Raw genomic sequence first — 70,578 nt, forward strand, 5'->3', positions numbered from 1 at the left:
CAACCCCGTCTGTGGGTTTTCTGACCTTGGAGGTTCTCCGGGGCCCTTTGCTTCTGCGGTTGTCCCCTCTGTTAGAGTTCCTTCTGAAGATGAGCCAGGAGCTATGAGGAGACACTCTGCCCGGCTCAGAGGAGGTCAGCTCCTGGAGGACACAAACCACACACACTGTGATTCATCAGCTCAGGCGTGATCTACACTACTTTGGCCTGCCTCAGCGAACCCTCGGCGTTCACGTGGAGCTTCGTGTGCTTTGTTCACGTTATCAAACGCCAAACGTCAGTTAGCTGATGAATCATCAGGCTGATCTCAGGTCAGTTAAACTCACCTGCAGCTCTCCACTGACGGCCTCCTCGTCCTCCAGGATCTCCTGACTCTCCTCGCTGTCCACCTCATCAACGCTGGCAGCCTTCACCATCATCACCATCATCATCATTGTGAGGAGCAGAGGGAGCAGCAGCAGCCCTCTGGCTCCTCCTGGAGCGCTCTTCCTTTGGGATAACCCGGCCAGCATGCTGTGTGTGTGGACGGTGCTCAGGTGGGTATAGGTCTAAGAAGTTCCCATGATGCACCTCTGTTAGCCAGCTCCTCTGGGATCAGCGTGGAGGGATCTCCTGCTGAGTTTTGCTGGTTTTCCCGTTGTCTGTGAGCTGGAGTAAGTCAGCGTCTGTCTGGGAGAAACCTCCTCCTGGTGGGTGGTTCGGGTGCTCCTCCTCCTCTCCTCTCTTCTCTGACGCTGCAGATGAGTGATGGCGTCTCTCCTGTAGGCCAGCGTTTGCGTTCTGCTCCCTCTGCTGCTGCCTCTGCTCTTTATCTGCCTCCCTGACTCCTCCTCCTCCTCCTCCCGCCCCTCCTCCTTCCCCCCTATCTCTCAGTGGATCTGAAGCTGTCAGTGTCTGTCTGCACTCGTTTCCTGAGCGTCTCCCCAGCGTCTCTCTGTCTCTCTCTTTTATCTCCTCTCCCATCATTTGTCTTTCTTTGCTGCGTTTTTCTCCTTCTCTCCCCCACTCCTCCTCCTCCTCCTCCTCCTCCACATCAGTCCTGCTCCTGGGTCCTAATGTTTCCAGCCACAGCATGCCTCTCATATACAATGGTACGCATGCATATGTGCCACAGATGAAGCTCTGCTGACGGCATTAAACCAGGTGTGCAGACACACCTGTGCCCACGCAGTGAGGGAGGGAGCGAGTTCTTTTTATGGAGGAAACCATGAAAATGTCCCGCAGTGATCTATCATCACGCTCATATTCATGAGTGGCCCTGCTGCTGATGACAAAACATTAGTAACGTTTGCCACACACTTCATTAGGATGGCTGATACTTCCTGCCACGCTGCAGACGGTTTCAGGGACATGAGACAGATGTCACGGAGTCGCCTCAGCCTCCAGATCTCAGTCCAATCAAACACGCGATCGCTACGGTGACAGGCGTCATCGATCTGCTGCCGACATCTCAGCGAGTGAAGCCACAGCAGAGCATGAACATCTCAGTCAGTCAGCAGCAGAACCACACAAACACACAAACACACAAACACACGTCGCTGCATCATTTAGATCACGGGTGTCAAACATAAGGCCTGGGGCCCAGATTGAGCCCAGCAAAGACTTCAGTCTAGCCCATTTGGAAAATGTAAAGCTGGACTTCTAATACTTGTTCTGTATTTTAATTCAAATACAGAACAACTTCCTGTTTTTCACCACTGACTATAGAAAAGTCTGTTTTTAAAGTGGCTACTCAGAAAAAGGATGTTTTGTGAAACTTTGTGGCCCATGAGTCCAGCACGCTGGGGGCACCGAGCTGCCAGAACTTTCTTGGTGACATTACACGTTTGCTTCTCATATTTTAGGTCCACACAGTCGAGCTGACAGCAGCAGCTTCTTCCAAAAGCTGCTGAGACTGCACGTTTTTACACATGTGCTGCAGGTGTGCACTCACATATGATGACACTGCTGTGGCTCTCGTAGCTGTTTTAACATTTGTTAGAAATCCTGGACCTGCTCCCGAGGTCAGGATTCAGACAGAGGACGGAAACGCCGGCGTGGGTTTGACGTCATAGGTGCTCTCTCAGGGAAACCCTCCCTGTAGGAAGAGCATTAAACTGTTTCCCGTCCTCCTCCTCCTTCTCATCATCATCATCATCATCATCTCTTCACATGTGAAACATCTGAAGCTCTTTTCATAATCTTTTCAATACAGCTGAGGTTACACGGAGGAGAAGGAGGGGCCCTGATTGTTGTTTAGAGACACTTCGTGATCGCCAGGCTGCGTGCCGCAGGCCGACCATCAGGATCAGTGTGTGATGGCCGGGCTGGGCGGTGAGCTCGAGCCCCGCCCTCCTGACCCTCAGATAAGGTGGGTGTGGTCTTCACTCTAACTGGATGATGAAAGTTTGTTTGGACGTTGGCGTCTGAGTGATGAAACATTTCCTCTGAATCTGACTGAGGCTGATAGACACACACACACCCACAGACAGACACACACACACACACACACACACACACACACACACACACACACACACAGTCTCTCACAAACACACAAACACACACACACAGACAAACACACAGACACACACACACACAGACACACGCAGACAAACACACAGACACACACACACACGCAGACACACACACCTAGATTGTGTAGAGATATTCATGGCAGCTTGTTTTTGTTGTCTTTCTCTTTGTTTTCTGTTTACTGTGCATTGATTTATTGATTTATGGATGTTTACATGTTCAGAATTAAGCAACCAATCGATGCTTCAGTCACTCAGACTTATTAAAATGTAAGAATGATTTAAAAGGTGGTTCTGAAGCACTGCAGGTCTTCTTACGTCCAGCAGGGGCAGCAGTGAGTCAGTCCCCATAGACTCCCATGTTAAAACATAAAACAAACATGTTCACAGCCAGATACACAAACTGTTCGGTCTCTGTGGATCATTTCTTCCTTGATATCACCTGTATGAGGGATAACGTATCCAAAACTCACCTGTTTAAAGTTTGCATCATTAGGGGCGTGGCCTCTGGACTGTGTTTGTGCTGTTATTAGAGTGGCTGCTGTGTGGTTCTCTGCAGTAACGGGGCTTATGTTTTAAATTAGCACGTATCTCTGTGATGCTGCCAAACAGTCTGTGCTAACCAGGCAAGCAAGGATCAGCTGTCATAACTCCACCCTCTCGTCCAAATATGGTCACTTAAGGAAGCAAAGCCCAGCACGGAGCTGAGGGTCACTGAGCCTTCAGGACCCTCAGTTTGGCTTCAGATAAATTATTTTAAAGGTGATTTTAGAAAACTCTAAAAATATGAACTACAAAATGACGTTAGCAGGAACAAAGTGATGAAATAAGACACCTGAGAGAGCGAGCAGGTGGCTGCAGGTATGACAGGTGAAGCAGCTCTAATCCTGCTAAGAGGATCAGTCTGCACACACACACACACACACACACACACACAGAGTGTAAGCTGGCTTTGCGTGCTGAGGATCAGTGTCGTGGGTCTGATGAGTGGAAGTGAGGCATAATGGGAGCAGGCGCCGACTTGACAGGGACGAACCCCCCAAAACGCGACTGACCTCTGAACCTGAGACAGACAGCGAGCACGGTAAGTGTGTGTGTGTGTGTGTGTGCGTTACTATTATCACAGAGAAATCTTTTTGGCAGACCTCAGTGAGACACCTCGACCTCTATGACAGTTTGACAGAATCTGAAGGAACTGATCACGTGTCGGTCTGTGTGTGTGTGTGTGTGTGTGTGTGTGTGTGTGTGTGTGTGTGCGTGTGCGTGTGTGTAGGTGTCATGGATGCCATAAATCCATCTCCTCTGCGACGTTTCGTCATTGCAAAACATTCGATCACCTCCATCTTTGACCAGCTGCTGGACTTTGTGAAGGATGGCTCCGCCTTTGTGGATGGTGAGAAACACACACACACACACACACACACACACACACACACACACACACACACACACACACACACACACACACTCAGAGCTGTAGGTGATGTGATGGGTGTGTGTTCGTACAAACCGGTCTGCATGCTTCCTGGAGCCGTACTCAGCATCAGGTCTGAGGAGCGTGTGCTGCTGGTCGGGTAGTTTTACCAAACCTGACCAACAAAACCAAAGTCCCACAGATGCAGAGCCTGCAGCCTCTTTGCTGACCAGCACGCACCTCCTGCTTTGTCTTTAAATAAAGTCTGGCTTCTCTGTGTGTCTGATGCTGCCGTGGCCACAGAGCGGACGCCAAAGGTCACGCCGTGCAGGACACCAGCAGCTTTTGATGCCCTGACATCAGGAACATCTGAAGCTCCTCTCAGGAAAACTGGCTGTCATTTTCATTATCAGTTTACTCGCTGTGTTTCTTTGCCGTGATGTCAGAGGCATGGCGCAGCGAGGACCTGGGTCCGGTGGCCGTGGAGGAGCAGAGTCTGGAGATGCAGAGCTGTGCCATCAAGCTGACGACCATCAGAGACGTCCTTCTTAGGAGACACATGAAGGTGGCGTTTTTCGGCAGGTGAGCAGTTTACAGAAACTGCAGAATATAGGCGGGTGAGCCTACACACAGTAGAAAACATGGATGTAGCTTCTAGGTTGGAGAAATGAAGCCAAGGTGCTTTAAACCTGCATTCTACCTGAAGGCCACCAGATGGAGACAGCTACTAGTTATTTGCAAAGTGTGACTCTGCCCACATTAGACCACTACACAAAAAGTTTCAGTAACAGCAGAGTATACCAGTGAACAAGAGCTAACAGGGGCTAACAGAAGCTAACAGGGGCTAACAGAAGCTAACTGGAGCTAACAGGGGCTAAGAGGCGCTAAGAGGGGCTAACGGGTGCTAACAGGCACTAACAGGTACTGAAAGGCGCTAACAGGGGGTAACAGGAGCTAACAGGAGCTAACAGCAGCACTTAATGACGGACAATTACATTTATCCTCAACTGATCACATCAGTATCACTGTGATTAATCAGCTACACTGACTCAAGCAGTGATAGTGGTCTACTTGATCCAGTGACTTGTTACACCCCAGCCCAGGGAAAACCGGCGTGCAACATAATTGGGGGCTCGTCCATTCCTTTTTTTCGTCTTGTTTGGGTTGGCTTGGAGCGTGGGCTCGTTCGTTCTTTGTTTGTTGCCGTCGTCGTCGCGGGTAAGTTACCAGTGTCCTTTGTTGGCTCTGTTTTTCTGGTTGACGTTTTTTTCTTGTGTGGGACGGATGTTTGTAGTGGGTGTGTTAGTATGGAGTTTAAATTAGAGGAGTTCACCATCAGTCCAACTAAGGGGAAGTTGGACAGGTGTAAAATGATGATTTGGTGCTCATTGCAAACTTTTGTGATGTGCCTGTGCCATTGAATGTGAAGAAGAAAGAGCTGAAAGAGCTCCTGTATGTTAAACTGCATGAAAGGGGGTTGTTTGGTGAGCCAGCTCCCGCAGAGGGAGTTGAGGCGGGAGCTGTGGCTTGTATTCCTGCCCCACTGAAAGATCTCCCTCCTCAAACTCCTCAAACTGGCCCTTCTGCGGAAGAGCTGCAGTTAACACTGCGCATAAAGGAGGTTGAGTTACAGAAGCAGCAGTTGGAGGTGGATGCCATGCACTTAAAGGTTAGGACTCTGGAGATAGAGAGGGGAGCCGGCCTCTCCCAGTCCTCCACCAATGGTCAGCCTCCACCTGGAACTCACATAGCAGCAATAACACAGGACACAAACTATGCCAGCCTCTGGTGTGGCAGACAAAAAACACAGTACAAAAATATCCATAACACTGAATCATAACAGACTACAGAGCTGAAGTTCGTTTTATTGACCCAAAATACTGACAAGCATTCAAACATTTTTATATCTCGTCCAGTATCAATTGAGGGTTGTTGATAACATAATGATATAAATCGTGTTGTGTGATGTTGGGGAGAATGCCAGGGTTACTCTCCACATCATCAGTAAACACACTCAGAGGGCCTAAGTTAATGTTCATCTTCAGCCCTGCCCTGCCCGCAGTTTCTCCACATAATGGGTAAGATGCTTGTACTTCTTCTGACAGAGAAAATAGACTTGTTTGCTTACTCATAGTTGCTGCAGTTTATCTCGTCTACATGATGCTCAGTTGGTTTTTTATCACGTCCAAAATGGCCAACAAGTTAATGTCACATGCCAAGCAGTCACATGTCTGCAAAACCTCTGTTGGTGCCCTAACCTGTGCACCTGGTTCTGCTCAGTTTTTTCCTGTTAAAAGGGAGTTTTTCCTTCCCACAGTTGCCAAAGTCCTTGCACGTAGGGGGTCATATGATTTTTGGTTTTGCTTCTGTATTATTGTAGAGTCTCTACAGCTATTCCCAAAGTAAAGAATCAGAAAACCCCACAGGGTCCACCCAACCTTATAATGGATTTCCTTTGAAACTTCCATCCAAAAAACAGCAATCCCCCTGCCTGTGGCACACAAACTTCAATACATTAGCAGTAAGTTTATGTCAGAGTAATGAGTGACATCACAAACTCTTACAAGTGCTAATTCACTTTTTATTTCTAAATAAATCGATTTATATGAATATTTAACTGAACATACATGTGAGTAATTTCAAACTGATTGCTGCAGGCACCTGCAGTACCTTTGCAGTCTAACAGGGGGCACCAGCCCACACTTTGGGAACCATTCCTTTTCAATATAGAGTGCATTGAGGCGACTGTTATTGTGATTTGATGCTATATTTAAAAAAAATGAACAGGATCAAATTATATTAATTTAATTGACCTTTGACCTCTGTGTTTTTGGGCTCAGTCATTCGTTCTGAGTCTTAATGAATAAAGAATAAAGGCTGTTTTGTAAATCTTGGTGATATCACGCTTTGACCCACTGTGGCATGGAACTACAGGCTCATTGGCTAATTTTCCAATCACAAGTCGTTAGCCAATGAGGGTGTGGTTCCTCAGTCAGACCCGCCCTTTCTCATCACATTGAATCATTGGCACAGTGACGGCTCCATGTGAGCGATTTAAAACCATCCTGCAGCTTTTAAGGTGGAAATTCTCCACAGAGCCCAAACAGTGAGTGTGTCCGGCTGTAAACATGTTTGTTCTGCTGGGAAGTTTTAACATGGGAGTCTGTGGGGACTGACTCACTGCTGCCCCCGCTGGACTATAGAGGAACTGTACTGTTTGTTGGCGCTCCATTTTTTAGCAGCACATGTTGATGTTTGTGACGTTTGAACGGGGACGCTGCGTTACAGTTATAGCCGTTTGTCCTCAGCTCTGATTCCAGCAGCAGTGTGTGTGTGTGTGTGTGTGTGTGTGTGTGTGCTTGTGTGTGTGTGTGTGGATAGAGCCTGATAAAAGCTGACACCAGCTAACTGACGTTTGTTCTGTGAAAGCAGAGCTGAACACACTGATAAAGTTTATCTGCGACCCCGGCTGAGGCGCGCTCCCTGTCGGACATGTGGATTTCTGCAGAAACTCATGATGTAATGACCGTCACATGATGCAATAAACTGGGTGATGTAATAACTCGTCAGCTCTCACCCTAGGATGGTGAGGCCCTCTGACCTGTAGTGCTGCTCTCATACTGTCACACTGCTTCTTTCCCGACTTTGAAGGCCGAACCTGTTTTGTTCAATTTGAGCCACGACGACGCAGCGGGCACTGAGATGAAGGTTTTGGTGTTAGTCGGCATCGTTGAAAGGTTTTCATAGTAATTATAATGATCATACATTTGCTGTGGATCAGGACGAGTAACGGGAAGAGTACAGTGATCAACGCCATGCTGAAAGACCGAGTGCTGCCCAGCGGCATCGGTCACACCACCAACTGTTTCCTGAGTGTCGAAGGGACCGACGAAGACGAGGCTTACCTCATCACCGAGGCGTCCACCGAGAGGAGGAGCGTGACTGTGAGTGAGGCAGCAGAAACCTCTGCTCGTGTCCCTGCGGTGATCACGGTGCTCGTGACATGCGCGCTGGCGTGTGGTGATGACTCGCTCCCCCCTTCCTCCTCAGACGGTGAACCAGCTGGCTCATGCTCTCCACATGGATCCCACTCTGGACTCGGGTACATTGGTCAAAGTCTTCTGGCCTAAAAGTCACTGCGCTCTGCTGAGAGACGACCTGGTGCTCATGGACAGGTAACATTCCCTCCTCCTGACCTTTGACCCCACTGATGACGATTTACTTAAAGCTCATAAATAATATTCTGTGTCAGAACCACAGGGTTCAGTTTCATCTGCATTTAGCCAAAGTGAGGTTCAGGGCTCACTGACTAGAAACCTGAGGAAAGACCAGTACTTACTAACACCGGTGACCTTTGACCTTTGACTCTTGACCCAGCCCTGGGACCGACGTCACCCTGGAGTTGGACAGCTGGATCGATAAGTTCTGTTTGGACGCAGACGTCTTTGTTCTGGTGGGAAACGCAGAGTCCACTCTGATGAACACGGTGAGGAAACGACTCATCACACGACTCAGTCTGATTGGCTGCGTGTGAGTGGCTGCGTGTGATTGGCTGTCTTTATTAAAAGTGGAATAACTAATTCAATTCTGCCTGCAGGAAAAACTTTTCTTTCACAAAGTGAGTGAAAAAATCTCCAAACCGAACATCTTCATTCTCCACAACAGATGGGACGCTTCAGTGACCGAACCGGACTACATCGAAGAGGTGTGTGTGTGTGTGAGAGAGTGTGTGTGTGTGTGAGTGTGTGTGTGTGTGTGAGAGAGTGTGTGTGTGAGAGAGAGAGAGAGTGTGTGTGAGAGAGAGAGTGTGTGTGTGTGTGAGAGAGTGTGTGTGAGAGAGTGTGTGTGTGTGTGTTTTCCGGTTCTTTCACACTCAGTATGTGGTTTTAGTGTTATGGTTATGGTTAGCTGGGTTATGGTTATGGTTAGCTGGGTTATGGTTATGGTTGGCTGGGTTATGGTTATGGTTATGGTTAGCTGGGTTATGGTTATGGTTGGCTGGGTTATGGTTATGGTTGGCTGGGTTATGGTTATGGTTGGCTGGGTTATGGTTATGGTTATGGTTAGCTGGGTTATGGTTATGGTTAGCTGGGTTATGGTTATGGTTATGGTTAGCTGGGTTATGGTTATGGTTGGCTGGGTTATGGTTATGGTTAGCTGGGTTATGGTTATGGTTGGCTGGGTTATGGTTATGGTTAGCTGGGTTATGGTTATGGTTGGCTGGGTTATGGTTATGGTTAGCTGGGTTATGGTTATGGTTGGCTGGGTTGTGGTTATGGTTTAGGCTCAGAGTTATTCATTCATTTTTGATGGTTACGGTAAGCAACTAGGGAAAGCATTATGTCAATGGGAGGTCCCCATGAGGATAGCAACACCATACATGTGTGGGTGTGACTGTGTGTCTGACAGCGCTGTGCAGCTCTGCAGGTGACCCGCTCCTGTGCTTCACCTCTGAGCTTCAGGACACAGACGTCATCCTTCTAATGAACGCTGCAGTTTTTATTGTTACCTGCTCGGGTGTAAATCAGGCTGGAAGGAGAGTTATTCTCTGAGATCGAAGTAAAGCCGCTGGCAGCGGGAGAACATCTCACTCGCCTGCACTGTAGATATGAATGCTGTGGTAGAAACGCACCGCTCCCCCTGCTGTCCAGGTGAGGAAGCAGCACCTCGACCGCTGCGTGGGGTTCCTCGCCGACGAGCTGAAGGTGGTCGGCCTGGACGATGCCGCGGGGCGGATCTTCTTCGTCTCAGCTAAAGAGGTTCTGAGCGCTAGGACGCAGCGAGCGCAGGGCATGCCTGAGACAGGTGAGGGAGAGTGGGTTGAGCCTCCGCTCATTTCAAATGCATGACACATTTTTTCAGCCAAACCGTCTATTTGTGATTGGCAGCCTCCCTCAAAGGGGGAGGAGCTAAAACATCTGGTTCCAGAGAGTGAGGTGAGGATTATTTTTTGAGTCATGCAGAGCTGCTCTGAAGCAGTCCAAGAGTGAAAATGTGGAGCTGCACATGAGCAGAAGAAACACACACACACAAAATAATAAAAGTTATTAAAGTCAAACAACCATCGTCCTTCCTCGTGCTGCAGGGGGCGCTCTGGCTGAGGGTTTCCACGAGAGGCTGAGAGAGTTCCAGAGGTTTGAGAGGACGTTTGAGGTTCGATGTCTGAACTCATGCAAAAATTCACTCATTTGCCAAAAAACGATGTGACAGGATGTGACAGTGTGACCTTTGACCCCTGCAGGAGTTCATCTCTCAGTCTGCGGTGAAGACCAAGTTTGAGCAGCACACGGTGAGAGCGTGGCAGATCACAGAGGCCATCAAAGGTGTGATGGACGCCATCAACATCGCCTCTGCCGACAGGAAGTGAGCCAAACACACTCACCTTCACTTTGCTTATCCAAAGGCGGGCTCAGTGTGACCTTTGACCTCTGACAGGATCTGCTGCCTGGAGGAGCGGGAGGACCTGAGAGACCGGCTGGACTTTGTTCGAGGGCAGATTAACCGTCTGAGCGCCAGCGTCAAAGAGAGGATCAGGACTCTGAGCGATGATGTCACAGCTAAGGTAAACGCTCCAGCAGAGGGCGTGGCTTCAGGTGTGGTTTCAGGTGTGACACACACTTTTTCACAAAAGAAGAATGTAACTTCAGGAACATGTCGTGAAAAATCCACAGATGAAAGAAACGATCTGGATGGGGTGTTCTCTTCTTCGGTTATTGGGTCATATTAGCTTCCTGTTCGCGCTGTTATCTTGGTTGCCAGGTTGGTGGGTCCAGTCAGAGGACTTCCATGTTTCAGACCGCCATTTCCTTCCTTCAAAGTGCAGACTGTTGCTAAGTGTAGCCCTAATTCGAGCACAGGGATGAGGCAGGCGGGATTCATTCATGCTTGTAATAAGTCGATCCCTCCGTGAGTTCACTTCCTGTTCTTCTTTTGTCCTTTGACCAGAACTGAATCCAACCTGATGCAAAAGCTTGATTTCTTGTTAGCTGCGTGAAGGCGTCTGAGATCAGCACATCAGTTTATCAGAGATGCCAAACCTCCTCCCTCTGACCCTGGCACATCTCCATGGTAACCTGCTGTTTCTCCCTCAGGTGTCCTCGGCGCTGACGGATCAGATCCGCTCACTTCCTGTTCTGGTGGACGACTTCAGAGCCGACTTCAGCCCCACGCAGGAAACTCTGCTGCTCTACAAAACTGTGACTACACACTCACACACGCGGGCGCGCACACACACACACACACACACACACACACACACACACACACACACACACACACACACACACACACACACACACACACACACACACACACACACTCGCACACACACTGAGGGGGCAGGAGAGGGGGGAGGAGAATGGAGAAGATGAGAACGTGCGGCCCTCCTCCCCCCCCAAGTGTCGCTCTCAGCCCTCCGTCTGCCTGACGGCGCTTTTGTGTCATTTCCTGTTCAGAAGCTGCTGCAGCACGTGGAGGAGCGGCTCATCGGCGGTTTGGATCACCGCTGCTCTGTCGGCGTCCTCAGAGACATCAGAGACGCCCAAAGTCACATGATCGGTAACGCCTCACAGTTTCATCACATGTTCTTTGTATGTATGTGTTATTATTTAGTTCCAGAGTGCTGCCCTTTGTGTCGGCTGTGGTTGTCTTTAAGTGCTTTATGAATAAAGATGGATGGACAGACGGCTCTCCTCGCTGACAGGAAGGGGGGACACTGTTTCCTCTGCTTGTTTGTCCTCAGACGCTGTCCGTCCTCTGCTGTCTCCGGCTCTGCAGGAGCAGCTCTCCACTCCCTCCGCCTCCTTCGAGATAACCTACGACCTCGGCCTAGCCGCCCTCTGCGCAGACTTTGAGGAGAACATCGACTTTCAGTTTTCTCTGGGCTGGACCGCCCTCGTCACACGCTTCATCGGTGCCTCAAACGCCAAACGAGCGCTGAGTGGCGCTGACTGCGCGCATAAGGTAAGTTCAGCGCAGCATTACATCTGTGAAACCTTCAGAAAAAACTGAGTGCCCATGGAAACTGTCTCTCTGCTGCAGGAACGCTCCACCTTTAGGGATGAAATGGTGGTTTCCATAGCAACGGGTCTGGTCTCTGTCACATCCAGGGCGTCCATGACGGTGCTGGTGATCGGCGGAGTGGTACGTTTTATTTTACAGCATTGCTGAGGTTCAGTCACCAGGTGCTGGCCCTCGGCAGGCTTCCAGAAGGTGGCCAATCATAAAAAAGGGCCCAGTGCACGAGAAAATATGAAATTGCAAATGATGCAGAGCATCTGTGATGAATAAACACGCAGGCGTGCTTTCAGCCCAGCGTTCATGATGGTCTTTCTCCAGGAGATTAATCCAGGAATTATCCCAACTTCTTATCTTTTCCATGAACGCTCTGTTAAAATCGGCGACAGGTGTGTGTCTCTCAGGTGCGTGTCTCTCAGGTGCGTGCTGTTGTCGCTGCAGGTGTGGCGTTCAGTGGGCTGGCGTCTCATCGCCCTCTCTGTCTCTCTGTATGGTCTCCTCTACCTGTATGAGAAACTCACCTGGACTGACGCCAGCAGGGAGCGCGCTCTGAAGCAGCAGTTTGTCGAGCACGCCGCTCAGCGCCTGAGAGCTGTCGTCCCTGTTGCCAGCAACGCCTGCAGCCATCAGGTGTGCAAGTAAGACCCGCCCACGCCTGACGCACATGTCCAGGGAGCGAACACCTGGAGGCTCCGCCTTTAATCTGCTCTGTTTGTGTTTGAGGGAGCTGTTGTCCACCTTCAGCCGTCTGACTCAGAGGGTGGAGCTGAGTGACGCCGAGCTGGAGGGAAACATCCGTCAGCTGAGCTTCAGGATCCAGAGACTGGAGACCATCCAGAGGCGTTCCAAGGCCTTCAGGTCAGAGCTCCGAGCCGCTGGTAGATTCGAGAGTTCACAGGAACTCCCACTCAGGTCAGAAACAAACTCAGAAACTGAGAGCAAATTTCAGTGCACGAGATGCAAAAGTTAAATTCAGGGATTGCACATCAGGTCTTTGGCGTTTTCTGGACGGTCAGCGTGCAGAGATCCCAAAAGTCTCAGTTTGGGAATCATGAATCTGGTTTTCCAACGTTTTGCAGCTTTGGGTCAAAATAAGGTTTAAAAAGCATTTTTTCTGTTCAGCGTTTACAATATTACAGCATCCATCAATGCTTCTGGCTCCGCCCACCAGGCAGCTAAACACACCCCATGCACTTTCAGGTCCTGTTAACATCTCAGCAGAAGCTCCAGGTCTTAAAATCTTGTTTTTCATTTGTTCAGGAACAGAGCCACTGAGCTGGAGACTCAGCTGGAGGTCTTTTCGGTTCAGTACCTGCAGGAAAACTAAAGAAGAAGAACTGCTGCTGCTGCGGTGGATGCTCCTGACCAATCAGGAGCTGGTGGAGAGTGCTGAGGTATCGCTCATCGCCCAGCGTTAACATCGACAGCCGCATAAATCCCAGACAGCTCCCCACCTTCGTCATTAACCAACACAAACCAACAGGAGGAGCAGCAGGAGACCCCGACCCTGAGTTGACGCTTTAGAATCAAAGGTCAAAGTTCAGCTGTAGGCTTGTACAGTCTGCCCTTCATGAGCAGCTGATGAGAACACGTTCCTGACTCTGATCTTTGGCTCCACCTTCAGACAGTTTGGGTCTCCTGAGTGAGTGGGTGCTCCGCCTTCGCTGCGACCACAAACAGCTGAGCAGAGTTAAGTGGTAAATGGACTGATTCTGAGCGCTTTTCTACTCTCGCGGAGCGCTCAAAGCGCTCTGTACAACCCATCCTCACAAGCACTTTCTCTATACATAGAGATTAGGGTTGCAAAGGGGCGGAAAATTTCCGGTAAATTTCAGAAAAGTTTCTGGTAAATTTCCATGGTAAGTTAAGCTTGGGAATTTTGGAAATATTCCATATTGGAAACTTTCCATGGAAATAATGGGAATTATGGAAATTAATGGGAATTTAGGAGAACTAACTGGGAATATATTATTTCCAAGCATAAATATAAACAGAAATCATAAGAAAACCTCCATGCAAAATGTTTTCAACAGATATTTCAACAGATTTATTTGTAAGTACAGTAGAATAGAACACGTTTCAATAACTTGTTTCATGGATGAATAAAAACAGAAATGTTGAGTTCAATATTACCATCCCCTAACCCCGCTCATTCAAAAATGCCCCCTGTCCAAAAATCTCCACAAAGTCCCATTCAAAAGGTTAAATGAAAAATGCCACTTATCCTCCAAAATGTCCCATTAAACATGCAAATCTTCCTTCAAGCAATCCTCTTTTCTCATTTTTGCTCAGTCAATAGACTCTTCCTGGACCTCATCATCATCCAACAACATGTCCACTTCCTCAGCATCCAACTCTGATTCTTCCTCTTCAGTGTCACTTTCCAGCCTTGTTGGGGATGGCTCTGTGTCAGGCTCAAAGAGCCATAGGTTTGCCGACCAGCTTTTCCACTCTCACATTTGTGAGCCCGTTGCGAACCTTTGTGTGGGTGTTCCCAAACAGTGACCAGTTGCGCTCGGAGGCGGCTGATGATGATGGTGGGATTTGGAGGAGGATGGAGGCTACAGGTGCAAGGGCCTCAGAATATCGCATTTAATCTGTTATTAGACTCAATTGGCTTCTCTCAAAATGTAAAAGAACCCACCCACCACTTTAATCACACTCTAGATCTTGTTTTAACATATGGCATAGAAACTGAACATTTAACAGTGTTTCCTGAAAACCCTCTGCTGTCTGATCATTTCCTGATCACATTTACATTTACAATAATTGATTACACAGCAGTGGAGAGTAGACTTTATCACAGTAGATGTCTTTCTGAAAGTGCTGTAACTAAGTTTAAGAATATAATCCACCCACTGTTATCATCTTCAATGCCCTGTACCAACATAGAGCAGAGCAGCTATCTGAACGCTACTCCAACAGAGGTCGATTATCTTGTTAATAATTTTACCTCCTCACTACGTGCGACTCTGGATACTGTAGCTCCTGTGAAAACTAAGGCCTCAAATCCAAGTACCTGACTCCGTGGTATAATTCTCAAACACGTAGCCTAAAGCAGATAACTCGTAAGCTGGAGAGGAAATGGCGTGTCACAAATTTAGAGGATCATCATTTAGCCTGGAGAAATAGTTTGCTGCTTTATAAGAAAGCCCTCCAGCCAGAACATCTTACTATTCATCACTGATTGAAGAAAATAAGAACAACCCCAGGTTTCTCTTCAGCACTGTAGCCAGGCTGACAAACAGTCAGAGCTCTACTGAGCCAACAATCCCTTTAACGTTAACTAGTAATGACTTCATGAACTTCTTCACAAATAAAATTTTTATCATTAGAGATAAAATTACCAATAATCATCCCACAGATGTAATATTATCTACAGCTACTTTTAGTACCATTGATGTTAAGTTAGACTCTTTTCTCTCAATTGATCTTTCTGAGTTAACTTCAATAATTACTTCCTCCAAACCATCAACGTGTCTTTTAGACCCCATTCCTACAAAACTGCTCAAAGAAGTCCTGCCATTAATTAATTCTTCAATCTTAAATATGATCAACCTATCTCTAATAATCGGCTATGTACCACAGGCCTTCAAGCTGGCTGTAGTTAAACCTTTACTCAAAAAGCATCTCTAGACCCAGCTGTCTTAGCTAATTACAGGCCAATCTCGCTGAAAAGTCTTCAGCTGATCCAAAATGCTGCAGCAAGAGTACTGACAGGGACTAGAAAGAGAGAGCAGATTTCTCCTGTTTTGGCTTCCCTTCATTGGCTTCCTGTTAAATCCAGAATTGAATTCAAAATCCTGCTCCTCACATACAAGGTCTTAAATAATCAGGCCCCATCTTATCTTAATGACCTTGTAGTACCATATCACCCTATTAGAGCACTTCGCTCTCGCTCTGCAGGCCTACTTGTTGTTCCTAGAGTATTTAAAAGTAGAATGGGAGGCAGAGCCTTCAGTTTTCAGGCCCCTCTTCTGTGGAACCAGCTTCCAGTTTGGATTCAGGAGACAGACACTATCTCTACTTTCAAGATTAGGCTTCAAACTTTCCTTTTGCTAAAGCATATAGTTAGGGCTGGACCAGGTGACCCTGAATCCTCCCTTAGTTATGCTGCAATAGAGCGTGAGCTGCCGGGGATTCCCATGATGCATTGAGTTTTTCCTTCCAGTCACCTTTCTCACTCACTATGTGTTAACAGACCTCTCTGCATCGAATCATATCTGTTATTAATCTCTGTCTCTCTTCCACAGCATGTCTTTATCCTGTCTTCCTTCTCTCACCCCAACCGGTCGCAGCAGATGGCCCCGCCCTCCCTGAGCCTGGTTCTGCCGGAGGTTTCTTCCTGTTAAAGGGAGTTTTCCTTCCCACTGTCGCCAAAGTGCTTGCTCATAGGGGGTCATATGATTGTTGGGTTTTTCTCTGTATGTATTATTGTGCGATCTACTGTACAATATAAAGCGCCTTGAGACGACTTTTGTTGTGATTTGGCGCTATATAAATAAAACTGAATTGAATTGAATTGAATAGATTCACATAGTCCCTTCCACCAGGTGGCTGCAGATATGTGCTGGCATGACTGCCATATTCCATCCCCTTTCCAAAGGCCTTGCTTTGTTCGATACTTTGCCAAACTGCCTAGAACTTTGCCTTTATTGAGACCCATGTGGTCAGACATGGCTGTAATGACCGCATAGGCACCGTTGATCTCTTCCCCAGAAAGTATGCCCTTGTCATATTTGGGGTCCAGCATGTATGCTGCTGCATGCACTGGCTTCATGCAGAACTCCCTCCGCTGTTCCAATGACTTGACCACAGCCGTTTCCTCTGCTTTCAGTAGTAGGGAAGTGGGCAGAATTGTCTGGATTTCTTCTTTGAGTTCTGCAAAAAGACACTGGACATCTGACAAGATGGCAGCATCCCCCTCTATCTTCGCTATTGCTGCTGCAATAGGTTTGAGGATTTTCTGACTGCTAGATACTCTTTCCCAGAACACATCATCCAAGATGACCTTCTTGATGTCACTGTCGATGCCTACAGACTGGGATATGGCCATCTCTTGCAGAGACTCCTTTCCTCCAGAAGGCTGTCAAACATGATAACAACACCACCCCATCGCGTTATGCTGGGAAGCTTCAGTGTAGTACTCTTGTTCTTTTCCTTTTGCTTTGACAGAAATGTAGCGGAAGTTACTTGTTTGCCTTTAACATATTTCAGAACTTGCTTAGCTCTCTTATTCAGAGTGTCCATTGTTTTTAGTGCCATTATGTCTTTTAGGAGAAGATTTAGTGTATGGGCAGCACAGCCAATAGTAGTTATATGAGGGTAGGTCTCCTCCACATCTGCCCAGGCAACCTTCATGTTGGCTGCGTTGTCAGTGACCAGTGCAAAAACCTTATCTGGTCCAAGGTCATTGATGATCACTTTGAGCTCATCTGCAATATATATTGGCCTGTTTGTCTGTTTTCCTTTGTGTCTACACTCTTGTAGAACACAGGCTGAGGAGTGGTGATTATGTAGTTAATAATTCCTTGTCCCTGATGTTGGACCATCCATCAGAGATGACTGAAATACAGTCAGCTTGGTCAATGGTCTGTTTCACCTTTGCTTGAACTCGACTGAACTCTTCATCCAGTAGATGAGTAGACAATGCATGTCTGGTTGGGGAATGTATGCTGGTCGGAGAACATTCAAAAATCTCTTCCAGTACACATTGGATGTCAGCATCAGGGGTGAGCCAGTTGCATAGATTGCACGAGCAAAGCACTCATCTGCGTTTTTCTGACTAGTGTCATCCATAAAATCAAAGAATCCTCTGATGCCAGAGGGACCAGGAGCTGATGAGTGGGTATCTGACTCTGATACAGCTGAAACAGATTCATTTTCCCCTTGAGTGGAACTCCTGGCTGCTGCATGTGTTGGGCCTTGAGGAATTTTTTTGCACTTTGCAATGTGCTGCTGCATTTTTGTGGCATTCTTCACGTACGTCTTATCACAATACTTACACATATATACAGATTTCCCTTGTACATTAGCTGGTGTAAAATGTCTCCACACATCAGATAGCGCACGTGGCATTTTTCTGTAAAATAAAACAAGAGCTTGTAAAAATGCTAATGCAATGCAAGAGATCGTAATAATACAATTGCAATATGATAATAAACAGATATAAATAGTAAGGCTAGCTAAACAACTGGAATGATCTTCAAAACAAAACAGCCAAATGAGGAAGCTAGCCTCTTCTTTATGTTATACTAGCTATGGCTTATTTAGCATCTAACAGATGCTAGCATTTTATTTAGCATCTTATCAGATTGCTATCTACCAGATTAATACATTTTATGTAATATTCACAATTTAAACATTTAATGAATATATTTTCCCATAATATCATCAAAACTTACCTCACTTGTTAAGTCCACAGGCTCAAATGTGTGCCTTCAATACTCTTTGTCCTTCAGGCTCAAATGTGTGGTCCATGTGTACATGTGATGGAGGCATGCACAGTGCCAGTAGCTGGTCTCAATAGCCATGCAGCAAGCATGTGCTCTGTACATGTGATTAAGGAATGGCATGGATATTCAAGTGTATTTGAATTGCATTTGTTTGTTTTTGTCAATATTATGCTAAAATATACTTTGCTCAACTATATTTAAGTTCCCTAAGAAGAGCCAACCTTCAATTTTGAAAATTCCCAGTTTATTCCCATAAATTCCCATGGAAAGTTTCCATCTTTGAAAATTCCGGGAATTTTGCAACCCTAATAGAGATATACATTTCTATACATTCACACACATTCATACTCTGATGGATGCATCAGAGAGCAACTTGGGGTTAGTATCTTAGCCAAGGATACTTGACCTGCAGACTGGAGGAGCCAGGGATCAAACCCCCAACCTTCCGATCAGTAGATGCCCTGCTCTACCTCCTGAGCTACAGCCAGCCCGTGAGTCTGAATGAACCTCAGCACCTTATCTCACACCAGCTTCTAATATCTCATCATGTGACTGTGATTAGATGTATTGATCAGTGATAGAATCCATAAATCTGTGGATTATTGCTCAGACATGTGATGTGTTACAGAGCTCCTCACCACCTGGCAGGAAGTCAACCTTCCAGTGAAAAATTAAGAAAATAAAAGCACTGAATGTTCTTTGGCTTCATTTTTTCTTCTCTTTAATGGTCCTGGTGTACTGTCTATGAACACTGTATCACTGCTGAACGCGATTAAATACTCAGCTCACCCGTCACTACAGTTCACTTGCTGGGCCCACATCCTCATTTTAGGTTTGACAGCATTTTAGTAGGTAAAGGTGAATGCTTTGACATGAATTGAGCTGCGGTTCGGGGAAGGTCTTGAAGGGGACTGGCGACGGCTCCCGGGCCTGGCAGATCCCCGTGTACTAAATAGGAGTGAAGGAGTTAAAGAATTAAGAACAAGGAAGGAGGGACGGTGGGGCACGTAAACGACAATGAACAGCTTGCAGAACTGGGGGAACCTATATACATGACAGCCGGAAGGAGCGTGTTTGGAGGCGTGGTCCTGCTCCTGAAATTCCGATAGCCTACATAATCTCCAACACATTCAGTCACCTCCGCCTGTCCCCATCAGGCAGCACTCCCAGGGGAGGTGGGAGTGCTGCAAAGAGCAGGTTAGGCCTCAGAGAGCAGGAAAAGGAGGGTGTACCCAGCCTTAAGCAGGTTAAAGGAAGTGTCCTGAGTAAGATTTACCAGTTTAAAGATCAGCCGAGACCGAGATCAGCTGATTCGATCTTGCTTGTGAATGTTTGACTGCTGACCTGGTTTTCTTCAGGTTTACTGACCTGAGACTGGAGTGGTTCACACAGTTTTATAGCGGGAGTTCAAACAGTGATGAGTCTCTGGTCAGGAATTCGTCCTGGATTTTTGGGTGTTGTTGGGATCAAATAAGCTCAGTCACCAAACCACTCAAAGGCTTTTGTCCTCATCTTTTTAACACGTTTACGAGTCTAATTATTATCATGGAAAACTGAGCCTCGCAGTTTTTTAAGTGAGAAATGCTTTTGCCTCTTTTTGTGACTTTCGGGTCGTCCGGTCGACAGGAAGCTTGTTGTCCCGAGAGTTTCCTCTCTGTGCTCACGCTGAAGCCAGCAAACACACTTTGATAAGGCCACTTTTGTGGTGTTTTCTCTGTTTTCTTTAATAAAAAAAGTTTAAAACTGCACCAACCCTGAAATGAGTAAAATTAGTAATAATCAGTTATTGATTAGTCCTAATGTTTATCAATGAATGTGTGATTATGGATGGACAGACCTGATGTTTCTCTGCAGTGCTTCCTGCTGCCACTGCGAGACAGAGGCAGGTGTGTGAGCACCTTCCTCCCGCTGTCAGACCTCCCCCTATAGGCTGTCAGGACCCCTGGATCAGCGCCACCTCCCACTTTAACATGTCGTTGAACACTCAGGTACAGGTGAGTGCTCAGACCCCACCTGTCTGCAGCTTTTTGTTCAGTCACATGATGAGTGTTTAAATACCCGGCTGGTTGGGTCCTGTTCTTCCTCTCTGACTCGCTGCTCCATCTTGTGGTATAAACTGGTATTTTACCCTGCGTTGCTCGTCTTAATGCAGTATGTGCCCCAAAAGTCAAAGGCTCCGGGTCTTCTGTTCATTGTTACACACATTCATTCACACACAACACATTCATTTACAACATGCAGCTTTAAGTTCACACTTTATCTTATTTGTCTGTGCTTCAGACAAGCTCGGCTCAGAGACGTTTCCACTGAGTGAAATCTGACAGGACAAATTTCCTTCAGTTGTTGTTCCTGTGGAAATCTGTGAGGGGGCAGGAAAAGCAGGACAAACCGGGGTGGGGGGGCTCTGTAACACTCCCCTTAATTAAAACAATCACACTAATGTTTCTGCACAACACACTGATTAGACTCCAGATGAGCTGTTTCTGTATCACCTGTTTAATTCTAAATATCATCAGTTTACATGTGATTACTGTCCGTACAGTCATTTACATCAGAAACGTACAGACGTGAAGAAGAGCAGGACTCAGGAGAAGCAGCAGGACGAAGATTCACACTCCTCCTCATAATCGTGTGGATGAAGTTTGTGAATCTTCCCGTTAATCTCTGAAGCAGGAACCTGTGGATGAAAACGCGCTGGCTTTTTGCTTTTCTGGAGCTCTTTGCTTTTGTTACTTGGGCGTCCTCGGCGTCCTTCGAACACATTAAAAGCCTCAGAATGAGAAGCGCTGTGGTTTCCTGTCAGCTGATCTGAAGAAACCGCAGACAGGAAATCGTCCCAAACTAACGACATCACAGGAAGCCTTCGCCGCTCCAGGACTCGGGGAACGCTGCTTTGATTTAGCTTTCGTTTAACCGGATCAGCTGCTGCACGTTTTCTCACACTCACCTGAGAACCAGCGACAGGAAGGAAGGGACAGAGCATGAACAGGACTTTTCAGAATAAAACACAGAAACGGTAACAATAAAACAAAGCTCCCACAGGCAGACACAGGAACAGCAGCAGGTATGACGGGACGATGAGCGCCACCTCCAGGCCAGGCGGGAAACCGCTGCAGTCTTTTTGTGAAAAACTTTGTAACGCACAGAATTGACGCTGCATCAGTCATAATCTCTGTCTCTCTTCCACAGCATGTCTTTATCCTGTTTTTCTTCTCTCACCCCAACCAATCACAGCAGATGGCCCCGCCCCTCCCTGAGCCTGGTTCTGCCGGAGGTTTCTTCCTGTTAAAAGGGAGTTTTTCCTTCCCACTGTCGCCAAAGTGCTTGCTCATAGGGGGTCATATGATTGTTGGGTTTTTCTCTGTATTTATTATTGTGCTATCTACTGTACAATAGAAAGCGCCTTGAGGCGACTTTTGTTGTGATTTGGCGCTATATAAATAAAATTGAATTGAATTGAATTGAATTGAATCAGTGACGCTGCATCAGTGAGACATGTTAGGGTTTAAAATGACTAAATAACGCTGTTTTATTGTTTTTTTTATAAACACAGTGCAAATGTGCTCATAAACATGTTGGCGCTCCGTGTTTGAGGGTTAAAAGCTTCGTCCAGCGCCATGACTGGATTTGAAATATTTAAGGGTAGACGTAGAGCACAGAGGGTTTTGCAGCATGATTACACTTCAGGGTTAGAGGGATATTCTCTGGGAGAGTCTGAACAGAATGTCCTGAACTAGATATTCGAATCAGCAGTAGGATTAAAATGATCAAGGCTAGGCAGAGGGATGTTTTCCTTTTCTGTCTCTTACAGAGGAAGGAGCAGATACGAGGCGAGGTCGGAGGTAAGCGGACGGGAGGATTCGTAGGGATCCAGCAGACTGCCACGTTGGTTCTGGAAGAAGCTGTGCGGCCCGCTGAGGGTCATCCTTTGTGTGAAGACAGACGGCGGTGTCACACAGAGGTCCAGCACTGTAACTAACTGTAATTTCAATTGCCAAAGCAAATTAAATCTTTTTAAACGACAGATATTTCTCCTGAATTCCTTTGGAAAATATTTGAACACGACACATGATCTCAGGTGTGAAGGTGTCCTCTTGGTTTGATTAAAATAAATGCTGCTGCAGTACCAGCTGTTCCCTGCAGGAGGCGACACACAGAGGCGAGTTTCTGCCTTTTCGCGGCAGAGGTGGAAACTTTTTTGCAGCCTGGTTCTTTGCTAACAGACCCCTGCTGCTGTTTTATGGCTTTAAAGGGTTAAAAGTAACAAGGTGAAGAAACATGGGAGGGAAAAGCCTTAAAGTGGGCGTGTTCTGCTTCTCCTCACTCCTGCAGCTCCGTGGTTTGGATTACTCGTTAGGAAAGGACCTGGTGCTAAGCTTCATGTCCACGGACACTGTGAGTTTTTAAAACCTGAGCTGAAAGACGTGCTGCAAGTGAACGGTGCCGATAGAAAAGCTACAGAGGTGAGAACGACCGCTGAAGAGATTCTGGGGTTTGGACATAACAGGGTGTCCAGCAGGGGGCGACTCCGGTGTCCAACTATATACAAGTCCATGAGAAAATGAGCGCAGGGAAGTCTTTCCTGATGATTCGCTGGTTTCATGTCTGATTCAATAAAAAACAAAGTTTATTTTCTAAATTCTGGTCCCATTAACACAAAGCAAGAGACCGAGCGCAGAGGGGCAGAGTGGGCGGAGCCAGGTGACAGAACGATGAGGAGAGAAAAATCAGCAGCAGGTGACAAAGAGGAAGAGGAGGAGCTGAATTCAATCTTTTTGTTAAAGGTGATAAGATGATCGACCTGATCGTGTTCAGACCTGCAGACGGCGCTGAGACTGCAGAGCTACAAACAGGAAGCTAAAGGCCTGCGCCGTTCCCTCGCTGTCTGGTTTCAACTTGGGCATCCAACTGAGCTCCCGTGACTCTGGGAGCAAGGCTCCGCCCTCCCAGGACTCGCCGTCAGACGTCGCTCATGTCGAAGGCCCTCATCAGCAGGTCTAGGTCGCCCATGTTGGCGGCCTGGAACAGCTCGGGGCGATCCATCATTGAGATGGCGATCCGCAAGGCGGCCCAGATGTTAGCCGACATCTGCTGCTGGCTGCAACGCTGACTCCGCCTTTGCTGGTTCAGCGCCATGAGGAAGTTACTGACTGCCTCCCTGCAGGACCAGGACCAGGACCGGGGTTATACAACTACATCGCTGCAGTAAGACTGCTCTGTGTGAGGTCAGAGGTCAGTGCCAGGGTTACCTGTGCGCTCCCAGGTTGATGCAGCTTATTCCCAGGTTGTACCTCGAGCGGATGAATCCGGGCTGCAGCTCCAGAGCTCTGGTGTACGCCTCCACCGCCTCCTCGCTGCGGTTTCCGTTGGCGAGTGTGGCTCCCAGACGGTTCCACAGCAGGTAGTCCTGCAGAGAGAAACCCAGAGTCTGACATCATCATGACATTATCACTGCGCGTATGAAAGGACCGCCACCATGTTGATGTGTGTGTGTTACCTGCGGCCTGACAGACAGTGCTGCACTGAAAGCTTCCACCGCCTTGTCGAAGTCTGAGCTCAGGTTGAAGAGGACTCCCAGCCCGGTCTGCAGGTCGGGATCCACACAGTCCAGATTCAGCAGAGCTGCCTCCTGGAAGAGGAGCAGCACATTCTGCAGCTCACACCTGCACACACACACACACATACACATACACACAGCTTGGTTCATCCAATCACAGAGGATTTGGAGCTTTAGAAGAACCTGCTGACTGAACTTCATACCTGGTATGTGTGGAGGTGTGGTGGCCCCTGCGCGGCATGGCCGGGGAGCCCCGTAGTGGACTCCTGCTGTCCTGGACCAGGTGTTTATATCGCGGGTTGTGACAGATCCAGCGGCGCAGCACGTCACCGGCCTCTCGCTGCATGCCGCTGTTGGTGAAGCTGACGGCGAGCGCCATGAGGGCCGGCAGGTTGTTGGGGCGGAGCTCCAGGCACCTGCAGCAGGTAAAGCAGGTTAGCTACAGCTAACAGTTAGCATGTCAGGGTTAAATATAAAGCAGAGCTCTCCAGCATGAAGGCGACTGACCTCTGCAGCGACACGATGGCAGCCTGCTCGTTCTCATTCTCAGCCTGAGTCATCCCCAGAAGCTGCCACGCCTGAAAACACGTGAAGAAAAAGAGAAACGTGAGAACTCACTGATTCTGATTTAGGGGCGATCATGGCTCAAGAGTTAGGAGTTCGCCTTGTAATCGGAAGGTTGCTGGTTTTATTATTATTATTGTATAATGCCTTGGTGCCACTGGATTTTAACATGTCTGACACCCATACTGTAAGACAAATGGTGGGGGTCTATTTAGGAAGTTGGGGGAAGCAGACAACTCAACAGGAAGGAATCTTTTGTCTCTTCGAGGACTCTGGGAGGTAGCAAGGGAGTGTGAACCTTAAGGTGTGAAACAGCTGTACTGCCTTTTGTTCCTGGAGAAGGTATTTAACTGAGAGCCATACTAGGCTCAGTGAGACTCTGCTGACCTGCCCCGCGGTCATGCAGGCTCTCCACAAGCTTGGTTTTCTGTTCTGTGTGTGTTTTGATTAAAGAATGTTAGCTACCGCTCACCGCTCATCTGCAGGCTTTATTTAATGGAAAACTTCCACAACAATAACTTTCATCTCAACTCCAACCGGTTCTGCTGGAGGTTTCTTCCTGTTAAAAGGGAGTTTTTCCTCCCCACTGTTGCCAAAGCGCTGGCTCATAGGGGGTGGTCTGATTCTTGGGGTTTCTCTGGATTAATTAATAAAGAGCCTTGAGCAGACTGTTGTTAGGATTTGGCTCTACCTAAACAAAAGTGAATTTAATTGGATGTGTGAAATTATCTGGATAAATCTGAGATCCTCTGTGACATCAGAAGATGGCACACTGAGGCCATAAAGGGATGGACGCGGTCAGCAACAACACTGTGGAGTTTCAACGATCCTCGGTTTGACCTTCATCGTGTCTACGCGACTGCTCTCTCAGGTCCGAATAAAACAAGCCATGATCAGCTGTTGACTCTGAGAGCACAGGATGAGACTCCCATCATCACATCTGCATGCAGACGTAACCAGCTAGTGCTAACAGAAGGTTTATTTCCTGATTCCAGGACACATAAGAACAAGCTTTCTTACCGGCTGGCTGATAATTCCAGGTTTTCCTGGACAAACAGACATGCCTGAAACATCATTCATGGATGGATTGCTGTTGCAGACCAGACGCACTGAAATGATTAACAGCTGGGCGCGTCGGGTCACCTCTGAGTCCTGCGGGTCCTGCAGGATGGCGGCCTCCAGCAGCAGCACGGCAGTGTTCAGGTCTCCCTCCCGAGCTTTCTCCTGAGCCTCGGCGAAGGCGTTGGGCCAGTCTCTGTACGGGTTGTTGGTGTTGAAATAGTAACCCTGCAGCGCGCGCACACACACAGACACACACACACACACACACACACACACACACACACACACACACACACACACACACACACACACACACACACACACACACACACACGCACACACACACACACACACACACACACAGTGTCACAGTGAACTCTGCGGTGACGTTTTAACAGTGATTTATGAATAATTACTAATAAACATTTCTGTAATACTTCAAGGGCTCCACCCTTTCCTGCCTCCGCCTCTCTGTGTGTTAACGTGTGCGCTGACATTTCACCTTCCTGCCCATCTTTTTATTGAAAACATTTTCCCAGCATGCACTGGGGCAGTCATTAATAATGTCAGATTACTGCTGCGCTGGATGTTTGACAGCTTTAATCTGCAGCTTTAATCTGCAGCTGGCTTCAGATCAGCTGTGGGCGCCTCGCTAATCCCGCTCTAATCCCTCCTCTTCTCAGGTGTTACATCATGGCGGCATGGAGGTGACGCTGACACGCTATCAAACATCTGCTCACACACGTGAACATGGCGCAGACGTCTGCTGCCTTTTCGCTCGTCTCCCCTCAGGTCACCGGCGGTGTCACAGACTCGATGTGCGGCGTTAGCATCGCGCCGCAGCGCTAACTGCTCAAAGTAAAACTGGAGGAATCTGAAATGTGCAGTCGTCACGCGCATGTCTGCATTATTCACTGAGCTGCTGTGGAGACGCTGACAGCTCAAGCTCATTCGTCTCGAACATTCCCATTGGTTTGTGTGAATCCAACTTTCACTCAGTGCTTTCTGGAATTCTGGGATTTTTCCCTGTTTTTCGATCGTCTGTGTGTGTATACCACGTTTACATATCTTTGTGGGGACCGTAATTTGGCATGTTACAATACCTGTGGGGACCAACAGCCCTTATGGGGACGAAATGTCTGTCCCCACGAGTTTGAAGACATTTTTGTGGGTCAAAATGTGGTTTTAGTGTCAGGGTTACAGTTAGGTTATGGTTAGGCTCTGGGTTAGGGTAAGCAGCTAGGGAAAGCATCATGTCAATGAGATGTCCTCACTAAGATATGAAAACACGACTCTGTGTGTGTGTGTGTGCTGTTTCTATCTGGAGGCTTGTTCTGAGCTCACCTTCTCTGCAGGTGAGACGGTGGGCGGGATCGGCCGCTGGTCCTCGGAGTCCTCCAGCCAGTTCCTCCGAGCGAGCTCCTCCCACTCCGCCTGCATCTTGTCCCAGAACTCTGTGTCCGACTGTCAGACAGGAAGCAGACAGACAGACGCTGAAAGGTAAACGACTCAGACCGCCACGGCGTACCCACGCCCGGCTCACACAGAGCACAGACTTTCTCCTCGCCCACCTCAGTTCTCTTTTAGGCTTTTGAAGCAGCTGACTCCTTTCAATATGGAGGAGCAGCAGGAGCTCTACTCCGACAGCCGGGCCACCTGCAGAGGACGCTCCTCTCTGCCGCTCGTATCTGTGACCTCACAGTTTGTGATGGCAGGAATGCAGATGGAGCAGTAAACCCACAGGTACTCGGTCAGTTTGCCTCACCTTGTATGTGAGGAGCAGGATTTTGGATTCTGGATTTAACAGGAAGCCAATGAAGGGAAGCCAAAACAGGAGAAATCTGCTCTCTCTTTCTAGTCCCTGTCAGGACTCTTGCTGCAGCATTTTGGATCAGCTGAAGGCTTTTCAGGGAGTTTTTAGTACTTCCTGATGATAATGAATTACAGTAGTCCAGCCTGGAAGTAATAAATGCATGAACTAGTTTTTCACTCAGACATGAGGACTCGCAGCCGAGCGGGTACCTGGTGTGTGCTGTAATCCTGTGTGTTGTTTCCTGCACTCTGCAGCATGGCAGGGAACAGTAATGTGTGCAGGGCAGCGGTGTGATTTATGCATAGGTCAAAGGTCAGAGTTTAAATGTGCGCTGTTTAATCCTGGAACTTCAGCTCACCTCGAGACTGAAAGAACGAACAGAGCTGCCTGATTTCAAAAACCACGAGTGTGATAGCGTAACGAGACAAAAACACAGAAACAAACGGAACTAAAAGCTGATTCTCCGCAGGCCTGGCGTTCCAGCAGCGCCGTATAAATACTGGATGAGGACGGCATCTATCATTAAACACTCGTCTGCCATGAATATGAAAGCGGCACGTCTGTTTATTGGACGGGAGCATCTCGAGCCGCTGTGAACATCAGTGCTGTCAGAGCCAATCAGCTTCAGAGTGGAGGCAGCGCAGCAGGCAGAGCATCCTGCAGGAGGACACCGGCAAAGGCTGCTCTCAGGACGGGCGAAGAAGAGTCACGCCTTCACCTTCACGTGCAGGTTTTCACCACGTTACCTGCACTCAGCTGCACGCTGACAGTCTGTCAGACTCTGCGTCAGCAACATCAATAATAATAAAACAATAAATCATCATCATCCTCATGCTTGACCTCGAATGAAACACAACTCTGAAACGCTGATGAAGCTGCAGGTGAGTCGCAGAGAGCTCACAGCAAAACTGATCTGAGAACACCTGCGGACGCTCAGGTGACAGGAAGTGCACGCCATCTATTTCTGAGCATCAGCTGACTCTGTGCTGCAAGACAAGACGAGGAGAGTTTCCTCCTGTCAGTATGTCACAGAGGAGCACGCAGGAGGAGACGCTGAGCCAGGAGACAGAAGGGCGAGGAGACGCTGAGCGAGGAAACGTCGAGCGGGGAGACGCTGAGTGAGAGACAGGAGAGCGAGGATGCGAGGCTCGGCTAGAGGAGCGTTCATTGATGACGTCAGTGTGACAAGGACGCCCGTGTGTCAGCGTGTTCTTACCTCCACAGCAGCTTTCGCCCGGACAAACTCGTCCTCTAGAGACTCGTTCCTGACCAGCAGAGAGCGAGTCCGTCTGCGCTGCCGGGACGCCCCGCAGTCCTGAAAGCACACACGTACACACACAAATGCACACACACACACACACACACACACACACACACACACACACACACACACACACACACACACACACACACACACACACAGAGGTCAGCCAGCAGCAGGTCAGTGTGAAGGAAAACAAACTAAGTGACTGGAACAAGGTCACAGCTGCATCTGAAACTCCTCAGCTAACCTCCAGCGGTCTGCACTCCTTTCTCCCAGGCTCCCTGAACTACACACTGTCACTACAGATGGCAGACACATCTGGGCCTGATCTCAGTCACTTCTGGCACTCACCCCTCAGTCAAAGCGCTCGCTAACGTCGTGTAGGCTGCCGTGGTTCAAAGGTCACGATGAGGTGAGCGTGAGGCTGAGCTGCAGCAGCCAAACTCACCGTGAGTACTGCAGTATTTGCAGTAGTATTTGCAGCGTGAGCAGTGGCTGACCTGTGTTGAAGAAATGAAGTCAAGGTCGTCGAAGCTGTGAATGTTGAAGCTGTTCTTGGTCAGCGGGTCGGTTTTAAACTCTGCAGACCTGAAGGAGAACAGCACAGCGTTAAAGGGAACCTGCTGTTCCTAATTTTTTGTCAGTGTCTTCAGCTGAGCCAAAAGCTCCACCTCCACCTTTCTACTCTTGGACCTGTATGATGTCAGAGAGTACAGATACCCTTTTATGGTGATCCCAAGTATAGAAACTCAGATGTTCTGTTTGTGCAGGAAGCTGGTTCAAAGTGGGCGGAGCTAAAACTGTGAGTTTCAGACAGAGGACGAGCCCAGTGTGAGGTCATTCTGAGCCGGAGGTCATGCAGAGCTAAAGAGACGAGCTGAGCCCGCTACGTTACCACAGCAGTTCACTGGACGAGTGATGGGAGGTGCATCTCTTCTCGTATCTCCTCCTGCGCCCGCTGTCCTCCACGTCCAGTTTCACCTCCTCCCATTTCTCTAGAGGAGACGACAGGCTGACTGCAAACACAACATACCTGATTATTATTACTGGTGTGTGTGTTTATTAGTGATATCATATCAAATTTCTTTGTATAGCACATTTAAAGACCAAAGTGCTTTCCAGTAAAACAATGATACAGATAAAATCACAATATAAAATATAAATTACAGATATAAAATAATTACATAAAATAAATGCAGAGCCAGATGAAAATCACACTAATTAGCCTTGAAAGTTAAACAAGTACGTTTTCAGACGTGATTTATAAGATTGAATAGAATCTGATGCGCGAATGTCAAGAGGAAGATTAATCCATAATTTGGACGATGGCAAAGGCACGGTCTCCTCCGGTCTTCAGCCGAGACCTAGGTTGCACTAAGAGCAGTTGGCCCGATGATCTTAGTGCTCTCTTAGGGCTACACAGACAGAGGAGATCCGCTAAGAAGGTGAGACGAGTACGCTTCAGCCAGCAAAAACACAAAATGGGAAGTGCAGCTGGGTGTTGAGGTAAACAGGAAGTGGGACACTCATCACAGTAAAAGCTGCGATTAAAGATGCTGTTCCTCACGACTCGGTGAGTTTAAAGCTTTTAATGAAATGAAGCAGTGAAAACCAAAGTGATGAAGGTCTGAATGTATTTATAGAGGGCTTTATAGCAGACGTGGGGCAGCACAGAGGCACACTTTTAGTTAATTTATTCGTTAATGACAAATTAAAACCGAAAAACTCTCAGAAACAGGTTCAGGCTCCAGAGATGAACCCGGGAGCTGTGGGTACCTGTGGACCCCTGAAGACAAAGAAAGGCTCGTGCTGTAAGCTAGCTTTGAGGTCTGACAGGTCCAGCGTGACGAGACGGTGTTCAGTCCTCAGGAGGCTGTGAGCAGCAGCTCACACATGCTGGAACGATCCGCATCATGTTCGGGCTTAATCACGCCGATGAATTTATGATGAGGCGTGTAAAAGTCAAACGTGACACTTTCTCATCTTTCACAGCTCCGCCTCCTCCTCCTGCTCTCAGGCTGACCTGCAGGTTTGAGCGTCTCTGAGCCAGATGTTGCTGCAGCTGTGTATGACAGCGTGCACTTTCAGTAATAAATCTGACTACATGTTGTAATCGGCTTTTCTCCCGTGGCGTCTCTAGAAGACACACAAACGTAGCAGAGTCATCCATAAAAATGGGACGTGACCTCTCTCTCCTCTACACAGGGATCAAACTGATTGAAACTGTCTTTGGTCATGTGACTGTGTTAAAGCACTTTAGCAAAGACGAGTCGGTCAAACTTCCTCCACGAAGGCTGAAGGAGGCGCGGTCGGTCTGCTGCCTCACCTGCTGACCAAGGTGAGCGGATCACCTGAGAACTAAACACAGACCCTGCTCGCTGCCCTCGTCTCGCCTTTTAAATCCACGAACACAGAGACTCAGCCGCTCATCTCCTCACTGTCATGTGATAAAACCTGATGATGATGATGATGACGGGTTCAGGGTGCTCTCTGAGACTCACCTGAGTCTAGGGAGATCCTCTCAGGTGTTCTGGGACTAGCGGGCAGGTGTTCCACCTGCACCTGGATCAGCTCCGTCTCCTCGGGTTTGACTCGGCGGCGTGGACTCTTCGAGCTGCCCTTCCTCCTCAGAGGGCTCCTCCTCCGCTCCTTGTTGCTCCCCCCGCTTCTCTCCCCCAGCTCGCTGAGGTCCACCAGATCCAGAGCTGTGGACAGAACTACAGACAGTGGGACAGGTGGACTCATTACCCCAACAGGTAACAGTTCAGTGTGTCTGTGAGAGCGGTCGGCTACTAGTCTGACTTCAGTCAGCCAGAACATCCCGACCTTCACTCTGGGATCGGTGTGAATAACAGATAATAACAATATTTAACTTAGTGAGTTAAAGTCAGAAGATAAGTGCTCTGTCTTGACTCTGAGTACTCTGAGTACTTAAAGTACTCTCTGAGTACTCTGAGTACTCAAAGTACTCTGAGTACTCACAGCATCAAAGAGTTTCGAGGTTATTTAATTTATTGCCTGGGCTCAGCTTCGGAGGCCGACGAGCTCGGTTAGCGCCACCGCTGCTCCTCCCACACCTGACAGGGCGCCTCCTACACGCACGACTAGCTGGGACTGAGACGCTCCGGCCGACCTGCAGCGTTCGTTCATCACGGCGTCCTCACAGGCAAGCTGGAGGAGGTGGCTGTGAGGAGGCGTCCGTGTCCACCCACCCTCATCAGTGAGTATAACCAGGCAGCCAATCGCCTTCAGCGGGGTTGGAGGTGTCAGAGGAGGGTTACAGCAGCGCTCAGACGTGTTCTTGTCACCGCGCTCATAGACTAATAAAGTTTGAATTGATCCATGATCAATAACAGAACGCGTGACTCTGTGACCTCTGAGCGTCTCCCTGCAGCCCGGAGCCCAGCCTCAGATCGGATAGAATTTCAGCCACGCCTCCTCCTCCCCCTCCTCCTCCTGACACGTCGACAGTTTTTATGTAAATGCAGAAAGAAGCAGCACAGCAGCCTGAGTTTAATGAGCGTGAGGAGGAGGACGGAGCAGACAGGAGGACAGAGGAGGTCAGAGGTGCTAATTAATGGCCGGTGTACCTGCTGAGTCGCAGGTGACAGATGGTTCACAGAGGAGGAAGGAGGACGGCCAAGGGCGGAAAGTTAGAGGAGGACATGAAAAGAGAGGAGAACAAAGAGATTTGGGAGAGCAGAAAGAACGAGGGGAGGTTAGAGGGGGAGGAGGAGGAGGTTTCTTCTCACAGCTCAGTCACGTTTAGGAAATGAAGTAAAACAGAAATGGAAATGGATCAATAATGTTTCCCCTCGTTTCTCCTGCACGAGGACTGAAAAAAAACACCTCACACTGAGCAGGAGGAGGAGGAGCCCCGCTGAGCTGTGGAAGACGAGGGGAGGGGAAGGATGGGAGGAGGTGATAATTAGCGGGAGTCTACCTGCTGTGTTGGAGGTGAGCGGTCGGGCGGAGGGGGTGTCGCTCCGGCTCTCCGACAGGAAGTCATCGATGGAGGGGCTCAGTAGGGGCCGGCTCTCCTGCTGCTCCCCGACCAGCTGGAGGGCAGAAACAGCGGGTTAGACCAGACCGCCGAGGAGACGCAATCACACAATAACCCCCCCACCCCAAGGCACTTCATACTGTTAGTCAAAGACTCCACAATAATGCAGACAAACCCAACAATCAGATGACCTCCTATGAGCAGGCACTTTGGCGACAGTGGGAAGGAAAAACTCCCTTTTAACAGGAAGAACCAGAACCAGGGAGGGGCGGGGCCATCTGCTGGTTAGGGTGAGAGGAGGAAGACAGGACAAAGACACGCTGTGGAAGAGAGACGGAGACTAATAACAACTAAAGACGCTGAGACGAGTTCGCTGCTACGTAGGAATGTCTCTGGGTGGCTTCGTATCCAGAGGTCAGAGGTCACGTTTGACACCATCAGCTCTGGTTACACTCTGTCAGGACCTGTGACAGTGAAATAAAGCTAAAACATGAAGCAGGTTTTTGGAAATCTACGCCGGCTGCTTTTAAAATGACGGCTCAGGTGACAGGATGGAGCGGAGGAGGCGGAGCAGCTTTTAGGGCCCTCCAGTGATGACAGGAAGCCGGAGCTGCGCGGCAGAGCGAGCCTGTCACATTATGAAAGGATAATGAGATAACTGGTCCAAAGGTAATGAATGTAATCTGCACACACTGGTGTCTGAGCCGAGCCTCCTCACAGCGGCGCGACTCAGACACACAAATGAATCACAGCTGCCGCTGATTTCACTGGTAAACGTCTCATTCATCCGAGCCGCTGCTGAGGAGGCAGGAGGAGAGGCTGAAAACAGCCCGCAGACACCTCCAAAACACCAACCATGTGATGGAGCGTGCACGTGCCTATGCCTGTGTCACAGGCGACCAGGATTCATTAAACCTTCAGCACCGCTCAAGCAGCAAATGAGGCGCCGCGTTCAGCACTGCAAGCGGAATCCGTGGGCCCGGTGCGCTCCTGGCTCTGACCCGGCTCTGTTACACCTGCAGAGGAGCCAGCTGGTCTGGAAACACCGGTGGACAGATGTGCCAAACAGGGCGCTCCGCTGGCTGCCAGCTCTGAGGCATTCTGGGAAGTGTTAATTCCCGGTTCGATGCCAGATCACAGAAGAGTGTATGTGCCTTCCTAATCCTAATCCACAGTGCCGTGTGCGCCACATGTTTAATCCCATGAAGAGGCGAGCAGCACCGCACAGATTCACTGTGAACAGATCACTTCAGAATAAAAAACATACAACAAAGGAAAAAAGGATATGAAACAGCACGGATCAGGAAACAGATCCGAGTTCATAAATCCAGAACGAGATGGGAGGATAATCCAGAGATAAAACAGCTTCAGAGTTTTATCAGCTGAACCAGGAAAAGTGGAGGAAAACGTTTGGATATGACACAGAACGCTGCTTTAAACCGTAACGTCGGAAGAATGGCCAAGCGTTCCTTTGTCGTCAGGGATGAATCGGTCTCACAGTTGTGTCACTTCCTGCACACATCAACGCCATCCGCCATATTTCTGTGTTTCTGACAGCACAGCGAGATGTGGCATAAAGTCTCTCAAACAGGGAAGATTGGTGACTGCTCAGTTGTGTGAGCAGTCACCAATCTTCCCAGCTTCCAGCACAGCATGTTAATCCTGCTGCTTTAGGTTTCCATAGCTGTGTCCAAATTCATGGGCTGCATCCTCCTGAGGCCGCATTTGTAGACCGATTACATCACAGCGACGCCACGAAGGCTGTCCAAATTCATAGATTCCTCCGAATGCAGCTGACAAATGCGTCCTGCTTTTCCCCGAATTTGAAGGATGGGTCGGGTGTGTCCTTCGTGGCCCACCATATCCCAGAATTCATAGCGCGGCCCAGCCAAACTCCAGTTTCCAACAATGGCGGCTGCTACTAAGTTTTAAAATTACTCTTATTAATCTTTCTGGGTCACAAAATAAACTTTTAACATATTTCCAGGCGAGAATGTAGCTGTGTAAACTTCAAATATCTGCTCGGTTTATCAAGGTATCGCATATTTGCAAAAGTGCTTCAACGTTTTCGGAGACGTCTGTTACCCACCAGCTCGATAGCTAGCCGAGAGCTCGAGGGTCACTGAAGCCGCCGAGAACGGCACAACTCCCGGCACATCATTTTCAGATCACCGCGGACTTTCGCTACTCAGGTTAAACGTAATATATAAGTCACTTAGACAACCTAAAAATGATATTGTTGGGCTTTTTTCAGTGTTTTATTTGTTCGTGAGTAAATCGGTTTGGCTGAGATTAAAATTATTAGATTAGATTAGATAAAATAAAACTTTATTAATCCCCCGGGTGGTTTTCACACAGCTGAATAAACGTCAAACAGAAAACTGATTAAACAGAAGTGTGAGACGGTCGAGAATTTACGCCAGTGTCCTGTTATATTTTAGATAGCAAGGAGCAGGCGGCCGAGTTTATTAAACTCCACCGAGACAGCGGTGACGCTAGTCTGAAGGCTAGACCGTCCAATTTCCCCAACCGCTCACTTCCGGCCTGCCCGACCTTCTGAGGACCCGGCCCACGTAGACTGCGAAGGCCGGGTCCTCAGGAGGATGCAGCCCATGAATCTGGACACAACTCATGGGTGAGAGCACAAAGTCTGGATTTCAGTGAATCCTCACTGTTGTGTCCGGCACAGAAAACACTCCCAAACTCCAGCAGGGATCCAATTCTGTGCCCAGGACGAAGGACAAAGTCTCCTTTTCCGACCTGGTGAGGTCTTTCAGTTCATCCTCAGAGTTAATCTGACACAACAAATATTCAGATCAGATGATATTCAGATCATTTTTCAGAGGGCTTAGGGTTACAGTGATCATCCGGTAAAAGTGTCGACAAGGAGGAAAGAGGAGAGCGGTCAGAGCTAAATGACTTTGGTGCTGCGTTTAAAAGCCGGGGACAGTGTGGGGGACGGCAGCGCCGCGGCTGCGTGAAGGTGCGGCAGCTGGCAGTGATAAATGCCAAGAAGTCAGAGTTTCTCTCTGAGCGGAGCAGAGTAACGGCAGCTGGAGCAGAGCGGAGGGTCAAAGGTCGGTGACATGATCACACTGAAAACTGCGTGCTCTGCAGACGGGAATCAGAGCGTCAGACGTTTGTTCACTCAGACTAAACCTGAGAAATCTGACAGCGGCGGCGGGACAGTGACGCACAAAGAAATGTTTCAGCAGGGCAGTAAACGCTCTGACCTTTGACCTGTTTGCTGTGAGCAGGAACTAAACGTGGAGCTGCGAGGGGTAACAAACAACTATGGTCGTCATGCCAATCTTGGTCATCACGGCGAGGAAGGGGTTCCCTTCAGAGGATGTCTTTTTACCAGGAAGCTCCTTCAGCAACGAGCTTTTCCCCTACGACAGGCAGACAGGCAGGGATGAGCTCAGTGATGGGCGGAGCCAGAGGCGGCGACTGGAGTCGTGATGTTGTATCAGTCTGTGCAGAAAGACTCGGCTTCACGCTCGCAGCTTTTGCGTCCGGCTCAGCGGCGACGAGGACGTTTCTGATCTGAAGCTGAAAAACGAGGAGACTGAAGCACCAAAAGCTGCTCTGATGGCCACTTTTATTTACAGTCTATGTGGGGACGGTGCACATTCAGGTTAATCTCAGAGGTTTAACCAGAACTCTCATCTGTGCACGCTGTCCACCTGTACCTGATCTTTCTGCTGCTCACAGCAGGTCTGTAAATCATTCAGATTAACCCTTGTATGGTGTTCGGGTTTGTGAGACCCATGCCATTTAGAGGCCGTTGCCCCTTTAGGCAGTATATACCATCAAAACCTGCAAAATATGGTATAAGGATATGTACACTTGATTAGAACTGATTTTATTTTTTTTATAACATTTTATTGACAAAAAACGAGAAGCACATTAATTCATAAATGTGATCGAACAAAGGTAAAAGGAAAAAATTAACCATGTTTGCTGTTCACATGGCTCGTAATTGGGATAAAGTAAACATCTGTTGAGTAATTTAACATAAAATTGTTTGATAGTGTTAATTGGAAAGTCAAAACTCTAACGGGTCCACCAGACCCATGAACACTGGCTGAGTAACAAAAATACGAACACCATACAAGGGTTAAAGTTTATCTGAAGAATTTCTAGAACATTCTGTTTTATTCTGCAGAGGGAAGTCATACGTAAACGAGATGGCTCCGTGATGGCTTTAGCCGCTGAAGTCAGCTAAGCACAGCTCTCTCTGACCATCACTCTACTGCACATGTGCAGTGAGCTGCATCCCAGCATCCCATCAGCTCCCTGAAACCTGGACTAACCTCAGCAGAGGCTAAAATACATCTGTGAATAAAGACATCAACATTCAGGCACGAGGACTACGATTAGGTCCGATCCACTAAAACTCTGACCCGGCCCTGCGGGACCTGCAGCTCAGGTACGACAGGTGAGCTGGTTCACCTGCCGCCGTTCAGAGGGAGGAATGGTGAGTTGTGACGAGCGCCAGCGGGCAGAGGAAGACGAGCCGAGAGTGAAACGTGCCTCTGTGAACTCGGCGGGAAGATGCTGTAATCAATAAAACATCATCTGCAGTTTTATTATTAGAGCTGTGATGGAGAGCAGCAGCGCCCCCCCCTCCCCCATCATCATCATTAATGAATGACTCGCTTAACACAGACATCAAGTTACAGCGGGTGACCTGCCGAGGGGCACGCCGCGTTCTGAGGTGGCTCCGACATGTGTGACATCACCCTGAGGTCATGTTTACATCATTCCTTGAACTGTGCTTCACTCGCTTGAGCTGCGCTATGAGAGTGTGATGCTCTGACCCCACACTCAGGTTTAGGGGGACCTCACACCGCGCTCTAAAGGTGATTGGACAGTTTTGGTGATGTCATCCTGCATCAGTGGGACAGTTCCTGCTCTCCAAGAGCTGACAGAGTAGCGGAGTAACTAAAGTAATGGGTAACTTTTTACTGAGCAGTAAATCCATAATGATTCAAAAGAGTAGTTCAGAGAGCATCAGTGATGCAGATTATTCAACCAGGAAGGATGTCAGCCGGACTTTATGATTCTACTGTTTCTACTGAGAACGTATCTGTTTCCATCTCTGCACCTTCTGTTTAATGTTCTCTCTCCCTCACTCTGTGTGTGTGTGTGTGTGTGTGTGTGTGTGTGTGTGTGTGTTGTGGAGATGCTGTCAGACTATAAATAACCTGCTGTTGTGCTGAGCAAACAGTCCTCCATCAGCAGAGCTGAGCTCAGTGCTGCTGCAGCACATCCACACCTCAGTGTGCAGCCAGACTACTGCAGTACTCTGCTGGTACTGCAGTACCAGTGCTAGTAGAGTAGCAGGGCTCAGTTTTTCCTGGGTGGCTGTTTGGGGGTGAACAGGCTTCTCTCCGTCACTTTAAATGGAAGACGCAGAATCACAGTTTGTATCTGAAACACCTGAAAGTGTTACCTGTAAGAAGGCAGGTGTTCAGCGGACTCTGATTGGACGGTAATGCTTTGTGAACCTACCAGCTGATTGGTGTGAGAGTGATGTCCGCGACATGTACCTGCACCAAAGCTCACTGGGAGTCTGAGAGCTGCCCTCCATCACACTTTGAGTCCGGTGTTTTTTTTATGAAACATGAGCCATGAAGCGGCTGTAACAGCTGATCACATAAACAGAAATCTGCTGTCAGACGGGTGGATGCTGGGGGGGATGGAGGAGTGATGCCTTTAGTGTTGCTCAGTAAATAAAGCGCAGGCTCAGGCGTGGTGGGGAAACTGTGCCAAGGACGTGAGCTGACCCCAGAGAGATTTAGATCCTCCCGCAGCGCTGCTGCTAATTAATCTTGGATGAGTTTCCCCCGTGGCTCTCCCAGCTCCAGGCCTACTGTAACTACAGCAGAGGACACCGCGACAAACACGCTCGAGCTCAGGGGAACAAAGAGTCTGGCTGTAAATGATGGCACCGCTCTCAAACACACCACTGCTCCACCGTCTTCCCGTTGACTGAGGGGCGGAGCCCTCACCGATCATCAGGGATCACCGTGCTCCTCCACAGCGCTGAAACCAGCCCTGCTTTGTTCAGGCTGGCCTCTGAGGCCCTGAATGCATCCCGTCGCGTCCACGCCCACTGATCAGATCCCGAGGACCTCAGCGACCTCCTGTTCTTTGGAGAATCTCAGTTATGTTTTACGCTGGTTTCACAAACAGGAACAGCACTTCTGTTCTTTTTAGAAACCCAAACACAGTAACAGCAGGACTCACTCTGCTTATTTTAGACTCACGTTTCTGTCCGAGTTCAGATCAGAATCCTTCCACACCAACAGACGGGTTGAAAGAACACAGGCTCCTCTCCACAAACACCTTTCTCTGCCCTTCTTCTGACGGGAGACAAATGATGAGGCTGGACCGCTGTCCTTCCCCCATGGCACCACATGCAGGCCTCCTGGACCTCGTTGCTATCAGGGGAACCTGCAGGTCAGTTTGTTCTCATTCTGCAGCGTAGCGTATCTTTCATATTTGCCACAAACTGCCAGGACAGGCAGTCTGCCAGCAACATCCACAGAACACCAGCCAGACACCTTTGACATAAACACACATCGTAGTTCAGACAGGTGGGTGGAAAACCCCTCGTCCTCAGACGGACTCACAGGTGCTGCTGATAAGGCTGATGGCCACTGAAACTTTACTGTTTGGTCTTTTCCTAAACACTGTAACCCCAACCCTGAAGGCCGGGCGGTCACCGAGGCATCAGATCTTTCCAGATTCGTGTCTAAGGCTACGTTCACGCTGCAGGTCTTAATGCTCAATTCCGATTTTTGGATCAAATCTGATTTTTTTGTCTGCTTGTTCACACTACAAATAAAATGTGACAGCAAACGCGCTCTAGTGTGAACGCTCAAAGCGGCCCGCTTGCGCAAAAGAAGACGTCACACAGAACGCGCTCTGTTTAGACCCAGACAAAACAGTGTTGTTTGACTGATGGCCCTTAATATAAAGACTTGTTTCGGACTTTACGTTTCCCAATTTTGCTTTAAGTTATAAAGTTATTTTGTTATTTACATATGGCCTAATAATGATCCTTATTGCTGTTTTACAGAGGAGCGGTGCTTCAAAGGATAATCTGCAGATTATACAGTACAAATAAAATGTTCACGTTGTCTTCCCAACAGTTTCACTAACATCTACACTGGATGGCCAGGAAGCGTTCACGATGTCTTCTCCGGCGCTGATAATTGGCGTCTGTCTTGTGTCAGTGACGTAAAAGACGGATTTAATGAGACATGACCGTTCAAACAGCAGTCGCTTTCTAATATATCGGATATGTATCGGATTCAGGACCACATATGAAAGTGACCCAGATCGGATTTGAAAATATCGGATTTGTGCCGTTCACACTGTCATACCGTGATCGGATACGGGTCACATAGGGTCAAAAAAATCGGATTTGATGCGCTTTCGCCTGCAGTGTGAACGTAGCCTAACTGTGTCCCAGCTGTTTGCTTCTGTCTCGCTCAGCGTGCACAGGTGAAGTCGATTCAGAGGAATCACGAACACCTGAGACGTGACCTTGTAAACTCCGCCTCACATCTGCAGCACGCCACTCTGCTCAGTGGACCGAAAACCCCGGTCCCCCAGGAGGCTGTGTGTGTGAGTGTGTGTGTGTGGGTGTGTGTGTGTGTGTGAGTGTGTGTGAGTGTGTGTGTTTCACTGTCTGTGTTTTCATATCTTAGTGAGGACATCTCATTGCCATAATGCTTTCCCTAGCTGCTTACCCTAACCATTAAAACGAATGTCTAACCCAGAGCCTAAAACCACATTTCAGGCTTTTTGTCCCCACTAGCACTGTTGGTCCCCACAAAGATGTCTAAACAGGTACACAGAAACACACACACACAGAGGTCTTCAGTGGATAATTAGCACAGGTGTGTGTGTGTGTGTCACTGGGATCAGGCTGATCTTCAGAGTTGATCACTTCCTGCAGCAGCACTGCTGAAGCTTCCCTTTCACTGAAGTTAATGAACACACGTATAAGACCACACGACCCTGAACGCACCACAGGTGGAGAAACATAGCGGCAACAGCAGACTGTCACTGAGCTCGCTTACTCCATGAAACAGAACAAAAGCAGAAGTGTGAGGCCTAAAACTCTACTTCAGTGTTAACGAAGGATCCTTCAGCTCGGAGAGCTCTCACTGAGCTGACGGACGAAGCTCAGCTTCTTAGACTTGTGGTCTCTCTGTTGTTGCCTGATACACCGTGCTTCCATGTTTGTTTGCACACGTTTCAATGACTCGTTGCACTTATTGCCCATTTTCCCTGCAACATATAAAGCAATGCTCCAGACCTTTGCACAGTACGGTCCATTAAGTCCTTCCGAGCTTTCTATGCTGACCTGCAGCCTCTTCACTGTGTAAGTGGAGCCCTGGGAAGCTCTCTGTGATGCTCTTTGATCCTCTCCTTCCTCACATTCATTCTGGTAATGAGGGCGGACGTGCCCTTTCTCCAGCCGAGCGCCCTCCTGAGATGTTCACACTCCTCCACAGAGGAGGGGCGGATACTCACACACAGTGTTCAATGAGAGAGAGAGAGAGGAACACTGGGGGGGGTTCTGGTTACACCGACCCTGGAGCTCTCAGCTTCAGAGCAGAACCAAGACCACCAGCTGCAGGACGGCCGGAGACGGCCCGGGGATAGCAGCAGCTGCCCTCTCAAAATGAAAGCCAGGGAAATTTCTGCTAGTCAGTCAGATGAAAAGTAATGAAATAAAAATGCTAAAATGCATCAGCATGTGTAATGCAAACACAAGCATGACGTGGGTGTTTGGATCTGAAATATCTTCAAACTGACGCTCCCACAGAAACATTAAACCTGTGAAACGTAAGGAAATGATTTTCTGTGCAGCTCAGCATTTTATTGAATTGTATCTTCTGCCTGTTTCTCTGCTGATCGCCCCCTCCGGGATCAGTCTATTCGCTGGTGTTTGAAGGACCTTTCTTCCCTACAATAAACACATTATTTAAATATTAACTTAATGGTGCTTCTGTGATGAAAAACTGTCCTGGTTCTGTCTTTAAAGACGAAGTTTCACAGGAGGAACTGGAAGTGAGAGAAACCTCTGGGGTGACCAGAGCTCTACATGTGGAGCTGAAGCCGTTTGGAAATGATGACGGAGCAGCGAGAGTGACGGTTTGTCACAGTGCAGTGATTAAATCATAAATCTGCCTGCTCTGCGGCAGCTTCACGACCCTCCACTGATGACAACCTGCACATCATTTCAGTCCCTGCAGGAGCATCACAGGCAGATTCCCACCGTCCTGCAGGCCGCAGGCTGAGCACAGAAGCACAGACGTCCTCCAGCAGGTGAGTCCCGACTCTTCCCCGGGGTCAGGACAGGGGGTGCTCTGGGCAGATGCTGAACCCCCCCCTGAACTGGATCCTTTCAGAGCTCCTCTGATCCCGCAGAAGCATGTCATTCATTTCATTCTGAATGCTCTGCCATGATGTTCACTTCCACCACTTTATGATTCACAGACATTTAAGCAACAAAAACCTTTCAGAATCTCAGAATAAAGCCAGAAAAGCACCAACCAGGTGCACCGAGGTGCAACCCCAACTCTGCAGAAGCGTCGGAGAGACCGGTCCAGCACTTATTATGATCACAATATCCAATTTTCAACACCTCACTTCCTTTTTTACTCTTTTTACATGTGATGCTTTGTTCACAGCAAACGCTGCCTGATTGCCAAGTAAAAATATTTACTTCTCCCACAAACTTTTTCTCCTTGTACTGAAACGTTTCATTCATTCAGCATTTTACATCACGGTCGCTGATCAGGACTGAAAACCCAAACCACAGTCCTCAGAAGGGCCATCTGCCAGCACAGGTGGACATCCATCCATCTATCCGTCCAACCGTCCATCCATCCATCCATCCATCCATCCATCCATCATCTTCTTCTTATCCGGTTCAGGGTGGCTGGATCCTCTCCCAGCTCAACCCTGAGAAGCTTGTAGGACTGACACAACCATTCACACCTGCACTTGATCACAGGTAACCTAACATCCCAACACTTAATCTGCCTTTGTGTTGTTAGGAGGAACCCAGAGAGAACCCACACAGGAACATGGAGAACCCGGTCAGTGCCGTGAAAGCATCACAGCCTGAAATGTCTCTGACAGTCGCTGCTGGAGGTTTTATGACGACACAAAGAGGAAGGGCAGGACTTCACTTCTGTTTGCTGCTGAGTGGATCAAAAACACTCCAGCCTGGTGTGCTCCTGATGCTGCTCCAGTGACAACAAACACAAACACAGGTCTGATGCCTCCTCTGCTGCTCACAACAGTGACTTCACTAAAATGACATTTAGACACGCTACATGACAAAAAGCTTCACCAGGTTAGAGGAATGACGGAGGCGGTCGTCAGCAGCTGAACTTTGCCCGATTAGTCACAGCGGTGGTTTACAGGACTCTTTTTAATCTTAATAGAACACTATGGCCTGTATTTGTATAGCGCTTTACACATCCAGTCATCCACCCATTCACGCACACATTCACACACTGGTGATGGCAAGCTACGTTGTAGCCACAGCCACCCTGGGGCGCACTGACAGAGGCGAGGCTGCTGGACACTGGCGCCACCGGGCCCTCTGACCACCACCAGTAGGCAACGGGTGTCTTGCCCAAGGACACAACGACTGAGACTGTCCAAGCCGGGGCTCGAACCGGCAACCTTCCGATTACAAGGCGAACTCCCAACTCTCGCCACGATCGCCCCACTAAAGAAACTTTCACACCCTGACAGGTTAAACTCTGGGACTCATGTCAGTTTCATATTTCAGCTGTGAAGATGTAATCTGATATGTAACATTCATATTAAACCTGAACGCTTTGAGACATGTTTAACAAATGAAGGAAGACGGATGGTTTCTGTGGAGCAGTGAATAACCGCGGATTCTGTTCTCAGATCTTATGGAGCAAAGAGAAAACATCAGCGGTCCAGATCATTCAGGAACACATCACAGGTTATAATGATGTCAGGTGCAGCATCATGCTGTTCCATGAAAATGGAAGAAAGTGATCAATAAAAGTGAAAGCAGAGTGCTGATGTTCACTTTCTAAACACAGGAAGCAGGCTGACCTGCAAATGTAAAACGCGGAAATATCTGAAGTGATTCCTGTCACAGCAGAAGCTGCAGTCAGTTTCATGCAGTGACTTTTACATCCTTTATTTATGCAGATAAAAACTCAGCAGACATAAGAATGATGATGATGATGATGATGATGGTGTGGGGATAACAACAACACAGAGTCATTTCTTTAAGCCCTCCAGAAACATAAAAACTCAGGTACGAGCTCACCTGGACCTGGTACATGTCTCAGTCCTGCAGCTTTCAGCGGCACGCAGCTGGAAGCGCAGCCGCCAGCAGTGCACCCACACCCGGCTTCAGTGCGACAGACCGCGCAGTGTCTCTCCAGAGCCTCCCCGCCTGAAAGCTCCGCGTCCAGCTCCGACACGTCCGAACGCCTCGGGCTCCGGGATGCATCTCACTCCGGTCCGGCCAGAGGAGGGAAGAAGGTGGAGCGAACAGAGCCGAGCCGCTCCGAGCAGCTCCGAGGTCAAGGCACACCGGCGACACACGGCCTCTTCCTGTCAGCGCTTTCACAATAAAAGTCAGAGCTTTAAACTTCATTATTTAAACGGGCTTTCTGTTGAATTATCAGCGATTTATTGGAAACCACGTATCTGGGCACTTTTATTTCCGTTATTTTTTGTTTGTCTGAGAAAAGCACTTAACAAATAAAGTTTTTTAGGCATTGAATTCAAAGTGTTAGACCTTTGGTTGAAAAAACAGATAATTCGGAGGGTAAACTGTCAGTCCTGTGCTCTTTGTCCAAACTAAAACACACCTAATCTCTTTGATCCTCGTAGCTTCATAGTCCAGCAGACCACACGAACTACTCGGGGCTGAAAGTCACTGTGATAGGCTCTGCTGGAAACTGAACTCAGATCAGTGTTACATCCACTCCAAGAGACTGAACATCTGCGAGTGTGGGAGTGCTGGATCTATGGCAGTGTGAAGCAGAGGAGTAGGGACCTGGATGTTTGATCTGGTTCTCATAATTCCCTGCACGAAGTTTCACACACAAAGTGCATTCTGGGTAAACCTTCAGGGCTCCTATCAGCATGTAGAACAGGTGTCTGCTCAGCACAGGTGAGAGCAGATGAAAGGTCTCCTTTGTACCCACGTGTGATGCCAGGCTCAACGTCCAGCCCTCGGTGTCAGAATATTTCCTTTGATATAATCACCACGCAGCTCACAGCTGCTGTTTGTGATAGTTTGTCTGAAAAAATCAAAAGCCTTCAGTCCTGAAAAGGTTTGTGTGGATGCTGAAGAGCCTGGATCACAGAGGGTCTCGGGATCAAAGATGGATCATTAGATTCAGTTATGATGAAGATGATGTTTCCTGGATGTTTTTCAGCTTCTGCCTTCAGGATGACAGCGCCCCGGCTTGACCCACGCACCTGAAGTTCAAGCGTTACATGTTTTACAGTGTTGCTTTGCAACACGGATGCTTGTTTTACTCAGCGGACTGGAGATCTGCTCATAGATGGCTGCCTCGTCTCACCTTTCCCTGAAGTTCCCAGCCTGGGTGTCCACATTTGCATTCTGTGCTCACGTCAAGCGGTTTTCACCTAATGAACATGTTCAGCCATCACTCGCTGACTCTGTAGCAGACACCCCTCAGCAGCTCTCAGACCTCCTGCACTCGCTGTGGTCCTCAGGCATCTGGACATAATGGAGAGACTCTATGTGTTAACTGGCTTGGGAACAGCTCAGTGTCTGCCTTCTCTAAGAGTGCGATTACCACAGTACAACTACAGCCTCTCACCTGTGAGAGTTCTCATGTGGGCCATCAAATTCCTTCTTGTGCTGAAACCTTTCATGTTCAACAAACCTCTGGTTACAGACTTTTCTGTGGTATACCAAAACACTTTTCGACTGAAACTTTTCCCATGTGTTTCACAAGGATATGGCGTCTCACAGGTGAGAGTTCTCAAGTGGTGTTTTTTTCAACCTGAAGCTTTTCCCACATGTTTTGCAGGATTGAAACAAGTTTCTTTCTTTGGGCCTGATTCTTGACAGATTTTTGGCAAACATCAGACTCTCTACCTGTGGCAGCATTGCAGGGACTCTATGACACAGTCCAGCTCTCCACATCATCGTGACTTCTGTCTCTCTTCTGTCTCTTCTTTGGCACCGAGGTCACAGTTTCACTTGACCCTGACTCTTCACACTTGCTGGATTCTTCATCTGTGATTTCACTTTGAGGAGAGTCATCAGAGAGGAGCTGCTGCCCGTCTCCTCCTGGTTCACTGTGCTCTCCTTCCTCAGCAGTAGTCACCATAAAGGTATCAGTCTCCTCCTTCAGTCCCAGCTGCTCTCCCTCCTGACTGCTGCACAGTTCCTCCTGTTCCTCTTTAATCTGTGGAGGTTCTGGTTCCTCCTGGTCCACACTGGAGCTCCTCTCCTGGTTCCAGAGCTGCTGCTCAGGGAGAACCTCCTCCTCCTCACAGATATCCTGCTGTGGAACATCTGGAGAGACAAATCAGATACATGAAAATGGTAAATATATTCATCATGCCATCCATTTTCATAAACACTTCTCTATCACCCAGACAGCATCTCAGCTCCAGGCCCACTGAGTTCACAATAACCTCTACAAAGCATTTGATTGTGTTTTCACCCAGTCCAACGGTTAAAAATCTTATCTGCAAACATCCAAGCAGGAAGTCAAAGTATTTTATAAAAGGAGTCAGGAGGCGAGTGGTTTTTTTATTAAGTGGTGCTGTACTGGTGCTGTTATACCTGTAAACAATGGAAATGTGTTGATGTGCATCTTATGCTGTTGTTGCTTTTCAAGTTTATGAGAGCGAAACAAATAAAAACCACATCAGTGTTCCATAAGTTCTAGTCAAAATGTTGTAGTTAGACACAAAGGCTTCAACTTCTCTGGAGGCTTTTGGCTCTAAGTAAACATCTTCTATGAAGTCAGACACAAGTTAGAATGACTTTACCTGCTGCTTTATACAAGACCCATCCACCAGTTAGGGCCTTCATTTTAGGATGCTCCTCATGCAGAGCTACAGTAATCTGGGTTAGGATTAAAAGAAATCAAAAATGTCCTCACGATTAATTTGCCGTATCAAATTGTAACATTTTGAAGTTAAGAATGAGTTTTTCTTAACGAGGTAAAGGCATCTAAAAGTGAGAAAGTACCTCTTCGTGATCAGCGCTTTCAGCTATGCTGAGTATTCGCCCTCTAAGAAGCCGTATTTCAGTCTTTGCGGTTTTTGTCGTGGAATCAGGCAGAAGACAAAAATGTAACTCAAGGTTGCTAACTGCATGTATGACAGTACCAGGAGCTGGGAAACGCCTCTTTCCTTTAGATTGCCTTCTTTGAAACATTGCTGGAAATGAACTGGAAATAAGATTGTATGTTTGAGGCACTAAATACTTGGCCACCTTCTCCACAATTAAAGCAAAACTACTTGTCTGATTGCAAGTTACTTTCAGTGTTGGGAAGGTTACTTTGAAAATGTATTCCACTACAGATTACATGCCCCAAATGTAGTTTGTAACATATTATTAAGTTTCTCAATGAGAGTAACGTATTCTGAATACTTTGAATTACTTAATATGTTATCAACCTTTTTACAACTACATGAATGTACTATTGCTGTGTGATTTATTACTGTTACTGAAGGTTACTCGCCATACCAATACCAACTAGATGTTTAAACCTTAATATAAATGAGTAACAGTAGGGTGGACATTAGGTAAGGCTGTGCTTTTGCAGCGATCTCGTATAGAAAACTGTTTCTGTATCAGCAATATGTTTTCTTCTTATCTGTTAATAATCATGTGGAGCTGATTATTGATGATTATTATAGATAGATGATACATTTGCAGCTAGCATGTTGTTAATGCTATCCATCAAGTCTAAAAACAGCATGGCAATACGTGGAGATCCTGAAGGCTCCAAAAAGGATCAGATTATATTTTAAATATTTGTTCAATTCTCCTCCAAACCCCAGCAGCTGTCTATTGTAAGTTTTGAGTGTTTACTAAAATAAAAATAAAAGTGTTCTAACATCTCACTTGTTTTTATTCAGGCATACATGTTTGCTATGTTTATTAAGAGAGATGAAGCTTGTGTTTCTGTCATGTAGTGATTGTGCTTACCTGTATGAAGCTTATAGACAAACAGAAACAGATGATATGTAAAAGTGAATTTTACAAAGTGCTTCAGATACTTTTTGATCTTTTTTCTTAAAGAAATCTACGACATCATGGTATTTTTTATGTCATGTGTCATTTCCATTGCAAATATTAATCACAGTTAAATTAAGAGGGGAGCTGTGATGTCATCAAGTACACTGCCGTGGAACGATCGCGCTGCGTTCTCGGGACGTCCGGACTCCCGTGTGAACTTATGAAGTCCGGACTAGTGAGAACGCGAGTACTGAGAAATAGTCTAACAGTCTGTAGTCTGTAAACTAACGTCAGCTAACGCCAGCTAACAATGTTAGCTCGGTGGCGAGTAGCCTTCATTAATAGTAATAAAAATCACACAGCAATAATACGTCAAAGATACTGAAGTTTGATTTGATTTGCACCAATGAAACACAGTTAATGAACAGTATGTGTAATTCCTCATTTATTTTAGACCTACATCAAACAATAAAATATTATAAAGCCGTGCGTTATTATTCTATATTGTTATTATTCTTCCTATTATTCTATATTCTTTCCATTTTCTCTCCTTTATTATTTATAACACACTGTTTATGTATTTATGGCTCTGTTTTGTACATTTAAATAGGTTTTAGAAAGAAAGAAGGACGTTTATTCCAAGCGGAACAAAGAATTTAACATCCTCCTCCTGCCGGAACTTCAGAGCGGGACATCCGGCGGAAGTAAAGATTTTTAAAAGGCGGCAGTTTGGTTGTTCCAGCGTTGACTTTTGGAGGCTCGCTTTGTGCTGTGTGTGAGCCGAGTGTGTGAGAGCCGAGTGTGTGTGAGCCGAGTGTGTGAGAGCCGAGTGTGTGAGAGCCGAGTGTGTGAGAGCCGTGTGTGTGTGCCGAGTGTGTGAGAGCCGTGTGTGTGAGCCGAGTGTGTGTGAGCCGTGTGTGTGTGAGCCGTGTGTGTGAGCCGAGCCGTGTGTGTGAGAGCCGAGTGTGTGTGAGCCGAGTGTGTGAGCTGTGGCAGTAACAATGCCTTCAGTTCAGTATCTGAGAGAGTTTATCAACGAGCGACTAACTGCTGCTGCTGAACAAATATTCTTGGAGTTTGAAAAAACGATCGTCCAGTACGAGGAAGAGATCGACCGTCAGCGCAGACTGCTGGATATCACCTGGAAACCCCAAATCAAGCTGCACAGGACAGGTGAGTGTCCCTCTGAGGGAGGATCCTAATCACAGCTCTGCGGGACATTTCTGATTGTGAGGACTTTTTGGAGATGTGAGCTAACAAAGAGCAAACAGAGGACAGGACTGCACTGTGCTCCATTCAAACAGCAGGCGCTGAAATCAGCCTGGATTTGAGCCTTTTCTCTGACCTGGATCCATCACTCAATCCTGTGAATCGTTTGAAAAACTTTTTGTTTGGCGGTGAAACGTGTGTGTTTGATGGTGCGTTCAGGTGCACCTCCTAAACTCAGTAATCTAGCCTGAAAAGGTTTTTCCTTGATTTCCTTCTTCTTCTTCTTCTGCAGAGCTGTAAAGAGTTCAGTGTTAATGTCATAACAATAAGTCTTTTTATTTCTCCATCAGTGATGTCAGAGTGGGCGCCCGGGCCTTTGTGATGATTGTCATAAAGCTAAAGTCGCACATGTGCACGGTTCCTGTGGTCACGTTTACACTCGTGTGAGAAAAACAAAGTCCAGCATGTTGTTGTTCAGAGTCATGGACGTGACTGAAAGAAGTGACACAGAGTTTAATGTGCAGCCTCGGCACAATCAAACCTAATATTGAAATTATGAACTGCTGCTGTGCTGAGGTGGCTTTACCTTCCAGATGTTTGTCTTTATCTGAATAAATGCAGATCTGACATCAGTGACTTACAGCTGATTGGATGGCTGAACTCTCACATACATGAGCGGCGCAGTCATGCTGTAAAGTCCTGTTAATGTTTCTGTGGTTGTGACTTCTTTCTTCTGTCCCTCCAGACGTCCCACAGCAGCAGGTCTGTGAGGAGGAGGAGGAGGTTCTCCCTGAGCAGCAGCTCTGGAACCAGGAGAGGAGCTCCAGTGTGGACCAGGAGGAACCAGAACCTCCACAGATTAAAGAGGAACAGGAGGAACTGTGCAGCAGTCAGGAGGGAGAGCAGCTGGGACTGAAGGAGGAGACTGAAGTTCATAATGATCCTGTGCAGTACGAGGAAGAGATGGAGCGTCAGCGCAGACTGCTGGATATCACCTGGAAACCCCAAATAAAGCTGCACAGGACAGGTGAGTGTCACTCTGAGGGATGAATGAACTCACACATGACTGGGACTCATGGAGGCTCCTGATCACAGCTCTGTGGTACGTTTACTTTGAGGCTGCAGGGATGTTTCTGGAGGACAGAAGGTTAATGTGTCTCTGTTTAAACAAACATTCAGCTTTAAACTCACCCGAGGACGCTGCTACGAGGCAGGATTGGGGTTTTCCTCTCACACTTCTTACTGGGTACATCACCATGGTAACTGATGGCTTATTGCAGCATAACTTTATCACAGTAGATGTCTTTCTGAAAGTGCTGTAACTAAGTTTAAGAATATAATCCACCCACTGTTATCATCTTCAATGCCCTGTACCAACATAGAGCAGAGCAGCTATCTGAACGCTACTCCAACAGAGGTCGATTATCTTATTAATAATTTTACCTCCTCACTACGCATGCGACTCTGGATACTGTAGCTGCTGTGAAAACTAAGGCCTCAAATCAAAGTACCTGACTCCGTGGTATAATTCTCAAACACGTAGCCTAAAGCAGATAACTCGTAAGCTGGAGAGGAAATGGCGTGTCACAAATTTAGAGGATCATCATTTAGCCTGGAGAAATAGTTTGCTGCTTTATAAGAAAGCCCTCCATAAAAGCCAGAACATCTTACTATTCGTCACTGATTGAAGAAAATAAGAACAACCCCAGGTTTCTCTTCAGCACTGTAGCCAGGCTGACAAACAGTCAGAGCTCTACTGAGCCAACAATCCCTTTAACATTAACTAGTAATGACTTCATGAACTTCTTCACAAATAAAATTCTTATCATTAGAGAAAAAATTACCAATAATCATCCCACAGATGTAATATTATCTACAGCTACTTTTAGTACCATTGATGTTAAGTTAGACTCTTTTCTCCAATTGATCTTTCTGAGTTAACTTCAATAATTAATTCCTCCAAACCATCAACGTGTCTTTTAGACCCCATTCCTACAAAACTGCTCAAAGAAGTCCTGCCATTAATTAATGCTTCAATCTTAAATATGATCAACCTATCTCTAATAATCGGCTATGTACCACAGGCCTTCAAGCTGGCTGTAGTTAAACCTTTACTTAAAAAGCATCTCTAGACCCAGCTGTCTTAGCTAATTATAGGCCAATCTCCAACCTTCCTTTCATATCAAACATCCTTGAAAGAGTAGTTGTCAAATATCTGGACTCTCATTGACAACGCTACGTCCAGATGAACAGAATCAGTTTTTTGGGATTTGCTTACCTGGATGATTGAACATGCATCAAGATATTTTAACATTGGTAAGCACTGCTTAAAGCTACTGTGCAAGTATGAGCGAACAACACATAGACTCCAATTTGTTCATGTAAATGGAGAGTCCTCTTCGCACACTGAGGTTAATTATGGAGTTCCACCATGATGCACTGAGTGTTTCTTCTTCTGTCACCTTTTTCACTCAGTGTTTATACACATCTTAGCATTTAATTATTAGTTGTTATTAATCTCTGTCTCTCTTCCACAGCATGTCTTTATCCTGTCTTCCTTCTCTCACCCCAACCGGTCGCAGCAGATGGCCCCGCCCCTCCCTGAGCCTGGTTCTGCCGGAGGTTTCTTCCTGTTAAAAGGGAGTTTTTCCTTCCCACTGTCGCCAAAGTGCTTGCTCATAGGGGGTCATATGATTGTTGTTTTTTTTGGGGGGGGTGGTTTTTGTTTTTTTGTTTTTTTTTCTTTTTAAAAATTATTATCTTCACCCTACAGTCTGAAGCGCCTTGAGACAACTGTTGTGATTTGATGCTATATAAATAAAACCGAATGGAATTGTTGATCTGGGCAGTCAAGGAGGGAATATTGTCCAAAATGATACCAAAATCTTTGGGAGGTGTGGACAAGACAGCCATCTATCCAGTCTACACATAGAAAACAGCAAAGTGTGTATTTTGGACAGAGTGTTCTTTGAACCAGTAAGCATCACTTAACTTTTAGTGCTGTTTATTTTGAGCTCATTATTTGTAATCGAGGTGGTGATGACTCAGGCAAAGAGAGGTGATGTAAAGTGTTTGTCTGTCTTCTTTCACTCCTCTTTCAAACCATCTGTCTTCTCTGTCCAAAATGTGAACATTGGCATCCTCAAAGAGTGACCTTTGACCTTTAGATGCAGATGGACTGCTGAGTCTTGTCCTGTGGAGGTGGCTCTATGTTGTGCCATGCGCTTGTGAAGTGGCTGTTTGGTCTCTCCAATGTAGAGGTCTGGGCATTCCTCGCTGCACTGTACAGCATACACCACGTTGTTAAGTCTGTGTTTTGGAGTTTCGTCTTTGGGATGAACCAGTTTGTGTCTGAGTGTGTTGCTGGGTCTGAAGTACACTGGGATGTTGTGCTTGGAGAAAACTGGTTCAGAGGTGAAATGTCTTCAAGCAACTTGGAGAAATCCAGACGCTTTTATCTCCAAGCTACTTAGATGATGTAAAGTGTTGTCTCATCAGCATAAAAATGAAGCTGTATTCCAAAATGGTGGGGAATATTTGTGAGAGTAAAGGGAGAGATTGTAAATAAGAGGAGTCCCAACACTGACAGTTCTGCTGTGAACGAGCTGTTTTGTGTCAGATAGGAAGGATGTAAAATATTGTAGAGCTGTGTCCATGATTCCAATACTGGCCAGTCACTCTAACACAGTGGTTCTTAACCTTGTTGGAGGTACCGAACCCCACCAGTTTCATATGCGCTTTCACTGAACGCCTCTTTAGTGAAAAATAAAATATGATTTTTTTTCAAATTCAAGACATAGATTTTTTTTTTTTTTTTTTACTGGTGCACAAAATGAGCCGTGCATGTCACGGCGGAGGCTCTGCCGAACCCCTAGGGTTCGATCGAACCCAGGTTAAGAACCTCTGCTCTAACAGGAGAGGATGGGAGATGAGGTTAGGAGCATCACTGCTGATAAGAATAGTGATAAGGTTGGCCCCAGCTCACTGGTGATTTCAGCAGTAGCTGTTTCAGTACTGTTCCTAGAATGAGAAGTGGATCAAATGCTTTGTAGAGGTTATTGTGAACTCAGTGGGCCTGGAGCTGAGATGCTGTCTGGGTGATAGAGAAGTGTTTATGAAAATGGATAGCATGATGAATATATTTACAATTTTACAATTTTTCTCTCCAGACATCCCACAGCAGGATATCTGTGAGGAGGAGGAGGTTCTCCCTGAGCAGCAGCTCTGGAACCAGGAGAGGAGCTCCAGTGTGGACCAGGAGGAACCAGAACCTCCACAGATTAAAGAGGAACAGGAGGAACTGTGCAGCAGTCAGGAGGGAGAGCAGCTGGGACTGAAGGAGGAGACGGATACCTTTATGGTGACTGCTGCTGAGGAAGGAGAGCACAGTGAACCAGGAGGAGACGGGGAGCAGCTCCTCTCTGATGACTCTCCTCAAAGTGAAATCACAGATGAAGAATCCAGCAAGTGTGAAGAGTCAGGGTCAAGTGAAACTGTGACCTCGGTGCCAAAGAAGAGACAGAAGAGAGACAGAAGTCACGATGATGTGGAGAGCTGGACTGTGTCAGAGAGTCCCTGCAATGCTGCCACAGGTAGAGAGTCTGATGTTTGCCAAAAATCTGTCAAGAATCAGGCCCAAAGAAAGAAACCCCACACTGATGTGAAACCGTATCGTTGTGATACATGTGGGAAAAGCTTCAGTGATAGAAGTACGTGGAAACGCCACCTTAGAACCCACACAGGTGAGAAGCCATATCCCTGTAATACATGTGGGAAAAGTTTCAGTCGAAGCAGTACTTTGCGTACTCACATGAGAACCCACACAGGTGAGAGGCCCTATTCTTGTGAAACTTGTGGGAAAAGTTTCCATAAGAAAATGAATTTATCTATCCACATGAGAACCCACACAGGTGAGAGGCCATATCCATGTGAAACTTGTGGGAAAAGCTTTAGTCACAGCAGTTATTTGTATAATCACAGGAGAACTCACACAGGTGAAAAGCTGTTTGCTTGTAATACATGTGGGAAAAGCTTCAGTGATAGAAGTACCTGGAAACGTCACCTTAGAACCCACACAGGTGAGAGGCCATATCCCTGTGATACATGTGGGAAAAGTTTCAGTCGAAGCAGTACTTTGTATATTCACCAGAAAACTCACACAGGTGAGAGACCATATACCTGTGATACATGTGGGAAAAGTTTCAGTCGAAGCAGTACTTTGTATATTCACCAGAAAACTCACACAGGTGAGAGACCATATCCCTGTGATACATGTGGGAAAGGTTTCAGTCGAAGCAGTACTTTGTATATTCACCAGAAAACGCACACCGGTGAGAGACCATATACCTGTGATACATGTGGGAAAAGTTTCAGTCAAGAAAGTATTTTGATGTATCACAAGAAAACTCACACCGGTGAGAAGCCGGAAGCTCGTGAAACGTTTCAGTATGAGTAGGAATTTGATAGACTGCATGAGAACTCTCGGGGTTGTTGTTTTCCAGAAATATCTGTCTTTTATGCTGTATTCCTGTTTGTGGTCAGTGTTTTATGTGAGACTTTGTGCAGTTTCAGTTTCAACTTCAATCTGATTTACAGGTACAAAATAAAAGTTCAATATTTTGAACTTTTCTCACCCAGCTTTATTTGCAGAAACCCCGTGCTGCATGTAGCTCCAAGAAGTATTTGGCTCTGGCCATTTCACTTTTAATCTCGTCATGCGTTGGTATCTGGCAGTGCTCTTGTTTATGCTTAGGTTAAATCTCAAGGGTCCATGTATACACTGTTCTTTGTTTTTGTTCCTTTTATCCATGCACACCATTGAGTGTGGTTCTTCCACTTTTGTGATGACCTGCAACTGTGACATCCTGTCCAGCTCTTTTTTTTTTTTTTTTTTTAAGATGATCCTTAAGTGGAGCTGGGACTCTCCGTGGTGCATGGATTAGCGGCTGTGCATCATCTTTCAGCTGGACACTGTATGTGTATGGTAGGCATCCCAATCCTCTGAGAACTGTCCCTGCGTGTGCACTTGCTGCTTCTGCACAGTTGATGTGGTATACTCTTTCTACCAGGTTTAATCTGTTGGATGTCACCCCACCTAGCAGTGACTCCAGGCCCTCTGGTACAACCGTAAACAGTACATCATAATCTTTGGATTTTACTGTGACTTTCAGTCTGCATTGACCACTGATTTCAATGTTCTTCCCATTGTAGTCTTTTAAAGGTACTCTTCTTACTTGTTTTGGGCTTTTGTTTCATAGCATTGATCTCTGTCATGCTGATTAGGTTTGCTTGTGCACCCGTATCAATCCTTAGTGTCACTAAAGTTTCATGTATTGGGAGTATATGCTTCATAATCTGAGCGCCTCTCACTTTCTTCTGCTTTATTGTGCTCAGTTTTTACATCTCCAGGAGACACTGTGCCCACAAAGAAAGTCTCACATTCTTTCCATTACATTTTAAGCATCTTTTGCCATAAGCAGGACACTGTCAGGGTTCATGTCTGCCACCACATGGCTTACAGGAGTACATTGGATCATCTTTGCTGGCCTCTATTCTATTCTATTATTTCTGTCACCAACTTCCTTGAACTCGAACGTGTTGAAGACTTCAGTGGCGTGAGGACCAGCCACTGTGAGCAGCAACACAATTTTCCTGGTGTCGGGTTTGGAGTCTAGTCCCATGGCAGCCATATACAGCTTAGACTGATGAGCTGAGACTGGTGTCCACATCCCCACCAGTTTCAGCCCTTCCAGTGGATTCAAACTTTCCATCTCGAGCAGAACTTTGGACGGCTATCGCTTTTACCTTTTACTCCTGACACTTGATCTGATGTGCTCTCCTCCTCTACTGGATCTCCCCAGGGTTGCTGTCTTTCACCCCTTCTGTTCATTCTGTAAACAAATGAGCGTCGCAGTAATTTCACTAACAGACACATCCTGAAGTTTGCTGATGACACAGTGATCGTTAGTCTTCTTGTGGGGACGAGTCAGGCCATGGGCAGGTTGTAGAAGATTTTGTGGCTTGGTGTGATGAGTCCTTCCTTTTCATTGAATGTGTCAAAAACAAAAGACACCAAATCAATTCAAAATATATTTCTATAGCACATTTTAAAAGACCGGAGTACATCAAAGTGCTTCACAGTAGTACTGCTATGTGAGTAAAATTCAGGGCAGAGCATGACAAGTAAAACAAGGTACAAACAGTGCATTTACATAGTGCAATGCACCAGATGAAAGCCAAACTAAATCGCTTCAAAGACCCAATTAAACAAGTGGGTTTTTAGGCGCGATTTAAACAATTGAATGGACTCAGACGTGCGGACATCACCTGGGAGATTGTTCCAGAGTCTAGGTGCGGCAATAGCAAAGGCACGGTCACCTCTGGTCTTTAATCGAGACCTTGGTTGCATTAAAAGCAGTTGGCTAGACGATCTTAGTGGTCTCTTGGGGTTCTACAAGTTGAGGAGATCGGTTAGGTAGCTAGGCGCCAGGTTATTTAGAATTTTAAAAGTAAACAAAAGGATTTTAAAGTCAATACGACATTTAACGTGATAATTGATTTTAGGAAGTCTTTTTATAGGTCATCACCTGCTATGATTAAAGCTGCTGATATTGAGATTGTGAAGAGTTACAAGTATTTAGGGGTTGTTCTTGCCCACAAACTGTGTTTTGAGCCTCATGCTGAGGCCACTACCAAACACGTTCAGCAAAGACTGTTCTCTTTAAGGGAAATGAGATCTTTTAATGTCTCATCTGAAATGTTCTCCTTGTTTTACAGAAGTTTTATTGAATCATTTATCTACTTGGTTTGGTAACATGACTCTGAAGAACAAGAATCGGTTGGGACTTTTGGTAAAACCTTGCAGCAAACTCTCAGGGCGTTGGCAAGATGGACTTTTGACCATTTATAACAAGCATGTGCTGAGGAAGCCTCATTCTATTGTTAACTGTTTGAACCATCCACTTCACAGTGAGTTTGACTTGTTGCCCTCTGGCCGTCGTTTTAGAGTTCCTGTGAGGAAGACTAAAAGACTCCAGGTTTCTTTTATCCCGACTGCAACCCGTCTCCTTAATGGCAAATAACTGTCTTGTGGCTTTTTATCATTGTTTTGTTTATTCTCATTGTTGCTGCTACACTAATTTCCCCTTGTGGGACAATAAAGTATTGAATTGAATTGACACCATGAGTTGTTCTTGTAGTGCTTGTTAAAAATGACACAGCATCCACATCTGACATGTGAACGACCTATCCAAGCTTTATTGTTCAACACCACAGACCAGTCTTATTTATGTGCTACCCTGCTGCCACCCATGAGATTCTCCAAAATGTACTGCTCCCTGCTGGTCACCCTTGTCATTGGGGTGGCTGTAAGTCAGATGGTAGAGCAGGTCACCTACTAACTGGGAGGTTGGTGGTGTTAAGGTTCAAAAATATAGGGAAGGACACACAGGAGGAATGCAAGTAACCACACTGGTCCAAAGGGTAAAGACGATGATTTTAATGAAATGACACGCGTGGGAGAATGAGCGGACTCCGTAAGCAGACAGCCCCACAATCTCATCCTCCTAACATCAAAATACAGTTTTATATGCATCAGAGTATATTTAGTGACGCCCCCTCATTGCGTCATCACATACATCAGCTTCAAAACCACAAATGTTCCATGACCTTAACATCGCTCTAAAAACATTGTCTTGGTCGGTGCTTCCCTCTTCGCTGTCGCCGCGTCTGGTGCGCTTCCTCTAAAATACGCCGGCACACTTCTGCATTTCTGCCCTACCAAAATAGATCTACCATTGTGTATGTGTCCGCCGTGTATGCTAAGTACGTGTCATGACCTGTCTGCACCCCAGCTAACCTCACACCTCTCATCTTAGCCAGACATAAGGCCTGTGCTCATACACAGCTGAACTCTGTGTAATTTCTAGGCTAAATGTCACACTCGAATGATGATCTTAGATCTGCCAATATGTTTGCTCCTCCTAATATAGTCTAAAAGCCACCCTAAGCAAAACAATTTTGAACTTTCCCTATCAGTGATCCCTCTAAGCGTGTGTGTTACATGCATAATAACACCCTGCTCTTTGGCTTGCACTCACTCTGCTTTCGGTTTCACTTCTGCAAAACATGCTCTGCAGACGCATTTCCTGTCAGCCTGCAGTCAGCTTCTCCCCCACTGAAGACTATGTGTAAGAATATAAAAACATTCAAAAACCTTTAAATTATAGATTCAACTGATTATAACTGAACCTGTAATAAAGACTAATATAATACCCATATATTGGAACATCTGAATGCATCTGAATGTAACATCACATGAAATGGTAATGATGATTATAAAATAGCAGCAAATAATAGCAGTAAAATATTTCTCCCCTTCACACTCCCACTCTCGACCTCTGGCACACCAGAGGTCGCCATACATTATGTTGGGTCACTCCTTGGCCCATTCAACTGCTTCCCTGTCCACCCCTGACGTCATGGACATTAGGATCACTGTTCTTAGCTCTGACCCTTTCTTGGCATCCTGTGACTTAACAAATCAGACAACCTCATGTCATCTAGGTGGTCTTAATAATAAAATGCCCACTCCCACTTGAGAACACTTCATGCTTAAGTGGTCTCTGCTCCTCTTCTGGGTCCCACTCTAGTGGAAATCTGGCCACCTGCAAAGGAAACAAAACACTTTCTCCCTAGTACGGCTTCCCTGCCTTATGTCCCTCAGTTGTCTTCTTTATTCAAACCTAATGTTACTCAACCTAATGTTACTCAAAACATGAACCTAATTACGTATTTGGTTTTTCGACATTTATTTTCATATCTCATTCAACCGTACTCAGCATTTGTAAAACTCCTAAAAGCACTGCCTTTAAGAGAATCAAAGGAAGCACGTCTCTGCATGTGCTTCCTCTTGCTCCTTATCTGATCATCAACATCCTGTACACAAAACTGTCACTGCTGCAAGGGCCTCTCATCTAAAGTCACCTATCACAAGAAAAATCCTAAACACTTATTCTACTAAAGGATCAAAGAAAAAACAACCATTTCAATCAACTAAGTTTAAGCATATAATCAATTACTCCTAAATAACTTTCATCATAGCTAAAAGCTCCCTAGGAACAACTTCTGTGTGTTGACACTAACTTCATTTTAACACTCACAGTTCCTGTGTTATAACCTGTTTTAATATATCATTTTATTTCATTTTACTACTCTTAATGTAATGGTACATTCTAATTATATTTTATCAGTCATTACCCAAAATACATAAGCTTTTCCCCCCTTGGACCTGGTTTAAAGCAAAAACGTGATCCCTTCAACAAGTATTTGTTATCCTGTAGCTGCACTTTATATAATAAGACTCATTTTGGAGCTGCATGTGTTATCTCAATATTTTACCTGTCACACAGTTTAGTTACAAGCAAAACTCCTATTCGGTTCCTCTTGTCTGTCACTTGTTACAGGGTCAACTCAAATTCAGTTAAAAGCTAAATGAACTTCAGGCCCTAGGCCTCAAATCAATACTGTCCTGTGTGTTGATAAACTCTATACGTCTGTAAGCGTGTGCAATCCTTCAATAACTCAGGTCATTCTCACAGTAGATTGGCTAATCATGACGTTAACTAAAAGTCTGTGACCCTCAAGAGACGACTCTCTGAGCCACAACTCCGTTAAAGGCACAAAATGCAATGTGTATAAAAAATCCTTTCTACATATATAATCTCCAATATTATTCATTTGAGTCAGTGAGACTTTTAACATCCTCATAAAAGCTCTCCTCTACCCTAAAAATAAATCTATTTACTATCTGTTTCTAAAGCCTACATTATAACAACATTCTAACATTATGTCACTGTGACAACTTATCCTAAAAATCAACAAGAAATCCCACATTTTCTACTCATAAAATCTTCACTATTTTCCCCAAAGCATATCCTTTATTCCCACAGTTTCCCCTTTAAGTTTTGTATACAACTTCTTATTAACACCAGCAATTTATCTTCTAAACAGAATTCAATTCATTTTAATCCTTTCTTTTAACAAATCCTCAGTTTTACTATATCTAGATTATCAAACAACCCCAGTCATTATAAAATCCTAGTAAAACCCCTTTCAAATTAAACAAATTAAATCTTAAATCTTAAACCCCTCTCTTTTTTGACACATCTCATGTGGCAAAAAACTCAACATGCTTCACCCAAGCTTAGGAAATTAAAAGGAAAAAAGGTTAGTCATATCATTTCTCAGAACAGCTCAGCAATTCTCCTCTCCGGTATTTTGCTCCAGCCCTGAAAACCTGTGTTTAAGGGACAAAATCAATTTTATCATCATGTCAAATCTTCTCCAACTCGTTGCTCCATCGAACTCTGGATCCTTGGAACTTCCTGGAAACAAAACCTGTCCTTTACATTTCATATTCTCCCTCTATGATCCAGTCTGTGTTATAACACAAAATAAACTTAAACAGAACAGTTATTAATCATGTGTTACCTCAGTTAATGGTAACTTGAATCTCATCAATGTTTCCCTTTTAGCATTTTATAATGTATTAATATGGTCTAACCCAAATCAATAAAACAGAAATTCACTCAAAGGAACATCAGCATCCCCAGATTTAAGTCTCCCACTTGTCCTGCTTATGGCAAAAGCAAAACAAAGCATCCCCTTTCTTTTCCTCACATGATAAATCTGTCCACATTTATTCATTCCCACCTTAGTCCAGTCACTCACATTCACTCCCATGCATTCACACATGATATTTTTTGCTGATCTGCAGCCTTCTGCGCACGTCATCAAATGCTCCACATCAGCAAAATGAGCTCAATCATTTGTTTTATTTCGTTTTCCTTTTTAGGAGAGTAGTTCTCTATTTTATGACTGGATTGACACGCTGCAATCATTTTTAGACAGAGACTTGCCGCCACTCAGTCTCTGATTGTAATCAATTATAATTCTGTAAAGCCCACCTGATTTTCGTACTTGGTAATTTTGTCAGCGCCGTCGGTTCACTCTCTTCCAGGCCTGCTTAGAACAAAAATGAAAAAAGAGAGCTGATTATTAGCTCATCAAAGTACAAAACAAAATCACCTGACAGGTTTTTTCTCTAAGTGCACTGTTACAAAAACTATGGGCCCTTTTAGACATGTCCATGTTTATCAAAACTCCCTCTCTTGAAATAGAAACAACAGCCTCAAAAATCTAAAACAATCTTAAATTTCACCCGTTCAACACACCGAAAACCTCGTCAAAAGATCAAAGACCGTTTGCACAATGTCTCCCTTCCTCACTTTACCATGTGTTCATTCAGTATAAGATCTAAACCAATTTCAACAACGTATCAACCTTTCTTTATAAATTTCCTGTCCAAATCTGCCCCTCTGAACAGACCTGACCACCGTAATCAAATATCCTGATACTTTACCATTATATATTTCTCCCAATACTCTTCAACAGCCACCGCTCTCTCTTGAACTGAACTGAAAGCCTCCGACACACACGCACACAGGAAGTGTCTCTGCTCCTCACTCCAGCTAATTTGCATAAACCCACAGCTCAACAGCCAACTTAACAAGAGGAATACATGTTTAAACCTTATCACATTATTGAATTATTTTCATTTTCTTTCTATACTAATCACTTACTTTGATAAATCAGTGCAAGAGCACTCCTAAGTAATCACTTCTCTCTTGTTTTTTTTTTTTTTTTTTTCATAACTCACTCCTTGTCATACAGCTTCGTTTGAGTTATTCCAACAACTCTATTTTATCCAAGTGTGTTTTAAGTGTATTTTCTTCAACATTCACACCATTTTAACCCTCATGAAATTAGCAGGCTGATTTAATTACATATGTTTGTGTTCTTAGCCAGGTTTTAATCATTATCTGTTCATTACTCTTCATGAGCTTGTCTCTGTAAGGTTAGTGCATTTTCTGTTTGTATGTGTGATTCTTATAAATGTTTCTTTATGATCTTTGTGATCTTGTAAATATTTCTTTTGCAGTGTTTCAAACTCCTTTTGACAGGGTGTGTTTTCTCTCTCTGGTTCATCACTGGTCCTTGTTAATGACATTTCCCCTCGCCTGTGCCCAGTGGCCTTACCTGTTAAATCCCGTCTCCTCCAGTGACTCCAAGGTCACTCCGGGACTTAGGTTCAAGCAATCGTGACTGCGCCTTGCCTTAGGTTGTCCCAGGGTTTCGAGGTGGGATCTTACCCGTCATGGGCTGTCCAGCCTTCCATGCCCGCCTACTACAGGAGCCAACTGGGCAAGGGTGTTATCAGACCTAGGGGACACACTGGTTCTGGAAATTAAAGGAGTGTAAACTGCTTTCTTTATTAAACTTTCAACAATAATTTCACATGTAACAGTTTGTGTACGTGCGTTTTCAATTCATTAATGTAATTGTTAGTTCATGTATTTATTTCTCTCAGTCTGTCTCTTTTCTAAAACCTGTAATTAATATAATTTTATTACTTTATTACTTTTTCTTAAAACATGCATTCGCTTCATCTTCTTAGAATTTAACTCTGTCTATTTCTCTGGGTGCTCCCCTGACATCATCAGTCACACACACACCTTCCTCTCACACACACTTAACTGAAAATAAACCACACCAACATTTATGGCTCACGAAATATACATCTATCAAAATTCAGTCATTTACTATACATCCACACTAATATATTCACACTGTATTTACACTCTCATAATACGCAAAACCAACCTCTTATATACAGGCATTTAGCAAAAAGCTCAGTCCTCTCGAAAACTGAAACCACCCTCTCTGCGCGTCCCTGCTGCTCATTTGCATTTACACACCATCAGTGCACATCCGGCTGTGCATCACTGACACAGAGACTGATCTTACTCATAGATCTCATATTTTATATTACAGACGTCTTTAATTACAACTGCACAGATTTTTTAGGCCTTTTAAATCCTATAAATTTCGACAAATTTACCCATAACGGTCCGACCGATAAAGTCCCTGACTTTTTTGCGACCAATTTTAGCCAGTATTCCGTCCCTGACGGTGGCCCGATTGCTAATACCCTAACCAAATTTATCGTAGCCAAAAAAGCGCAAATAGGAGACTCTAACTCCTAGCAATTTCGGAGGTTCCCAAGTTCTCCCCCGCTGTCGACGGTACTATCCCTACTCTTCAGGGTAGGCCAAGGGTCAGCGTCCTGCCCAGGTGCAAGCGTTACCAAGGAGAAAAATGCGCTTCTTAAGGGTCCCAGACTCCTCGTCCTCAAGTAATTTTAGAATAATTTGAAACAACAATCTACACCCAAAACAGGATTAAGATTAAGGACAACCCTCAACAGTTTTGGAGATTCCCGAGTCCTCCTCGAATGTTGGCCGAAACTATCCCTAGTCGCCGCTAGGTGAAGGATAGATTTCTCTATCCAGCAGGGAGCGTCACCTCCGAGAAAGTTCTTAAGGGTTGCATAACCAATGGGACTTGAACCCACACAATGACCAAATTCCCTATCATTCTAAGAGTTCACTCAGCAGTCCAACTGCTTTCTCTTTTCATTCTTTTATTCTCATTACTCAGTACTGTCACTTATACTTCCTTATCATTATCATTACTTCAACCTTCAACTTTTCACCAAAATCAAAGCAGACATCTACCAGTAGTTTCAGTGAGTAGACTTTCAATTTACACCGCCCAATTTGACACACTTTGGTTCATAAGATCAACAGGTGGTGCCTACCTTTTGTTATATGCCGGCTTGTCACTCACTTAGACCACTGACCAATGCCTGGCGCCTGGCGCCGGACCTTTCTCCATCCTGTCTCACTTCCCCCTCGGACGAAGCCCCCAAATGTTAAGGTTCAAAAATATAGGGAAGGACACACAGGAGGAATGCAAGTAACCACACTGGTCCAAAGGGTAAAGACGATGATTTTAATGAAATGACACGCGTGGGAGAATGAGCGGACTCCGTAAGCAGACAGCCCCACAATCTCATCCTCCTAACATCAAAATACAGTTTTATATGCATCAGAGTATATTTAGTGACGCCCCCTCATTGCGTCATCACATACATCAGCTTCAAAACCACAAATGTTCCATGACCTTAACATCGCTCTAAAAACATTGTCTTGGTTGGTTGCTTCCCCTCTTCGCTGTCGCTCGTCTGGTGCGCTTCCTCTAAGTACGTCGGCACACTTCTGCATTTCTGCCCTACCAAAATAGATCTACCATTGTGTATGTGTCCGCCGTGTATGCTAAGTACGTGTCATGACCTGTCTGCACCCCAGCTAACCTCACACCTCTCATCTTAGCCAGACATAAGGCCTGTGCTCATACACAGCTGAACTCTGTGTAATTTCTAGGCTAAATGTCACACTCAAATGATGATCTTAGATCTGCCAATATGTTTGCTCCTCCTAATATAGTCTAAAAGCCACCCTAAGCAAAACAATTTTGAACTTTCCCCTATCAGTGATCCCTCTAAGCGTGTGTGTTACATGCATAATAACACCCTGCTCTTTGGCTTGCACTCACTCTGCTTTCGGTTTCACTTCTGCAAAACATGCTCTGCAGACGCATTTCCTGTCAGCCTGCAGTCAGCTTCTCCCCCACTGAAGACTATGTGTAAGAATATAAAAACATTCAAAAACCTTTAAATTATAGATTCAACTGATTATAACTGAACCTGTAATAAAGACTAATATAATACCCATATATTGGAACATCTGAATGCATCTGAATGTAACATCACATGAAATGGTAATGATGATTATAAAATAGCAGCAAATAATAGCAGTAAAATATTTCTCCCCTTCACAGTGGTTTGACCAACTATCCTTGTGTCAGCCTGAGCTGCTGAATGAAGGCTCCACAGCATCATGCTCTGCCTCCATACAAACTTTCAGTAGAAGATATTGTGAGTGCACTCTGACACTGTGCTGGGCCCATCTGTACACATGACTGTCAGCTTGTTACCACGCTTCTCAGGTAGTTGTTCTGCCCTCTAGTGGATGAGAATGTAATTGTTCTGCCTGTTACTCATGCTGGTCGCTTAGAGTACCATTCAGGTGAAATCAGATCATCTTTCACGGCACACCTGATCATTTCTCATGGCACGCCTATTTGAGAAATGCTGAACAAGAGAGTTGAAAAAGAAGTTTATAGAAGTGCAGCTGGCTAAAATTCTCAGGGATGGAAACTTGTTGATAGTGGTTAAGACAGAAGAACAGAAAAACCAAGTGTAAGAAGACTGTGGGAGAGAAAAGGATATTAGGAGAAAGAAAAGTGACACGGGGGTGATTACAGTTATTCCAATAGAGGAGGATCTAGAAAAGCTCAAGCGGTTTATTAAAAGTCTACTAAATGGTAAAAAGACTATTAAAACAATGAATGGGGAGAGGGCTGGTAGCGTGTCAGTACTTTTGGAATTCAGGAGGCTGTCCTGCCAGATAGAGTTAAAATAGGATGCATGAACTTTCCTGTTAGAGCATATGTTCCCCTGCCACTCAAGTGCTATAAATGCCAAAGATATGGGCACATCGCTGCAGTTTACAAGGGGAAACAGAGGTGCCCCAGGTGTGGAGGTGAACACAGATGTGAGGAATGTAGGGATAATGTACAGGATAAATGCAGTAACTGGGGGGGTGGGGGGCAGCACAGAGTTATGGGCGTTGTGAAGTCAGAAACAAGGCCATGGAGGTCAAACAAGTTAAAGTAGTAGAAAAATAACATCTCCTTTCTCCACAATTCCCTCTGATGACCTCTGGAAAAACATCCAGAGGTCACCAACACTGGTTGTCGTGTCACTCCTCGACCCACATGGCTCCTTCCATGTTTGTCAATGGCATCATGGACATTGGAGTCACAGCTCCGGGGTCCACTGCCCTCGTAATCACCTTCTCTATCAAACCTCTGGCACAAGGAATGAGACAACAGCCACAAGTGACCAGAATACCCACTAAAACAGATAAAGAAAGCATGACCGAAATTACTAACCCTTTCCACCGTCCGAACACCGAGGTCATCCAGCCCTCCAGCGGATTCTCAATTCCAGAGTCTTCATGCATAGTTTTAGACAGACTCCTCAGACCCTCCAGAGCTCGGGTGACCGAGCCGTCTGGAGCAGTGTTATTCGGGATGAAAGTACAACACTGATCACCGAACATAGCACAAACCCCGCCTCTTTCGGCCAATAACATGTCCAGCGCCATTCTATTTTGCACTCCCATTAAAGAAGTCGGACCCATTTGCTCAGATAGCCCTTCCACTGCGTCTCTGGTAAGGTTAGAGAGTCTCAGCACATTGTAATGGACGTAATTAATTCTGTCTACATTCTTATTTGGGGTCACTGGAAAGAAAGCAGAAATTATGGGAAGATTTTCAAACCCAGCGGCTATTTGATCAGCAAGTTTATACTCATTCGGGACTCCCCTGGGCACCTTTATGGAATCAATCCAGGTAGGTGAATTCCTAGGATCATAAGCATGTGTCCCTTCAGCCCCTCGTTTTACCAAAATGTGTCTTTTGCGCCTCAATGTCAATGTGCGTGTGTTGTGCTGTGGAATAGCCTTTACCTGGTTACCAATTAACGTGAGTGGTGCTCCTAGTCTCACCATTGCACACGTCCCCACGCTTCCCAGAGGAACACGAACCAAGAGAGTTTTTTGCCCACAATAATAATACAACCCACTTCTAGCCCATGTCCCAATTAGAGTGGTCGCATCACTTACATTATTTGTGATTCTCCCCGTCTGGATAACAGAACACCAGCTTGGGTCAATTTCTCCCAGCTTATATTTTACTCTATCTGTGGAAAACTTAAAACACGTATAGTTATCTTTTCTGGGCATAAATGATCCCGCTTTGGTGTATTTGTCAATCGGTGGGAATAAACTGGACAACACAGTACAGTTGCCAGTACTCACCGCTCCTCTGGTCATTCGCAACATACAGTCATAGCCCCAGTGGTCTTCTGGATGTAAAGGTGCAGGTTCTGTAAACAAACGCGGCCTAGCAGACGCACAAGCTATACAATTGGACACTTCCTGTTCTCTCGCATTTTGAGCCATCCAATCCAGCCAGATATTGCTGTCACTGAACCCTGTGGCACGTTCGATCAACTCCTGAGGTTTTAATCTGGAATAGTCCACTGACAGGACTCGTCTATCCTTTGGTTCCTGCTCCTCTGATACAGCGTCCAACGACCCGCTTCCCCCTTTTCCTGTAACATTGATAACAGCATTTGGTGAATTGTTAGTCCTGTGTGTTCCTGCATCTTCTCGAACTAGTTTTATGGGATTTGCCTTACCAAGAAAGTTAACCTTAATTAACCCCTTTGGATCAGTTCCTACAGTTTCTACACCTAAAACTAAATATACAGGGTTTTTACGACGCCAATTTCCCAGAGACAAAGTCAATGGATTTTGAGATGAACTATAATCCCTCTGAAGTTTTAGCTCATTCTCTAGTCCTACTTCTGGCGGCTCCCAATTTTCTCCCGTGTAACCCCTCACCTGGTTCCAGTTCCGGCACCAGCTTTCATAAGGCCGACTTCCCCTTTCGCAATGTGTGTTTACCGCATAATCCCAACAGACCCACACGTTATAGCCTCTCCAGCTACTGCTTGCTCCCTTACAATTTATAACATCACATAAATCAAATGTAAATGCCGTTGTAGAACCATTAACATAGTCTAGTTCTAAGCCACCATATGTGCTGAGACACTCGTCCTTTTTACCTGAGACCTCACGCTTTGTTCTCACCCACGGTTTACTTTCACTACTTGGTGTCTCGGTTGGTGTTGGGCTGGAATGACCTCCTCGTTCAGACAGTTTGCTTGGGGCGGTCTGCAAAAAATAAAGCAAAAAACATATGGCCATGATTAGTATCATGACCGACATCAAACATACCACAGAAAGCAACATCTTAATGTCTTTTCTCCCCTCACGAGTTTCTGGTTGTTGTGATGGCATCGTGTCAGGCAAATCTTCTAAGGTTTCTAATTCTTGTAATGGCATTATGTAATGCAACTTTTGTGCTTTAGCATAAGACTTCAACTCTCTCTTCTTGTTACAGTCTTTTCTCAGCTTATCAGTTCGTTACCACTCCTTTTTTGTGGCGTGGCGATCTTCTCCTCGGCTGCTCTTCTCTCTTCGGCCTCCCAGGTGGACTACTGGTTGGCCCGTTGCATGGCTGAGAGGATTTATTCTGCCTCTTATTTCCAACCGTGTTAGATGGAGCTTGGCCTTCCCCCAGCAAGCCCTCCTCTGCTGCTGCGCACTGCGTCCAGTGGAACCAAGTGTCACCTTTCCCTTTCAACTGGACCGCTGTAGCCGTCCGGGCAGTCACCTCAAACGGACCTGTCCAGCGGGGCTCCTTCCACTTTCGCTTAATGACCTTCAGCCAGACCGCCTTCGCGTCCGGAACCTCTCCTTTCCCCGTGGGTTTCTCACACGCCACCTGTTTTGTGAAACTGGACACAAGTGCTTTCAACTCATTAAAATATTCAGTGTGAGACCTGTTAGTTTTCCTGGGCTGCTCCGCCGGGCCTACTGTCCAGGGTGCCGGAAACTGCCTCCCGGTCAGCAGCTCGTAGGGACTATATCCTGTGGACTGATTAACAGACCAACGTATGGTCATCAAAGCAATCGGCAGGGCTGCAACCCAACTCAGCCCTGTGTGTGCGCAAATTTTGGCTATCTTATTTTTCAGATTTAAGTTCATTCTTTCTACTTTCCCTTGAGATTGAGGATGATACACTGTTCCAAATTTGTGCTGAACACCCAACATTTTCTCCACTTCTGCCAAATCTTGGTTTTTAAAATGAGTTCCATTATCTGATCTAATTCTTTTGGGAAACCCATGTCGAGGAATGTAATGATTGATTAAACACTTAATTACACTCTTCGCGTCCTCCTTCCTTGTTGGCCACGCTTCGGGCCAGCCTGTCAAAGCATCTACACACACCAACAAATACCTGACTCCACCAGGACCTACATCAATCATGTCAGTGTAATCAATAACAATCTCCTCTCCTGGGCTCTCAGGCACCTGAAACTTACCTGATTCTGGCTTGACCGTTGGCTTGGGATTGTGTGCTCCACAAATTAAACACGTCCTGGCCTTTTCCCTTATCATTTCTCTCAGGTCAGGATGCCACCAATGACACAGATTCTTCTCCATCTGTGCCACACCCACGTGGGCAAGCCCATGGGCCTCACTTACCTTCTGTTTCGCCATTTTGGCTGTGAGCACGGGACGCCCGTCTGGCCCCCGCCACAAGCCACCGTCCTGACAGGCTCCTTTTCTTTGCCACACCCCCTTTTTCTCTGGTGTGGCCTCCTCCTGAGCCTGTCTCACCTCCTCAATCCTGTTGGTGATCACTTCCTCTTCAGCTATCACTTGGATCATTTGTCTTGGTCCTTTGTAGCCGGCTGCTTCCTTTGCGGCTTCATCTGCTTTCTGATTTCCTTTTGCCACCATGCTGGTTCCTTGTGAGTGACCCTTGCATTTTACGATGCTTACCTCATCCGGGTCTCCCAGAGCCTTTTCCAGTTCCTCCATTTCCTTTTGGTGGCAAATAGGTGCATTGGTTGCTGTTCTGAATCCGGCTCTTTTCCACTGGGCCAATTCCACATGCGCTGCTCCAAACGCATATGCTGAGTCAGTGTAGATGTTCACTCTCCTGTTCTTGGCCAATCTCAGAGCTTGAATTAAGGCTATCACTTCAGCTCTCTGGGCTGACTGCTGTCCCTCAATTCTTCTTGCTTCTTTGACCTGATACTCATTTCCTATCCTGCAGACTACAGCGCGTACCCTGCCTTCAGTCCTTCTTCATCTCTGTGGCAACATCCATCTGTGAACCAATCTTCGGCTCCAGGTATGGGTTCCGCCTTCAGGTCTTCTCTGATTTTCTCTTCCACCTGAGCTTTTTTGACACAGTCGTGTGGTTCTCCTGATCCTATTAAATCTGCCATGTTAATGCCTTCATGAGTGAATGTCAAATTTGGGCGTCTAAGACTTTGCTCAATCTCTGTTGTGCCAGTGATGTCATGGTAAACGCCTGTGAATTGACATACGCCACTACACTGTGTGTGTAGTCAGTATTTTTAAGGGTGCTCTCTCACTACATGTGCTGTTTTCTGAATGATTTTTGCGACCCCTGCTGCATGTTGTGTGCATGTGGGATGCCTTGCTTCTGTTGGATTTAATTTTATGCTGACATACATGAGCACTTGCCTTCCCCCCCTTTTCTGAAACAACACGCCATTTACAATGCCATTTGTTTCAGAAACATCCAAATAAAATGGTTCATTGTAATCAGGTGTTGCCAAATCAGTAGCTCTTGACAAATCCTGTTTCAGTGAAATGAACGCGGTTTCAGTGTCAGGCGTCCAAGGCAACACTGCCTTAAGATTTCGAACGCCAGCTGTCTTAATAAGATCCCTTAAAGGGGCA

General features: G+C 46.3%; 4 protein-coding genes across 7 annotated transcripts in view; 2 read left to right on the plus strand and 2 right to left on the minus strand.

Moving 5' to 3' along the window:
- Positions 1-802, minus strand: part of si:ch1073-184j22.1 (erythroferrone) — an 8,341-nt gene extending 7,539 nt beyond the window's left edge. The window contains exons 1-2 of the mRNA XM_031738666.2: positions 326-802; positions 26-142 (exon numbers count right to left, since the gene is read on the minus strand). Coding sequence (XP_031594526.2) covers positions 26-142; positions 326-511 — 303 coding nt within the window. The 5' untranslated portion in view covers positions 512-802. The remainder of the gene's footprint in view (positions 1-25; positions 143-325) is intronic.
- Positions 803-3,516: 2,714 nt separating this feature from the next.
- Positions 3,517-14,653, plus strand: mfn1a (mitofusin 1a). Its single transcript, XM_039602474.1, has 18 exons — positions 3,517-3,596; positions 3,786-3,905; positions 4,373-4,508; positions 7,708-7,870; positions 7,977-8,101; positions 8,304-8,412; positions 8,524-8,631; positions 9,578-9,731; positions 10,012-10,079; positions 10,168-10,289; positions 10,362-10,488; positions 11,018-11,122; positions 11,381-11,483; positions 11,668-11,888; positions 11,967-12,068; positions 12,384-12,580; positions 12,666-12,800; positions 13,203-14,653. Exons 2-18 carry the CDS (start codon positions 3,791-3,793, stop codon positions 13,267-13,269), a joined length of 2,157 nt encoding a protein of 718 aa, XP_039458408.1. The 5' UTR covers positions 3,517-3,596; positions 3,786-3,790; the 3' UTR covers positions 13,270-14,653.
- Positions 14,654-21,756: 7,103 nt separating this feature from the next.
- pex5lb (peroxisomal biogenesis factor 5-like b) lies at positions 21,757-44,187 on the minus strand. Of its 2 annotated transcripts, none has more exons than XM_039602451.1 (13): positions 44,014-44,187; positions 32,601-32,715; positions 31,159-31,362; positions 29,553-29,673; positions 29,158-29,245; positions 28,610-28,708; positions 26,925-27,044; positions 25,662-25,805; positions 24,462-24,532; positions 24,158-24,370; positions 23,895-24,060; positions 23,647-23,804; positions 21,757-23,555 (listed from the first exon to the last, which is right to left on the minus strand). In XM_039602451.1, exons 1-13 carry the CDS (start codon positions 44,026-44,028, stop codon positions 23,357-23,359), a joined length of 1,713 nt encoding a protein of 570 aa, XP_039458385.1. In that variant the 5' UTR covers positions 44,029-44,187; the 3' UTR covers positions 21,757-23,356. The 2 variants fall into 2 exon arrangements, with proteins under 2 accessions (XP_039458385.1, XP_039458384.1); XM_039602450.1 differs by having other exon boundaries at positions 31,159-31,374.
- Positions 44,188-48,882: 4,695 nt separating this feature from the next.
- Positions 48,883-57,298, plus strand: LOC116319365 (zinc finger protein 436-like). 3 transcript variants are annotated; one of them, XM_039602448.1, is made up of 4 exons: positions 48,883-49,104; positions 49,886-50,167; positions 53,310-53,882; positions 56,917-57,298. In XM_039602448.1, the coding sequence occupies exons 1-4, from the start codon at positions 48,933-48,935 to the stop codon at positions 57,219-57,221; spliced, it is 1,332 nt and encodes a 443-aa protein (XP_039458382.1). In that variant the 5' UTR covers positions 48,883-48,932; the 3' UTR covers positions 57,222-57,298. The 3 variants fall into 3 exon arrangements, with proteins under 3 accessions (XP_039458382.1, XP_039458383.1, XP_039458381.1); XM_039602449.1 differs by having other exon boundaries at positions 55,038-57,058; XM_039602447.1 differs by having other exon boundaries at positions 53,310-57,058.
- Positions 57,299-70,578: the final 13,280 nt, after the last annotated feature.

The sequence above is a fragment of the Oreochromis aureus genome, linkage group 18, assembly GCF_013358895.1.
Source record: "Oreochromis aureus strain Israel breed Guangdong linkage group 18, ZZ_aureus, whole genome shotgun sequence".
Lineage (NCBI taxonomy): Eukaryota > Metazoa > Chordata > Actinopteri > Cichliformes > Cichlidae > Oreochromis > Oreochromis aureus.

Excerpts from the sequence above, each read along its gene's own strand:
- mfn1a (XM_039602474.1), top strand. The coding sequence starts at position 3,791 with ATGGATGCCATAAATCCATCTCCTCTGCGACGTTTCGTCATTGCAAAA. Across the intron at positions 8,632-9,577 it reads AACCGGACTACATCGAAGAG|GTGAGGAAGCAGCACCTCGA; the intron begins GTGTGTGTGTGT and ends CCTGCTGTCCAG. Across the intron at positions 10,489-11,017 it reads GCGATGATGTCACAGCTAAG|GTGTCCTCGGCGCTGACGGA; the intron begins GTAAACGCTCCA and ends TTTCTCCCTCAG.
- pex5lb (XM_039602450.1), bottom strand. Across the intron at positions 25,806-26,924 it reads CCGTCTCACCTGCAGAGAAG|GGTTACTATTTCAACACCAA; the intron begins GTGAGCTCAGAA and ends CGCGCGCTGCAG. Across the intron at positions 24,371-24,461 it reads GCCATCGTGTCGCTGCAGAG|GTGCCTGGAGCTCCGCCCCA; the intron begins GTCAGTCGCCTT and ends TACCTGCTGCAG.
- LOC116319365 (XM_039602447.1), top strand. The coding sequence starts at position 48,933 with ATGCCTTCAGTTCAGTATCTGAGAGAGTTTATCAACGAGCGACTAACT. Across the intron at positions 49,105-49,885 it reads AATCAAGCTGCACAGGACAG|ACGTCCCACAGCAGCAGGTC; the intron begins GTGAGTGTCCCT and ends CTGTCCCTCCAG. Across the intron at positions 50,168-53,309 it reads AATAAAGCTGCACAGGACAG|ACATCCCACAGCAGGATATC; the intron begins GTGAGTGTCACT and ends TTTTCTCTCCAG.